Source organism: Hyalella azteca, unplaced genomic scaffold (assembly GCF_000764305.2).
Source record: "Hyalella azteca isolate HAZT.00-mixed unplaced genomic scaffold, Hazt_2.0.2 contig10004, whole genome shotgun sequence".
Taxonomy (NCBI): Eukaryota; Metazoa; Arthropoda; class Malacostraca; order Amphipoda; family Hyalellidae; genus Hyalella; species Hyalella azteca.
In genome coordinates this window covers 422,420-485,195 of record NW_025940059.1, presented here as the reverse complement: position 1 = coordinate 485,195, position 62,776 = coordinate 422,420, and the positions used below count along the sequence as shown (strand labels likewise).

Sequence of the window (62,776 nt, the reverse complement as noted above, 5' to 3'; positions counted from 1 at the left end):
CATACAGTGATGCGGAAAAAGGAGAAAGCTGCGACTGCTGATGATAAATGTTCGGAAAAATCATTCGTAATAGCACGTGTGGGAGTGGACACACTTCGGGATAATGTCACGTTACTCTCTTGATAAACAAATGACCTTTAGAAGATAGAAAAAGTTATTATATTCCAGTCTCTTTTCACAGTAAAATCAAACGTTTAATGAGCAACAAATTATTTTCATCGCAATTTCGCTGTGTAAACCAACCCACCAATTTGCTAATACAATGGTTGTGTTGTGGTTATGTTGTGTGGTTGTCATCTCAATTCAATTCAGATGCGAGTCAATCAAAAATTAAAGACATAAATTTAAATAAAAATATTTGCGGGAAATTTCATTATAAACTATTTTTGTCTGCAAATCCATGGAACTACGTTCATTTTTTAATTTGCCTAATTCGAATTACGATAGGCAAAAATTCCCACATCGTTGTTAGTGGCCGAAAATGAGACTCTCTATAAAACGAACAGGAAACCAATCCTGTTCTGCATCAATGTAATTGTATGCGAATAACAAAAGTAATTACCATAGTAATAATAATGATTTTAATAATAGTAATAATAACTATCATAGAAATAATAATTATAATTAACAAATTCTAATAATAATTAATATTCAAAGTAATAAAATTAAATTATAATAAAATTTGTGACGACACTTATAACAATCGCTAACGAATAATGATTAATCTTAACCTGCGAGGAATTCGCACAACGGTACAATCTACCCGACGTTCCAGTCAGCCTTCGGTCGTCCTTGTCATACCCACACAAGGCCTCGGACCAAGTAGAGGAACGGCCTCCAGGGCTACGGTGTTTTGCCCCGCGTCTACTCAAGCTCCGCAAAGTGCGAAGTGGGAAATACGAATCGGATGCAGATGCAGTGGATTTTAGGTAACAAACACTGCGAAATTAAAGTGCATATAGCTTATAAGTATTCAACGTAAATTAAGCGTTCGGGTGTCCGATATAATTGATGAGTTTTGAAAATGTTTTATGACTCATATGGTTACAAAATTGGCAATGGCGAAAATCTCAGTTCCAAAGTTCGCAGTGAATTCTAACATTTTGTGAAGTAAACTTATTTATTACATAATGTATGAAATAAAAATTCAAACAGCCATCTTTCAACAACGTCCTTCATCGTCTCATGACGAAAATAAAATTTCAGATCCGTGTTGTTTTCCGGCACCATATTAGCTTCTTTTTACATTGACAGTTACAGTCTTGAAACGATAACACTTTCTTGATGATCAATAGAGAATCTCAAAAAAATTTAGGACCCAGCATTGTTGCACCGAAATCAATAAAGCAATGAAAATTTCTGTTTATACTCCTATAATAATAAATTATAGTGCAGTGACACCGGCAGAACCGAAGCTTGAAAAATAATTGAAAAAAATCAAAATTTGTCACCATAATTTGTAATTGCTCGAGAGTTATAATTGTAAAAATTGAACCACAATCCACCCAACACTCTCCCAGGTAAATGTAAACTTCCAAAGTCTTTGCGGATTTTTCCCCCTCCCCATTCGACCTCAACGTCAACGCAACTCATTCAGCCACAACCAACCTAATTATGCGCATTGGCCCTTTTTCATCTTCTCCCATCTCTTACATTTTTTCTTTCTGTCACTCAGTGCCACCTCAAGTTTTTGCTATTTTTTCGCACCCAAAACAGGCATCAATTTTTATCTCGGGTAGCTTTCCAGTGCATGACAGCTTTGCAATTAAATATTGGTTTTAGTCTCGTTCTACAAAATATGATTTAACGGAATAAGTATCATGCTTTGACATTAATGCACTGTCACAGTTAAATGACCTTTTTTTGGCGAAGCTTGTCTTAATTAAATTTCCAAGTTATAGAAGCTGCTCGTCCCATATTCGATATTGAATCTTACCAATACTCAGGCACTGTGATGACGATTCCAATTAAGGTCGCAGCGGCTCGCTAGCACCGCATGTCCTGATCACTTAACGTCAAGGGCGATACTGACGCGGCGAGAGTGCGACGCGCTGCCCTCTTATTTCCCCTTATTCTGAGATGACGATAAAACAAAAAAAAATAATACAGATATCAGTAATAATATTTGCTTATGTTAGTCCTATTTGTGGGTATAAATTCGATGATAAATCATCGATAATTTTTTAATTTCAATAGTTTTTATTTGATCTATGCAGGCTGAAATTGAGGTCGAAAAGTTGAATGAAACAAGTCTGGAGAATCGTATTTTATTTTATGTGAATGTGTTTGAAGTGACCAGGTTAAATGCTTTTCATATCACAGATGAAGAAATGGTGAACTTGCAATTTCATTACTTTTCACTACTTTCAAATTATTACTGAACTTGATTACTTGATTACTTATTTTTTGATTTGAGTAGACTAATGATATAAGTACTAACAAGTGAAAGTTCTCGATGAATATGTAGAAGATCATGTAATTCAGTGTTTAAGAGGCTAGCTATTTTTCAGTAAGTCAAGGCGAACGTTGAATGACGGACCAAAAATGGAAATTAGAGCAGAGGCAGACTCCATCAAGCAGAAAAAATTGTTCTATGGACATCAACTTTCGCAACAATTTTCAGATCGATTGAACAGAGAAATTTGAAAAAATAATCATCAGGAAGTAAATTTGTGAAAATAAACTACATTTCGAGGACAAGAACACAGCAAGACCATTTGCAGCGAGAACAGGGCAATTATGCGCCAAGATATCTGTTTATGAACCAAATCGAAACCACCGATGGATTTCGGAAGATATTAAAGATGAGGTGTAAATTCTAAGTTGAATATTAAGAGCTAAAGATAAGAAAAGAGTCAAGATAAGTTAAACATTGTGATAAATTTGAACTCAAGTTAATAGAGAAAATCAAATTCAATCGATTACTTCAATTTTTCAACGAGCAGAATATTTTACCCAAGATTTAAATATCTTGAAAAAATGCCTGACTTCAAATTACCTTGAAAAAATTCCTGAATTAAATTTAGACAACGAAAAATATTTTGTTTTGTTCAGCGTCGTACAACAACAAACGTTCTACCTATTATCGACGTCAACAAAATAGAGACGCCACAGTAACCTGGTTCCAATATCGAAGTCTTGTGCACTTGCGGGAAATATTTTTGCGCTGCCTACCGAGATAAATATCCAGCCAATGCTTGAAGTACAATTTGATACACAGGCCTAAAATTTTAGTACAGTTTCAACTGGAATTGAAATGTGGTTTGAATTTTTAATTAGGCTATTGAAACCTTGGTGAAAATGCTCTCAAGTACATAATATATGGTCCAAAGATCTCAACGATCCATTAAAATAATATATGTACTGGTCGCTCTAAGAGTACTTGCGAGTATCGAAAACTTAAGTGATGCACTCAATTATTCTGGCTGTGAAAATTAGCCTGATCAGTACAGTATGAGTCGGCAGAATGAAGCCTTGGTAGGCTGCTGACCTTTAGAGTCTCACTCGCGGCCATGACACAAGTGTTCTTCTTAAGAACTGGAGGCATCAGTGAGAAGATCACGCCTCGGGGCTCGAAAAATAAGGATAGCTGGTTAAACATAAGAGTTATTTCGTGACAGGGTTTGTAGTAGGAGACGAGATCACACACCATTCCCGAGGAAGAAGGAAAATTTTGCCGGGAAATCCTAAAGTAACCTCATAGACATCCTGCATCAATCCATTCTATGTCCTCGATCCTTGTACACACAGATCTATGGATTGTCGACAACATTCACTTTATTTTATGCATTCAATCCTTGTATACATACTTGATGGATTGTTGACATCATGCACTCCGTTTTATGCCTTCAATCCTTGTACACACCTTAAAGATTGCGTACCCAAGTTCGTTCTATACCCTCAATCTTTGCACAAACACCTCATTGATTGTCGACTCCATTCTATGCACTCAATCCTGTACAGACACAAGTCTATATAAGATTACCTACAGCACTTCGTCATACTACAAACCCAACTTGCTATGACGGAGGGGACTTGATCGTGGCAATGCAACCAAAAAATCTCCTATGAGTGGAGTTTTTTTGAGGCTTGTATGCAGGAGCGTCCTTGACATACGCTTGAACCCTCTTTATACAAATTATAACAGATGGTGACGACAAGGAACTTAAAACTCACCTAATTTCTCTGAGTAAGTTTATGGACAGTTACATTATACGCGGCATTAAAAGACAAGTATGTCAGTTTAGATTTGAGCGCACACTCAGCGAAAGAGTATTTTCAAAGTTGAAGTTTTCCTAAAATTACTTTTTAAATTTTCGAAACGCACATGATTCATAAAAGGAATATAAATTCGAAATATTTGAATTAAATTACTCACATATTAGCTTTGATCTTTATTTCTTAGAATGGCCATACCAGCACGTGCTCCATGCAAAATATTTTTGACATTTTGACAAAGGCTTTTTCCTTTCAAAGTTTACGTTCTGAAATAAAAGATGCTTCATGGTCGTTACATCGCAGACAATTCTCCATCATTTGGTCGCTCAAAAAACGCATGATAAACTGTCGTCAAGTTTTGGATGTCATAAAACAGGAAGCGCTTCAGTGTAGTCCCCGATACACGTGCGCTTCTGGCGACATCTTCTAATTGCACAGCGACGACAAAATCGAGAGAAGATCAGAAATTTGGCCGCCCTCATAAAATAGCTTCTTCGAAGATGGTCAGAAATATCTTATAGTGTCAGTGCGCAAGTATGCTTTACAATTTTACCTTTACGTTTCAGTTCTTTATAATTTTTTATTTCAGATTAAAATGAAGAGAAATTAAGATATTCTGTATCTTAATACATCTTAATGATGTGCAGTGCATATTAAGGAACTACCAAGGCCTTTTAAATCGATCTTCAAAAATATAAGATATAAAATGTAAGTTATAAACACAAGTGCACGTGCATGGCTCTCAGTGGATATGTTCAACTATGCGGTTTAAATATTTCAATTATAGAGCTAAAAAAGGAAAAATCATAACAATGCGATTGGAATATTGTAAAACTTTTTATCCAACCCAGATTTGAGATAAGCTTATAGTAGAGCTTTACCCGAGGTGACCAAGCTCCCGAGGGAAGGGCCTCTGTCTTGTAGATACAAACAATCGTTGGTCTCGAAGGACGTCCATTTTTTCAATAAATGTAGGAAATGCGGCCTCACTTAGCGGTGCTTCAAGGCCAAATCTTGAAAAAGATCTGCCATATGCAGATTCGAAGCGAAATTCGAAGAATTTTCTGTTCAAAAGATCTACATAAATATCATATACTTTGAATTAAATATGATTAATTTCTATTTCACACACTTCATTCGCAAAGAGAAGACATGGATTATGAAATCTCCATTTATAAAATCGATGAAGAACTTACGACTGGTACAGCACCACGACCAGGAAATATCGTGACGTGCTTCACATGCATTCGAAAAAGCCCAAGAAAACGAGTTCTTATTGAAATGGAGCTGAAATTCGAAGATTAGCTGACGGTCTCTTTTATGCGCCGCGTTTGCTTGTAGCCGCATGCATTTGTTGACGCTTGCTATGCGCCGCAATTCATTTGTTTACGAAGCAATAGTAAAAAGCAATGCATGGGAAACCCCTCCCAGCTACCCCATGGATATATGATCAAAATATGGAATAACAGGTATTATATTGTAGAAAAGTATAGTATTGGTCAGTGGGCTCGGCGTTAGAGAATATGCCAAGCTATATGTCGCCGATTATTGTTACGTTTATGACTTGTCTTCTGGAGATCTGACATCTTTCCTTTGACCAAATATATGCAAAAATTAGGTTGATGTTAAATAGCTGCTGACAATCAACCAATTTGTGATATACATCTAGTCGAAACATAGTATAGCTTCAACTAGTCAGTTCTTTAACGTGTTCATACTCGGAGCGACCATACCAGCAGGGAGGCTGTTCCACATGTCGGTGACTCGAAGCGAGAAGAAATGTTGCCGCGTGGACGAGTTGCCTTGCCATTTTTTTAGTTTATAGCTGTGGCCCCTGGTGTTGGTTCCTGTTTCAAATTCTAGTAATCCTTCAGAGACCTTGTACAAACCACGAAATAATCAGTTTTCTTCAACGAGTTCGCCACTCGGACGTCGAAAACAAAGACTTAGAAGCTTCAAAATCGATAATCATTCTTCATAAGAATACCTTTATGCCCGGGACTGACCTTTTTGAATGTTTTTGAACGATATCGACTAAATCTTGGTTCTTATCAAATTTCGGTTACAACACGGAGTTTCCAAACTCTAGGTGCGGGCGCACGGCGCACAGAGCGACAAAGAACTACTTCATTGATTCGGCATAAAGGTATTCTCCTAAGAGCGTCTGATCAGTCCCAAAAGTTTATTGGCTTTATTAACTTGCGTGTAAATATGCTTAGAAAATTTCAACTCCTTCTCGAAATTAACTCTCAGATTTTTGTCTACTGTCAAAATCTTCATCGTCTCTCTCGTTGCGACCTCATCTTCTCATATTATAAGCTCGCAGTTCACTGTTTTTACCAAGGTTAAGTACTTTACACTCGTCAGTATTAAAACACAGCTGCCATGTATGAGCCCAGTCAATTAGGCTATCAAGATCATCTTGCAATTGCACTTTTTTCAACGCATCATTAACTGTATTATAAACTAAGTGAAATGTCATCGGCATACCTGGAGCACACGCTTGGCACTGCTTTTGGCAGATCGTTTATAAACGCAACGAATAAAACTGGTCCGAGATGCGGAACAGAACCCTTCTGAAGCGGGTAAGATCTCAGGTAAATGAACATTAATTCAGTACAGGGTCATGAAAAAAAGACAGAAAAACCAACTCCCATTTTACGCTTTCCGTTATGATTCGAGGACGAAGTTACCGATTCGTTGAAGGCCCTCAACTACGTATTGGTGTGTATATGCTGGTATCACAATCACTGCTTCCTGGTGACGAATCTAATAAAAACGATAACAATGCATCGTCGAGATATCGGCACTTACTTGCCTTGGTTACCAAGCAGTAAGTTGGTTTCTTAGAATCAACAGTGCTTTTTTCATGTCTCAACTGAAGCAGCCACATTCTTGAATTTGTACTCGGTAAGCATTTTCAGGAAAGTTTCCTGTTATGAAAGTATTTTCGTGTAAACATTGGTCGGACTGCGGTAGTTTGAACACATTGAAGAAGTCGACAACATGACAACATCAGTGAACTATTAAGGCCTGAGGTGAGTGCGCATAGTGGGGAATAACTACGGCGAAGGGAACATTCACTACTACAACAGTTGATATGTATGACGGAGCGTCGAACGAAGCTAGCAACTTCAGTGTAAGAAATTAAAAGTCGTTCATGATTTAAGCGAGCTTAAAAGGAAAATTTTCCAGACATGCTCTGCGGTCAATACAGCAAATTTTACCTCCTATTGGTCCATTTTCATGAGCTATGAGGCAAGTTAACTAACATTTATTCAAAATTAATTTCAATTTTCAGTTTGATTAGAACCTCAGATAATGTGGTTAATTTCATGAGATAGGATTTCTCACTTTACTTTGACTTCTCGAAGTTACAAACACAGTATGAATACATTTAAATTAATTTTTGCGATTGAAGAATTAGATGAATAATTGGTGTATGCGAATTAGATTGACAACATTGCGACGGTGTGTAACAAAAATTTCGGCCTCAATCTCGTGTCCGTCGTAAGGCGATAGAGATGAGATGCATTGCCTAAAATAAGGGAGAGCAATGCTAATATTACCAATTTCATCAAAACTAAGGAAAGAAAATATGCTTAAAATGATGTTAAGCACAAGAAAATAATCAGCTGTCCAAAACAAATCAAACGAAAGCTTCAAACATAAACAACATGATCCTGCCACATCCTAATAACGCCGTGTTGATGTTATGCTTTCAGTACAATAATAGCAGGAAAATAACGGCGGTCGAGATCAGCTTCAGTGCACGATTCTCTTAGTCGAGTTGGCGTTAGGAATGTCACTTCACGCTTGGCCATCGCGCGTGAAAGGACAGTAATTCAACAGTTGCGTTGATATCGCGTGTATTTAAAAAATTTTTCCTAATAGAGTTACAAAAACTTCCCACAATGTAGATATAGAGACAACATGACACATACTTTCCTTCAAACATATAAATATAAAGATATGTTGCCCACGCGTACGTAAATAACATCGTCCATCTGGCACACAATAAAACAGCAACAATAACATACTAATTGCCCTCCAGTAGCACCAGTAATTATTAGAAACTTGTACTTCTTCACAAATATATTACTTCTAGCCGTCAATCACTGTGTTTTATTTACTAAATTACATCATCCTGATTTTCAGGCTGCTATTCTACGATGAAGCACAAAATCAGATTAAAATTGATTAGATACTAATTGAAACGATAATGAGCAAAAATGAATTCACATATCGATAAGAAATTCTGAACAATAATAGATTGAATTAATCCTACTATCGGGGAGCGGAGAGTTAGTCCTACCCAGCAGTGAAGGTCCTCGGAATAACAATGAATTGACAGCAGCTGCACGATCACAGTCTGCCAGCTTCACGATTACAGTCTTCCAGCTTCAAGATTACAGTCTGCCAGTTTCACGATTACAGTCTTCCAGCTTCACGATTACAGTCTGCCAGTTTCACGATTACAGTCTTCCAGCTTCACGATTACAGTCTGCCAGAGCTTTACGATTACAGTCTTCCAGCTTCACAATTACAGTCTTCCAGCTTTACGATTACAGTCTTCCAGCTTTACGATTACAGTCTTCCAGCTTCACGACTACAGTCTGCCAGCTTCACGATTACAGTCTGCCAGCTTCACGATTACAGTCTTCCAGCTTCACGATTACAGTCTTCCAGCTTCACGATTACAGTCTGTCAGCTTCACGATTACAGTCTGTCGAGCGGAGGCAGATGCTCAAGAGAGAAATCGAGGAGCATTTGGCCGTAGGCTTTGCCCTGAGCGTCAGGACGGAGACTAGCAACTCCTCCGCCACCGAGGCTCTGGTCCAAAACGAAATTCAAACCGCCGATGCCTGGCACTTCGTACCTGTAATAAGTAAAAATTGCAATTAAAAAGACGTCGGCACTGAAAATGAAATTAATAACTATGCAGTATACTAAAAGGGCGGACATTTTTCAAATTAGCATGTGGAATTTACATACGGAACAATTTTTATCTGACGTCATTGAGTCGGAAGTGGAATTTACATACGAAACAATTTTTTTCTGATATCATTGAGTTGGAATAGACTAGCACAGGCTTCGAATTGGCCAATGTAATTGACCTCTTGACGCATAGTAGCGGGTCAACGTGAGGCGGGAAGACGTGTTGCATGTAGCGCGCTACAGCAGCGGCTGTAAGGCGTTCCTGTAGGAGAGGCAGCCACTCGGGCCTACGAGCGACCACACCGATGTTGCAACTGTCGCCTTTGTCGCCACTGCGCGTGTATGCCAGCGACTCCAGACGGTGGCTGCAATAATAATATTATAAACTTCGTGGTGTGATAAATTATTTCTAAACCCGAAAATATTATTTTATACACATAAATAATACTTTAATACTGGTTCAAATTATTGTTTCTGTAAGCGCCGCGTTCGCCTCCCTTCAACTGTAGGCGCTGATACGTCGTGATGGGATAAAATTATCAAAGAGAAAATTGCAGATTCTGGCAATGTGCATATTTTGAAGCTAATATTATCAGATAATAAGCGGGCGAATAAAAGGAATACAAACATAAAACGACTTGATGAATTTTAAACTGTATACAATACAATTATTAATATAGTTGATAAAACAATTCATGTATATGGCTCACGTGCAGTCTCCCAGGACAGTCGGGGCTTGCGAGGCATCAGGACTGTCGAGGCAGTAGGCGCTGTAGCGCACGCCTCCTGCAGCCTCGCAGTACTCCTCGCTGTGGTCGCCCACCGTCACCGTCAACTGAAAATGTTAATAATTACACTCAATGTATATTTTTACCAAGCCCTGAAGATAAGGAAATACTACATGTTAAAGCCAATAATTAACAAATTAGGCTTACAGCAATAAAAATTAAGTTCAACTAATTCAATGCAATACCATGCATTGAGAGAATAATTTGACCTCATCTTTAGTTTTTAAAATGTCGAATAAAAATTAAAAATTAGGGTTGTTTGTTTCTCAACAAGTGGATTTTTATTGAGCCATCTTCAATCAAGATATCTGAATGCAAATCAGCCATCCAAACGCAATGTTAAAAATTTGTCGTGTTTATAGGCAGTGCAGAGAACATTTTTATGCAGAATCTACTCCTTTACCAGCACTGGCCTAAAAATTCACAGTCAGCAGATAGATTTTCGATTTTATTGTTCATTAATAAACATTATGATAACGAAAATTCGAGAGAATTACCATCAGCAACGGGAAGGACGATCGAAAATATTTGCAATGATAACCAAGGTCACCGAATCCGGCAACCTTGTAGTGACGAACGCAAGAATTTCTTGCGGCTTTTTGTCCCACAGTTTCTGCGAGATCCAATTCAATCGTACGAATAGCAAGTAATTGCGTTCTTTCATCCATGATACTTGACTTGTGTGCTCCATTTAAGATCCTTAAAGAATTCTACATTTACAATAATTTATTTATTATTTTTTAAATATTAAAATTCTTAATTTAAAAGAATTCGACATTTACAATAATTGAAAAGCTTTTAACATGAATTCAAACAGCCACGGAAAAATTTCGAATGTTGCCATTAATTGTGTGTTCACGGCAACAACTGTTCAATTGTGTGTATCCGTCAGCGCCGCACTGAGGTGTCACAAGCTTTGGTTCGTCAGTTTCCAATGTAATAAGTAAAGGGGGAAATTTTAATAATTGAAAAATTACTTATTAGCGAATTGAACGGTAATTCTGCCTTTGTCTGCAAAGTGAGTGTAACATTCTACTAATAAGAATACAAATAATAACTACTGTACGAATGATTTGCCCGATTTATGCCTGAAATTTGAGAAATAAAAAAGAAGTTCAAAGAGATTCTTACAAGTACGTCAACTTTTTAGACGATGGATGAATGAAGCTTGAGAACGAGAGTCGTTTCCCATGTTTGGCGTATGGTGCTTCTCATTAGAAATACAAATATTAACATACACATAGCTTATGTGCCCCGAACTTCAAGAGGTGTAAACAGAAGTTCAAGGAGGTTCTTACAGGTACGTCAACTTTTTTGACTAGAGATGAATGAAGCTCAGAGACGGGAGTCGTTTCTCATGTTTGGCATTTGGTGCTTCTTATTAGGAATACAAATAATAACAGACGCATAGCTTATGTAATTTCAAGAAGTATAAATTGTAATTTCAAGAAGTATAAACAGAAGTTCAATGAGGTTCTTACAGGTACGTCAACTTTTTTGACCAGGGATGAATGAAGCTTGAGGACGGGAGTCGGTTTCGGCCGTCCCCCCACGAGAGCCATTAGCCCAGGGACGCCTCCAGTCCCCGCGGCGGCCACCTCCATGCTGAACACCTCCACTGCCCTCCGTGCTGCGTGCTGAACGCTCAGCCACAGCACGCTCTCGCGACTCTCCACAGCACTGCTTACAACGTAGCTCATTCACATAAGCATTGATAACCTTTAATTTTATCAAGTATTCTGGCGGCTTTTTGATAAAAAAAGCAAGGTATTTGAAAAAATGTTGGCAGTATTCTAGTATATCGACTAAATATTAGCAGAGTTTGTAAATTTTTAAATTTACGATTAACTTCTTTGTTTTACTCGTATGTTACCTGGAATGCAATTAATCAACTATAATAGAGATAACAAAACATTGCCTTGAGTACAACAAGTGAGCATTTATTTTTCGCTACATTTTAATATTACATATCAACTGTATTCAACATTTAAAAATCAACTCTTTAATAACAATACCAAAACTAACACCACACTCCTGACCGAGCGTGAGGTCCGTACGAGTCTTCAGCCCCTATCATCTGCACGTGGTATTGCGTGATCGGCGCCACCCCAGCCGTCCGCAGCAGCCGGTTCACTCTGCCAGAAACGCAACGACTTCAGTCATAAATAATCGAGAAATATGGCAATTATTCCAATGACACGAAGCAGATTATTATAATTACATGAATTGCGTGTATATTGAAAGAACAAAACCGTGGTATACGGATCACAAAAAAAGTTAATAAATTAAATAAATTGTTCAATTGAATTTAAATTTAAGCTCATCATTTATGGATAAAAATATATTTATACATACAGTACATAGACGACCACATCAGATGAAAACTTAATCTAATCAGAAAAAAAAAACACTTTCGACGAAGGTTCAAATAATTGTGATAACAAATATGATATATAGTATAATACGTAAATATAATAATATACAGTGGGGGGAAATAAATATTCGTACACTTGAAAAATCGTATTTTAATGTATGTAAGTACACAAACTTAACAGAAAAAGTGATTTAAATTATGTATAGAGACGCATAGTATTCGAAAATACTATCAAAAGAAATTAAATCTCAATGCAACAAAAAACAATGCAACATGTTCACTTTTGAGGGTGAAAAAAGTATTCGTACAAAATAATAAATCCGCATTATTTGAATTTAATACATGGTTGAATACCCTTTATTCAGCTCAACAGATACCAGTCTATTTCTATTCGTCTCGACCAATGATTTGCAGATGCTGACTGGTATTTTATACCATTCTTCTTGGCACACCACCTTAAGATTCTCAATGTTTGTTGGGGACCTTTTCTTAATTTGAATCTTCAAATACCGCCACAAGAATACTATGCGTCTCTATACATAATTTAAATCACTTTTCCTGTTAAGTTTGTGTACTTACATACATTAAAATACGATTTTTCAAGTGTACGAATATTTATTTCCCCTCACTGTATATACGAAATATATTAAAGATATTCCTCAAACAACACAAAGACCCGGGAGGGGAAATTTTTTCTCCCATAGTTTTTTTTAAATCCATTAGTAATCACGTCTTCTTATTGTATTTCATTTCACCATCGAGTCGAAGGAAATACTGCGACATCATAACTAAAGGTGAATTATTATATTATTTTTGATGAATGACTTAAGGCCCGTGGGTTGGGGAACATTGTGCAACATACACAGTCAAACCTTGCCCTTCCCCCGTTCGGGTGCAGCCGTTGGTGCCGACAATATTAAATATATAATAATCAGTTGCCAGTATGGCTTTTCTGCTTCACCTTTCAAGCGTAGCCTGGGCGGTAATTCTGCCTTTTTCTGCAGCGTACGGGCCTCCGATCACGCATACGGCCGTGGCTTTGAAGCCGCTCAGGTAAGTAGCACCGACCTGAAAAATAACGAAAAGAATTTATCAATAATCGACATCTTTCATTAATTAAAAATAAGCGAGGGCAAACATACTTAGTATAACTCTGGAGTATGTTTGTCAATTGTGTACATTAATGCATGCATGAAATTTGCGTTCAGTAGAGTAGAAAAGTTGATGAACATATAATTTTTAATGCAAGTTCTACCTTCTGAAGTGCTACCTAGCACCGTACTAATATATTTTGTCTCGGTAAGCATTGCAAAAATGACTAAATTAGAGAGTTTCTAAGTAACGTTGAATTTCTATGATTAATCCAGGTAGCATCTGAAATTGCTAGATATGAACGTCTTCCTAAAACCGTAGAAGCAATGCACATTTATTTTAGCAACAAATACGAAAGTTTTTATTCAAGTATAGAGAAGACAAGTTGTGTTCGGCATGAGATTCCCCAGGCACAGCACAAGATATAGTCGGCTAATCTAATGAATTGAAATTTTTAAAAATGATTGCCTTATTAGATAACTATTTGTTTAACTACTCTGCTTCATTAAAAATAAGCTCAAAACTGACAGAGTATGTACAGTTACATAAATCGTTTTATGTGATAGAAACTTGTAAAACTGACCTTACTTGTTGGATAATTATACACGTGACTACTCTGTTTTGACGAAAACTGGAATATAAGTTGAATAAATTGTAACAATTGTTATAAATGTTGTATAACTGACCTTATTTTTGTTTGATAACTACTATACGAGTGACTACTCTGTTTTGATGAAAACTGGAATATAAGTTGAATAAATCGTAACAATTGTAATAAATGTTGAACAACTGACCTTATAAGTGTCAGTTGGAGGTTTGCCCCGAGCGCCGGTCACCCTAACCCCCATCTGGCCGTCGTCCTCCAGCTGGGGTTCTCCCACAGTCACCCCCGTGATGTCCACAGCAAGGTCAGGCAGCACATAACTTCTCGGGTCACCTATCTGGAATTTTACCCGTATTGTAACACATTATTAACTATTATATATTTTACTGGGCACAATTCACTTTGAGTGCCACGATACAAAAATGTCACTTATACACAGAATGTCATATTTTTTCATGAAACAAAGATCCATAAAATTTTAAGAGTTAGTGACAGATTTTCGGGTGCTGAGCCTTCAAAAATCTCAACACACACACTTGAAGTGCACGACTGGCACTATTCATAACAGAAAGCATGGTAAATATTTTATTATAACGTGGTTTGATAAGTGCATGGTCACCTCATAGAGTAGCTGCTCGCACACCGTACCGCGCGACAGCAGCCCTCCTGACCCAGCTGGTTTACTGATCACGCACGCCCCGTCCGATGACACGCTTGCTATCGGGAACCCTGTGAAACGAAACGCTTTATTGGTACTTAGGTAGTGATGAGAACAACGTTTTCAATCAATTTAAATCTATTAATTTAATTTATAAGCAAACAGGGTTTCTGCTCGTTGCAGTCTCAGAAACTGTTTGGTGCACAAAATATAGCCTACTTTCTTCTAGAATTGCAGAGAGCTAGCAGAAATATGAAAAACCTACAAACGACAGTAGTACAAAACCTTTATGCAAATTTGAATTATGGTGAACGAAATATTGAATCTACAGGAATAGTGAACAAACATAAGCATAAGTATTATCAGTTATTATTAAAGTTAATAGGAGCACAAAGAGACATTAATATGTATGAAATCATGAATATAGATGCCTGAGCATTACCTATTAAAACGGCCTTGATGGGAGAAAAGACATTAATCACACCTCATTAAAAAGGAGTCTGCAACAGAACTGAAGATCAAATGTCGGATGATAAAATAAAAAAAATATTAAATAAACCTGGAATGTATGTATTTTAAATGAGAGAAAATAATAACTAATGTTGGCGCAAACCCATATTGTGCCAGTCTTGTACCAGCCGCCAGTCAGTGTGGTTGCCACCGGTGGCTTGGGCGCCACACTCGAGCAAATGTCCAGCCACACTTGCCCCGGCAGCCTCTTGCAGGGATGACAGCTTCCAGCCATGCTGCGAGGCAAAACAAATATATTATGGCGAGATAAAATGGAGTATATGTAAGACAGTAATAGAGTGATATAGTGGGATTAGGTAGCTACTTTTATTTCATACATAAATTGGGTAAGAGTGAATATGGATAGAACAAATCTACATCTTTTGATGAATTAAGAGAGTGTAGAAGTTTCTGATAGAATCTTTAACATTGGTACAGAGGAATGCAGAGTGAAGGATATACAAATGAATACAACATGCCATGGCCTAGGAAATTTTAGAAATAATTAGTCCAGTTTGTTAGAAGCACAAAAGTACAAACATGGAATGCAGCTGGAGCTAGAGCCATTGCTGAATCAGCACAGCGGCCTGTGATGACAACATCAGCACCAAGCTCAAGCGCACGCACAATGGCACCAGCCCTGAGGTAAAGTACAAACTATGCTAGAAGAACACAGAAACAATATTGGTACAATATCCAAAATTCAATGTCACAAAAAATATGAGGAAAACCTCAACATTTCAACACATCAATTGACCAGAAAGAGCATGCAGCAACTTCATGACAATATTTCTGCACAAAGAACAAGCTATCAGAGCATGTTAGAGTTGTCTGATGCATTTCAATTTACATTTGTTCAATTTGATAAAAACCATCACTACTGAGCATTAGGATGCTAAAATATCATCAAGAATGCAGAATCTAAAATTGGAATCAATTTCTGCGTAAGTTGCTATGTGCATTTGACACTATTATGTCAGGTAAAACCTGCAGGAATATAATTATTTGACAAGCAGATGAGAAAGATGCAAACTTTGACATAGTACTAAACAAACCTCAAATTCAAGTCCCAGCATAGTCCCCCAACATACAAATAAGCTAGGTATATATCCATCTAGTAAGTAACACAACTGCTACTTATTTGATAGAAAGACGTGACATTGGAACCATTATTCCTTTTCACAATCAATAAAAGTCACTTACTCTTTCAGTGCTGGCAGTCACTGTGAGATATAAGATAAGAGTACCTAGTAAAAATATTCTAGTAAAAAGGTTTGCTATATTGGCTGATTCAAGTTCATAAAATTGCAGAGCATGAAACTGACCCAGTGTAGGCATTTATACTGTGGGGTTTTGCTGGCATGGGTTCACCAGTTGTTAAATCTTGAGCATCTGCAAAAGTGTGCACTTGAGACAGAAGATCATCTCCAGTAACAACACCAACCTGGAAAAAAGTTTGTTTTAGTTCAAATGTAAACAAAGAGTCAATACATAAGAATGGAATACCTGTATAATTAATGCAGTGCTAACAGATTTTACAATGGAGACAAAAATTTGATATCTCTCAATTTTTAAAACAAATATTTTTACAAACTTTGAAAATAGATATTGATGACAGTTGCTAGTAGTAGTACTGCCATTTTTAGAATTTTGAAATAAGAAAGTACCTTGATATCAATTCCAGCCTTTAAGGCAGCAGTCTGGAGTGCAGCAGCACATGCAGCTGGATTGATGCCTCCAGCATTGCTTATCACACGAATGCCTGTAATTTCATGAAAAGAATACAATAAATAAATTAAAAATTTAACTTTATATCTATCTATGGCATATTGGACTCCAATATATTGATTTAGGTATATGGAGTTTTTGATAGTATGTAACTACTGCAAGAAAAACAGTATAATACTCCAAGGAGAAGACTCGAAAAATCAAATAAAAAATATAACTCAGTACTCATTGCAGTGAGTGACAGAGAGCGCATTTTCTTGTCGACGAAATCTTGAGGTCACGGACAGACAGACAGACGGACATGGCGAGCACAATAGTGCATTTTTTCTATAAATGAGAAAATGCGATAAAAATAAGTCAAGGTTAACTGCCAACACTTGTCTTGAATAAAAATGCTGTCACAAAAGAAATGTTTTACCTTGATCTTTGATGTTTTTAAGTTGTGGTCCCACAGCATGCAGAACAAAGTCAGGAGCATAGCCCAGTTGAGGATTTTTTGCCTTTGCTGCAGTCAGCAAAGACATGGTTATTTCTGAGAGGTAATCCAAGATCAAGTAATCCAAACTTCCTCCCCTCACCAGCTGCTCCACTAGAAAGATTCAAGAAGTTTGATCAATTAGGAGTTTACACCAACATAGGAATCATCATTACAAGGCTAAAACTAACAAGACAATTCTCAACAAACAACAATATTTTCTACTACTAGCATTAGTCATTAGACAGATAGAAACTAATCTATAATAACAGCAGACAGCATTCTATGTGGTTTTGGTAAATTGGCCAGATGATTGTGATTGGACAAATCACTAGGGTCTCAAAATTTTCTGTCTGTTCTGCTGATCTGGTGATATAAGATGGGAAAATTTTCCCTTACTAGTAAACTCTTATGGCTCAGAAATAACATAATTTTCAATACTGTATAAAAATTTGGCTTGATTGTGCATTTTTGTTAGCATTTAAATTAACTAGGTAGGTATTTTAAGATGTTAAGTGCAATACCCTACCCTAACAAAATTTGGGGACTGCCTAGGCTTTGGCCGAATAGTCACTACACTCGGCGCAAAGTTATTCTGGGTCAGTTGGCCAACTGATCGAAATCAGCGACTAGTCAGAACCTCCTGGCCGACTTTATGGTCTCCTGAGAGTAGGGCAAGAGTTGGCAGAATCCCCTCACCAGGCTCTGGTAGCTGTCTGATTCGGGGGCCGGAATGTAGACCAAAAAGCGGACATAGACATAGAGAAGCTGATTTATGTTTGGTCCTAGTCCTAGGCGGTTCCTAATTCAGGTTCGCCACCAACTAAAAATTTTGATAGGGTACAACCCATTGGTAGGTTGTTGCTGATTTCCATCTGCTGCAAAACAACCTACAGGCAGCGGCAGGTTGTTTATAAAAACAAATAAAGTATTTAAAAGAACCCCAAAAAGTGATATTATTCTAATTTTTAGCACATTGTATTGATAATATAATTTAAAAATTTTAAATAATGGAAAATGTTCAAATGCTTTATTTGAATACCAGAAAAGGCATATTTATTACCTATTTTAAATTAGAAGGTTCAATTCAAACCCAAACAAAATCCTATTATCCTACCAGTGGGGATAAGCAGGCAGTCAGCAGTTTTGGGAATCACTTTCAACATGTTAAAAGATTAAATAACCTAAAAGGAATTAGGAATCTACTGGCTTGTTAATGCCAAAATGAGAGGAAAGCTTGAACAATCAGCAGCATTTTCTAAAATTATGGGTAAAAACAATCATTTCATTTGTGATTTTTAAAAGTTGTAGCTGAAAATTATAGAAAATAGATTGTTTCTAGTTTGTTTTTTTATAATAATAATGAGAAAAGCAAAATAGGAAAAGGTAAAATTGGCCGAATTCTCCGGCAATCGGTATAATACACACGTGCTTTTGACTAATTTTCTAGTTAAGTTGATTTTGTCCCTTCCTAGCCCCTCTTCAATCCTAACCCAAGTTCTTAGGTAAATAAATAAAAAGAATGGCATAGCTATTCTTTCACATTCAATTTTCAAAATTGCATCTGAAAAGTTTGCTGATATATGCAATTCAAATAAAGCTTTTTCCTGATAATAATAGGGCCATAGTGGCAAAGCAGAGAGTTTTTTAGACTCTCCCTCAAGTTCATTTTTGAGTCCTATAAATAGACAAGTAAAGTATCATGGATACCAGCATTATCATACATAAGAAATTGGTTCAAATCTTGAGTAAATGAGGAAATTAAAAATGAACTGATTCTAAAAAATCTCTGGTTTGCCACTATGAATAGGGCCAATACTCCAAATTGTCATACATAGTAAAAAGCTGAAAAAAGGACCAAAGCAAAGGGGATTAAAAAGTGCTGAAGTGCCACATTTGACAGATTTTGGCCTATGAAAATATTCTATATAGGCCTAGGCCGCCTAGCTAGGCAATATAGCTATATATATATATATATATGTACCTGCTGTAGGAGTATCTCCCCAAAATCCACTGGCACATCCTATTTTGCAAGGCTTTTTAAATTGGGAGAAATTAGAATAATGGCAAATCTGTGGGGCATTTAAAAACCCAACTTTCAGCATGACCGAAGATGATCCTGGAAATGAGCCGACTCCCCTTCTGACTGATATTGCTCGTCTGGAGAAGTGGCTGCTTGAAAATACCTTTCCAGCATTATAACTATCTTGTAATGGTTTGAAACTCCACGAATGATACGATCGAAAGAAACTTTTCCTCACAAGCAGCATTTTGTTATTTGTTGATGGTAGGCCCTATTACTTTTCTGATATTTCTGCATTAGCGAACATTTTTACGGACTAATTTTAATTTCGATAGTGGAATCCGCATGAAACGAAAATTTCAAAGTCCGAAAACACTCTATCCTAAAAACCTACTACCAGTAGGTTTTTTAACACAACGAATAGGAAGCCTACTAACAGTAGGAACACACAAACAACGAATACTCTTAAAAATGTTTATATATTCACTAAAAATTTCTTCTAAAAAAGAATTTCTTCTTTTTTCTTTAAAATTTCTATTGCTGGGACCTGCAATCGTTACAAGCCTTAATCAACACGATTTAAAATAGTTTTCTATGAGAAGTTTCCAACAGGAATGGACTGCCGTAGTTTTGACATTTATTCCACAGTTTAAAAAAATTCGTCAACAATATGGGCGATAGTTGCGCAAATAACACACAGATGTTAACTGATAACAATTGGACAAGAAATTAAACTGTTTGGGTGTATGATGACGATTCCTCTTGTTTATAATATAGAAATAGTACAGATATGTTAAAAATCACGACATATTATCCTAGGATATGAAAGAGGAGAAGAGAAGGACACAAAATTAACTAAATAGATGTCTCTTGAAGAAGGGAATATTCGAATGACGGATCTACTGAAGGTCATAGTGGATGACATACGGCAAGCTAATTACAGAAAAAATAGTTAATAGATTTTTCAAAATTTGTGACTATTGTAAGCTTTTAACATGAAAATTCTGTTGAAAAAAATTATGCCGAGTTTTTATAGAATTTTACAATAAATTTTCTTACGGGAATGTTCATCTACTAAGACCTTCACATTTCATTGACGCTTCCGTTGAAGAATATTTCTTCCTATCAAGTATATTTAGTAATTTAATTGTAGCTTGTTTGGAATAAAAATAATATTCATTTCTATAACACTTATCGCTAGCTTTTTTCCGCTCAGTCACGAAAAAATATTAATCGTTTGCTGAAAATGCTAAAGTATGAGTACTATGAAAACTCATTACTATTTAACTACTTGGCCACTAATTTAACGCAGATGAAACTGCGATGAGGGCTAAAAATTTTGCTGAAAGACGAACCAAGCCCCAGTCACAGCTTGGATGCTTCTGCAACATATGCTTGGTAGAACAAAGACTTCTTGTTTGCTGCATTTTACTCGTATAATATTAATTTATTGATTCACGTGAAGCCAACGTTAAATGCAATCACGAGCAACGGAACAAATTGTAAAGCAGTTGCAGCAAACAACTGACAGCGCCACTACGACATCTAACATAACATTTCTATAATTGATGTCATGTAAATGATTCTTACGTGGATCATAAGCTAAAAGAAAAATGAACTAAATAGACAATAACTAGTCTATTTAGTACTTCGATAATGAGTAATTTTCTTCATTACAATTTTAGGAGGGTTTTCAAGGGTTTTCATCAGATTTTCATACATTTTTCCAGACAGGATTAACCCCGCAGTGATGTGCGGTTAAGATGAAAACCCTGCAATGAAGTACGTTACGCTGCTGTAAATTTGTTTGTGAGGCTCGACAGCGCTTAAGAGCTGAACTGAATGGTCTCTGTGGCTTTTATGCCTTCTTTTGCGAGCCTCGAGAGCATAGGCTTGAAGATCTCTGCAGTGAAGGGTAACACCATCCCCCGCTTCTGGATCTCGCCGCTCAGCACCATCTGAGTCGCTATAGCGCACGGGTATCTGGGAATCATGTTCTAAAATTATTGTATGCTTAGGATTATTGTTATGTGTTTGATTTTTATCTGCTATTACTAGAATTATTTGTCAAGTTCACATTAAATGGTTTCTGACGCAGTTATTGGAATAAATATAGCGCACAATCTGTGGTATAGTGCCACGCTATGGGCACAAGAAAATAAAATGTCCACAACAGAATAGTTCTGACATCAAGGATTGTTTCGAAGAAAGTGAAATAAAACAACTTGTGCACTCACCCGACAGTTTTTGCCATTGCTGAGTAACCATGGGCGTCTCCGTAACATATGAGGTTGATACCTCTCTTCTCTCGGGTACCGCTGGGCCAGACGATGCCGATGTCGTGGCGGAGTACGACCAGGTCCCGCTCTCCCGGCTCTGGACCAGGGTCCAAAATTAATTACTTTGCATGTGTTCATAAATTTGGTATTGATTACCCTAATGTGTGGCTGAAAGTGTGAATTATATTTCTCAATCACAAAAAGTTCCAAATAATTCATGACCGGGACTGTAAATCATGAAAATACAAAGCTAGGATTTTCTGAAAAGAGAAATTGTTTGGTCTAATGAATGGCCCTAACAGTTAACATATAGCCTATAGAATATGTAATGGCTATAAACTAAAAAACTGCGTTGCAATTCATCCATGCGACAACGCTTTTTCTCGCTTCGATTCATCGACATCTAGAACATGTTGACGCTCCGAGTATGAACTCGTTCTAGATTAGATCTAGAGGAGGCTAGATAAAGCTATAGAGAAATATATGTTCAGACTTGAAATGCCTATGCACCAGATTGAACCTGGTAGAAGTCTAGTAGCTATTTTAAACTATCGTCAGCTTTGAAAATATCCGGTCAAAGGATCTGTTTTTAGATCTCCTGAGGATAAATCACGAAAAGTATTAGAATCGGCGATAGTCTACATCAGGCCTATTCTTCAGTGCAGGCATCACTATGGTATGATATATGATATGATATGATATGATAGGATATGATATGATATGATATGATATGATATGATATGATACGATATGATATGATATGATATGATATGATATGATATGATATAATATGATACGATATGATATGATATGATATGATATGATATGATATGATATGATATGATATGATATGATATGATATGATATGATATATTATGATATGATATGATATAATGTGATACGATATTCACTGAGCACAGATAAATTTATCATATGTGCAGCATTAGCAGAAACATCTAAGAAAAAACTAACCAAAAGCGAGTTTCTTAGCGAGGTACGATGAGAGCGTGTCGAGAGGCGTGTCATGTTTGGTGACGATCTCGTCCATGAGAAGCCCGAGCTGCTCCATGCCTGCGACGATGTCGTCCCTGCCGTTCACGCGCTCCGTTACGATCGCTTTGAGGTTGTCGTAGAACATGTTCGGGTCGAGGTCACCCAGTAGCGAGCACAGCAGCTGGCGCTTGGGTTGAAGTATGAATTGCTACTTTATCACTGTGTGTCCCTTGTGAATCAAGACACGAAATGTACAAGAATTGGCAACAGGCCATGGGTCTCTTTCTTCAGTGCCGAAACTTCTATTCTATTCTTATAAATTCATTGGAAATGTTATACCGTGAATACACTCGAGTCAAAAATAAGCTCTACTCGCAGGCCAATGATGGAAATATTAATTTCACGCATACGGAATAAATTTTATTGTATTTTTGGTGAAACAAAAAACCTTCGAAGTTCTTCGAATGTCGAGAAATGTGGTAGCCGATAGATTGCTAGTATTCATAATATTGACCTGCTAGGTCCATGCTAGCACATTCTGAAGGGAGTATGGCGGCTGACGACAGCCATATTCATATGATAATAATCAATTTTCTATGTATCACTATTATGCTTACAGCACAAGTTCACAAAGAATTTTAAAAACAAATAAAACGCCATTTTAATTCACATAATTTTCTCCGAAACTGAAAAACTTTGCTGTTTTCTTTGTATTTATAATTCTCACTCACCCATGTGACGTCAGGGCCTCCGGGGTGAAGGCTGGGATGAGGTTTCTCCTCCAGCAGCCGCAGCTGCACCAGGCCGCTCAAAAAGTCAGCGTAGCCACGGTAGCGCAGCGTGCCACGCAGCACCGTGTGTGCGTCAGTTATGCCTAACAGTAAATTGTCATTATTGGGGACATAAAATAGTGGTACAATTTATACTAAATGATGAGTCGCTAGGGAAATAGTGACTGGGTTCAGGGGTTGGTTCAGCCACGGTATCGCAGCGTGTCGAGCAGCACCGCGCGCACGTCAGTTTTATCTGAGTATTAACAATATAATCATTATTACTCGAAGAAAGGTGTAGAATTTAAATTAAGAAATGATAGCATCCACGAGATTAATGATGCATTGATAAGAATAATGATAATTTGTTCACGGTTAATGACCGGCGAGTGGGTTTGCTACATGATAGTATGAGTTACGGTTATTTTACTATGCATATCACAATAATACTTTATGAAATTTTTTGGGAAATCATTTTTTCCCACTAGTGCTATAACTTAAATAAAAAATGACAACTTTTTTGTAAAATACAAGGCGTAAACATGTGCTGCAAAATTCACGTTGCCTGGGCAACAAGGAATTGTTAGTTACGAACAATGTCAACGACTTTAATGGAAAAATAATATACAGCATATATAAAAATAAAGGTAATATTTGACAATTTCAACCATCAAAACGAATATATAAATAAATAAAATAAAAAATACTTTTATTTACCGTATTTTTCACGGTATACGGTAGAGTCTCTGTTGGGGAAACCTTCCAGAGACAAGCCTGGGATGAAGTCGAGCGGCTTATGGTCGGCCAGCAAAGCCCCGCCCGTGGGTATGTCTACGATCTGTTCACGCAGAGAACATTTTGACTCAAAATGTCCCTGCTTTATTTATTTAAACATGGTATAATAGGAAAAATATTTTTAATAAAGAGATTGATGTAATTTTAATATCAGCTCATAAATAGTACATCATCTATAATTTGCTTATAATTTAGTTGACTTGATTAAAGTTGATGGATTTGGGTTAAGATTAGGAAATTGAACAGGAGGAACAAATGGATTGAAAGGGGATTGACGTATCCTGACTGTTGCAAGGCTCGTAGCGGTGACATCTAGGTTTAATTATAGTTTTTGTGACCATGGCATGCACCTACATGAATAATCGATACTATAAATTTTATACTTTTTCTCAAATTCAGCTAATTTGCTCTTGATTATCAATTTAATCTATTCATTACTTCAAGAGATAATAAAATGATAATTTAGTTTATATTTTCACCATAAAGTAACCAACAATTGAGACCGATGATAAGCACCTTGTTGTTCATCATATACTTGGCATCAGCAAGAGCGTTGAGCAGCACACCGCGCGGGCTCCAGGAGAACTTGTACCGTAGTGGGTTGTCTGAGAACTCGGGGGCCGGGAGACCTCCGCAGTACGACGTGAACGACTCCACCTTGCCACCACCTCGACTCACCTGAGGCATGTTATTGTACAAAGATATTTACCTGAGTCATGTTGTTGTAGAAAGATATTTACCTGAGTCATGTTATTGTACAAAGAAATTCAACTGAGTCATGTTATTGTACAAAAAAATTCACCTGAGTCATGTTATTGTACAAAAAAATTCACCTGAGTCATGTTATTGTACAAAAAAATTCACCTGAGTCATGTTGTTGTACAAAGAAATTCACCTGAGTTATGTTATTGTACAAAAAAAAATCACCTGAGTCATGTTGTTGTACAAAGAAATGAACTCGAGTCATGTTGTTGTACAAAGAAATTCACCTGAGTCATGTTATTGTACAAAGATATTTACCTGAGTCATGTTATTGTACAAAGAAATTCACCTGAGTCATGTTATTGTACAAAAAAATAAACTTGACTTGACAAAATGTAGAAAACAAGTATTTCATGCAAAAAGTTTTTCGTTCATCAAAAAGTCTTTCGTACATATGAGAGTCTTAAAAGAGAAACGCGAGTTCAAATAGTCAAAAATGCAAAGAAATGTCAAACGTACATCATTGAGTCAAACTTATATCATTGAGCCAAACGTACATCATCGAGCTGAAGTTACATTAAAAGCTCAATCGCAAATCAAGGAGTCAATCATAAATTTACAAGGCGATCATACATTGCAAATCACTCGTACATCTTGAAGTCGAACAAATGTCAAGGTGACCAAAAACGAAGTGTCAAATATACATCATTTATTTGTAGATATATTTGAAGTTAGAAGAGCAGAAAACCGTCTTTTTTTATTTATTTTAACGATCTCACCATAAATTCTGGCAAGAATATTACATACAGTATTTGTTTCTAAAAAGTCAAATAAAATAATTATGTCGCGATGAAGATTCAAAGAGATTCCTATAGCAATTTTCATACAGCAAAATAAGAATTTTAATGAAAATGAGCACCTCATCGAAGCATTCGAGGGCAAGAAGGTGATCAATGCCAGGGTCCAGCCCCATCTCGTTGACGACGGTGATGCCTGCGCTCTCTGCCGCCCCGTGCAGGGCCGCCATGCCCGCTGAACAGTAGGAGGCTGTCACCAGGTTAACCTGTGAGAACCGCAGAAAATTGTCACCAGGTTAACCTGTGAGAACCGCAGAAAATTGTCACCAGGTTAACCTGTGAGAACACAGAAAATTGTCACCAGGTTAACCTGTGAGAACACAGAAAATTGTCACCAGGTTAACCTGTGAGAACACAGAAAATTGTTATCAGGTTAACCTGTGAGAACAAAGAATATTGTCACCAGGTTAACCTGTGAGAACCGCGGAAAATTGTCACCAGGTTAACCTGTGAGAACCGCAGAAAATTGCCACCAGGTTAACCTGTGAGAACCACCAGAATATTGTCTCCAGGTTAACCTGTGAGAACCGCAAAAAATTGTCACCAGGTTAACCTGTGTGAACCACCAGAAAATTGTCTCCAGGTTAACCTGTGAGAACCGCAGAAAATTGCCTCCAGGTTAACCGGTGAGAAGCGTAGAAAATTGTCATCAGGTTAACCTGCTCGAACCACAGAAGATTATTTAGATCTAGAAGTGATGATTTACTTTTTACAGCTCAGAAAAACAATAATACTGTACAATAAAAAAACAATTCATACATCTCACTTGTGAATAAATAATTAGAAATGAAATCCCGCTATTCCCAGCTTGATGCAGTGTTATACATAATAAATATGTTAATTCCGAGTCCACGTGCCAAGCGTATAAGCTAAAATAAATTAATTATATAATAAATTTCTTAAATTTTCTTTCGCTATGTATCTCTATAGGTTCTGTACAATATGAAGGGAGGAACGTGTGCCGAGACGTAATCATATTTTGACGTTATAGTGCATAAGGTTAACATTTTAGGTTAAAAATGATCACTACTCTGACTTGCCGGCTTGTTGAACTTCATTTTTACAACACTTCTCTTTAACTTCACTTCTTGTTTGTCTGTCTGTCTGTCTGTCTGTCAGTCTGTCTGTCTGTCTGTCTGTCTGCTACAAATCTTGTAATAGAAATTTAATACACTTCGACTTATCCTATCGATCTGAAATTTTGCGCACTTTTGTAAAATTGGAGACAATGCATGAATCAAATTTCAAAATAGATTATTTTAAAAATTAATTTTTTTTTTCAAAATTAAAAAAATTGAAAAAATAATTTTGTAAGCTCCAAATCTTATAACTGATATTTGACACACTTTTACCTGTCTAATTGATATGAAATTTTGCACACTTGTGTGAAGTCAGAGGCAATGCATGAATCAATTAACAAAATAAATAATTTGGAAAAAAGTATATATTAAAAAAAATTTATATATATTAAAAAATTTATATATAATAAAAAAATTGAAATGTTAATTTTTTAATTTTTGAAAATTAGATGAGAATTTCATTGTACATCTATAAGATTGGAGATTCTGGATTCTTAGGAAGTGTTGGCTTTAAAAAGTAATTTTTAAACGTATATTATTTCATCATGTGCTTGAGAATTCTACTGGTGGTCATCAATTTTTTGACAACCAAGTCTTCCTATAAAAAATGAAAGACCGAGACTGTGAGAAAACAATCGCCATTAAATACTGTAAACGTGTACTATAGAAAGGCAAATAGTACTTAACTTCGAATAATTTTTACTCAATACTTCCGCGCTCCGCGGTTTTTCTCATACCTCATAAAATATCTGAACATTGAAAAACCATTATGTTAATTAGAAGTAAAGTATTTTTCCCCAAAAATATTAGGTGATCTTCTTTTGAGGCCATTTATTTTTCGGTTGTAATCCTGTCGTGCTTCTCAATTTCACGCCATGAGCCCAGCAGCTCGTAAATTACCCGGCAGTTTCCAAATGCTACATTTATTTTATTGCTTTACCATTGGAGACGCCATAAAAAAGAGTCACGAAAAAAAGAATTAGGATACATGTTCCCAGGATTTTTTGTTACCTGTTCCTTATATTATATGTACGATTGCTAACATTTTATGATTGCACATTGAGACGCTCAGGTTGACTTTTAAAGTTGGATGTTCATTCATTCACCTCATTCCAATAATTTATATCTAAATTTCTGAAGCAACGTATATCCAAAGGTAATAAAATAAAAAACCCTGGAGCATTAACTTTGAACAATAATAAATAATAATGCAATAAAAAAAACACCCAGAAACATGCATACACCATCTTATAGCTGCTTCCATATCGATATCAGTCTCAGCTTCTTGTATGTATATTTTTTCAGGATATTGTAGTCCTGGGGCCATACTTTAAAACTCGCTAAGTGAACGTCAAGTACTTACATACGCTCTATTTTCTTGTCTGTGATTGGTGGATTTTGTTCGAAAGGTCGTCAATGATTGGCTGAAGACCTTACGATCTCTTAACTTCTTTGAAAGTATAGGTCCTGACCTTGTGGTCTATGCAGGCTTGAGCGACGGTGGGATGCATGGTATATGGTAGCAGGGATACCACGACATCTCTGCCCTGGATGAGCTGGTGGAGCGTCTCTGGCTTGTCGTAGATGTCCAGGAGGACGGGCGTCACGGCGCTGTACTTAGAAGCCAGAGCGTCCGCTTGATCTTTCAGTGCTGAAGCTGAGGTCAGGAAACAAATGAGTCGTAAAGACGACTTTGGTTTGATAATAAACTGTTAAAATTTGTTTCCTTGAACGTGGATATTTTTATTTCAGCACTGAAGCTGAGGTCAGGAAACAAATGGGTGGTTGAGACTAAGTTATTTTAATAATAAACTGTTAAAATTGGTTTCCTTGATCGTGGATATTTTTATTTCAGTGCTGAAGCTAAGGTCAGAAAACAAGTGGGTGGAGAAGACGACGTTAGTTTAATAACAAACTTTTGAAATTTGTTTTTTCTTAAGACGATATTTTTGTTAAGGTGCTGAAGCTAGGGTCAGAAAACAAATGAGTGGTAAAGACGACTTTGGTTTAATAATAAACTGTTAAAATTTGTTTCCTTGTACGACTATATTTTTTTGGGGTCAGGGTTCGAATGGGTGGTAAAAATCGACGTTGGTTTGATAATAAGCTTTTGAAATTTCTTCCTTGTATTGTGATATTTATGTTTGGCATGCCAATTGGGAAAAATATTAGTTGAAAATCATAAATTACTCATCATCGAAGTATTATCATAGTTTTTAACGAGTCAGTCTTCGCCAGAGAGTTAAAAACTGTTTTAATTTGAAATAATACCAGGATTACAAGCTGCACCTAATAGTATCACGAGTATCACGATAATCACCTAATAGTATCACAAAAATCACCTAATAGTATAGCGAGAATCAACTTTTAAAGGAAATTATAAACTTTTAATAAAAATAAATAGTTTTAATAATGTAATAAATTTTTAAATAAAGTAATAAACTTTGAATAAAATTAATGATAATTAGTAATTAAACTTTTTCCAATAAATTGTTTTTCATTTTTCTGTGTTCTGTGTTGAGGTGATGGACGAAAAAAGTGTGGCATCAAGTATCAGGTAATATGTCTTTATTATAATGACAACACTTCTCTTTAACTTCACTTGTTGCTGTTTGTTTGTTTGTCTGCTACAAATCTCATAACCGATATTTAACACACTTTTACCTGTCCAATCGAACCGAAATTTTGCACACTTGTGTAAAGTCGGAGACTATGCATGAATCAATTGACAGAATAAATAATTTTAGAAATCGAAAACAATTTATATATTAAAAAATTTATAAAATATTTTTTTTTTAATATTTAAAAATAAGATAAATTCATTGTACATTTATAACATCTAAGACACTGGCCTATTTTGAAGTGTTGTCTTTAAAAAGTAATTTTTAAACGCATATTATTTAGTAATTTAGACAGATTGAGATACAAAATTTCGTTCACAGAAATTCTTTACGGATTATCTTGTAAGAAAATTCTGAACTTTGAGAGAGATGGAACGGTTCGAAGATTGAATTTTTATTGGTTATTACAGAAATAAATAGACACTTTATTTTGCTAATAATATTGTCAGATAAATGTCAGATAAGAAAACAATTCATACATCTCAATTTTGGACTATCAATAATGAATGAAATCCCGTTATTCCCATGGTGTCTAACTCAACGTAATGCAGAGTAAATAACAAAATTCCGAGACCATGTGCCAAGAAATTATTCATATTGGCAATGTCGAAAATTAGAATTAAATGAACTGAGCAGCTAATAGAATAAATTATTTGGAGCAGCACCTAATAATAAAGTCCACAATAATATCATAAGTCAACGTAGCGGAAATTCTCAATACGTTCCAAATCTATCGAGAGAAAACAAAGACTTTTGGCTTCGTTGCGTTCAATATCAACAATGTACCGAGCTTATCTCCCAGCCGGCCCTTACTTCTAGCGAATAGGAAATGATTTATGCTTCAGAATTCCGCTAATAAATATTGGCAACTGGCGAATGCAAATTCGAGTCGTGCGGAGGGGAGTTTATGAAATTAGCTAATTGCTTTTTCAACTTAATGGAAACCAGAGAGGAGGGCAGCATGCTTGCTTTAGACGAACAATAATAACATTTATTAGAACTGCAACAGTTAATAATTTTTTATAGCAACAAAAATTAGATAAATTTGTTTTTTCGCAACTGAGTAAACTCGACAGCTGAAACAAACCGAGAAGAAGTCGTTTGAAGTTTTGAAAAATAATTTTTTGATGAGAGTGGAAATATAATTGACTCAGTTTGCCGGCTTTTAGGCACTAAACCAAATTTAATTTTCATGCTGCTGGATCATAAAATATGGATTCGTCGACCAAATCCACAAAATTAAAGCCTTCATGTCACCGCCGTCACAAACTCGCCTTCTATTTTCACGCAGGTCAGCGATGTACTGGAAGTTTGGTGTGAGCAAACCGTTGCTGGTGATGACAGCCTGCGAGAAAAGGTAGCTTTGTATTCAGTTTAATTTAAATGCACTTTTTCTATTATTATTAGCGGCCGAATTTACTGTAAATGTTAGTAAGTTTATTTTTTATAATGTTCAGAAGAAGTAGTTGGTCTTCAGTACAGTACGTTTAACTGATAATATTAACCAATAAACGAAACCTTCATATGCCATTGTGTGAAATAAATAGAAAGAGCAAAAACAGAGCAATACAGTTCTCTAATTGTCAGAAATTTATCTCTGTTTAGTCGACTTAATTGATAATATCAGTATTTAATCTCATTTAATTCAATTTAATCTCATTTTAGGTTTTATGTGAATTAGTAAGTCTTTATATTGCATGGTACAGGCTTGCACACTTCACATTAGTTTTTAAAGTTATTAAAATAAGTTTGATAATAACTATCAAAATTATGAAGAAACAATTCCATCATTAAAATTTTCAGGGTTTCGACAGTGAACAAATCGTGTTGCTTTGGTTCAGCTTAATGCCATACGTACGTTGCTGAATTTCATCAGACATCCAGCAAAAACGCAGAATAATCCTCTTATCGACTTGAACCTTATTTTACATCAGATGTGAACTGATATCTTGTATCTGCATTTGTCATTAAAAATAATGCGGGATAATTTAACGGTCTTAATTGAATCGTATGCTTAATATCATTCATTCGAAGTGACGCTCTGGCTAAGACTAAAGTATCCCATTAAACATCATACATTCGCCGTTTTAGAGCATTACACGAAAAATATTATAAAAACTTTCTTATTATAAATATAAAGCTTCTCACAGATTCGACAGCCGGCGTGAATTGATGCTCCTGGAAAGGCTTGGAAGCATCGGAGTGGAGTATGTCTTCAACGTGAGGCATGAGCATCGAACCGAACGAGTCCGTGGACTGTCTAGGCAACTGTGTGGGCATGTTGTCTATACTGCACACCAACACTCCCGGTCCTTTGAAACTGAAATTAAAATATTCCTTTATATCTAATAAAGCCGATCATAGCGGTCCAACAAATACGAATAAAGCTAGAAGGCATATATGAATCTTAAGGAACCAGGAAGACTCAAGTTCCAGTTCATAAACCGGAACTAAAAATGAAAATTATAGGTTTAGATATTGGGACTTTTCACAATGATTTGGTTTCATGTATAGGTACATCGTCGATCAAATACACGCACATGAAATCAACACACATGAATAATCTCTTCCATCTGTGCAGGGAATAAAGCAGTTCACAGGGATTGTATAGCATGATAAAGTCCACAAAAATGTATAGCATTGATGTAAATTGACTGCTGTAAAATATTTATATCGACACAAATTGTGGTTGAAGTTCTGTACTGAAGCATCTAGAAGCCAATAGAAACTTGAGCAATGAAAATGATTTCGATAATTGCGCCTATCACCCATAGTGCATAACTTCAATCTAGAATGATAATGGATTTAAATTTTTTGTTTTGAGCCTCCAATATTGGCGAAAAATCTATCGAATCTCTAAAACAAACCACACAAGAATATCTTGCTTGCCGTACAACTAAACTAAACTAAATTGTACTAAAATTATGCAACCGATGGAAAAATAACGCTTAATAGTACCATTGAAAACACGCATGAGTTCCCAATGTTTATGAAAGCCCAGAAATACGGTATTCGGTGTATACCTGTTCCTATCCTCATTCTGGTCTGCATCGTAGAGGCAGAAGGGGTTGTCGATGGTGGTGCACTCGGTCATAAACTCGATGGAACCTCCGGGATCGGCGGAAATGTCACAGATCCCGAGCATTCGGTGGGGCAAAGGGGGAGCGCCTTCCTGCAAACCGAATGTCGTGTCTTGCTTGATCTTATTAAAATGTTTGAGAAACGGGGCAATATTTGAGGGTGGAAGAATTTATGTAAAACGGAGGGAAATATTTTCGAAGCTTTTCAATGGTGCTTCGATGCGGAAGCTGGGCACGTAAAGGTTCAGAAAATAGAATTTCTTTCATTGGAAGAAGGTATGATGGGATTATTTCGAAAGTAACAGTTGAAAAGATGCCATGGATGAACGGACAGTATTTTCATGATTCCTAAAAACTAAAAATAAAAATTAGTTAGAGGATTTTTATAAATTATGTCTAATGTATAAAAAACAAATTTCAGTAAACAATATTTCTATCTTCAAGAGCATTGCTGAAAAATATTGAATAGATACTTTTTATTACACAAAAATTCAGTGCTTCACTAGGAAGTCGACGTTCTCCGTTCTAGGAGAAGCGAATAATACTGAACTGGTCAACTTTAAAATCAAACGGCATTGAAGAACTCAAAATCGCGTAAAAAAAATTTAACAAGAGCAGCGGAGTTACGTTCATGCACCAGCTGAAAAACGCAGCAGACTAGCGAAAACACCAACAACGCTGTGTTTCTTTATCAAAACCTACGTGGGTTTCATCGATTTCTAATTCACGTCTCTTTTTGAGTCAAAGATTTGCCAAAACTTTGTGTCGACTCCGTTTCTCTGAAGCTTCGATTTTGTTGATTTCTCAGAAAGGAGGACAATGGGAAGGCAAAAAAATATAAAAAATAGAAGCTTGGCTGGACTCTCGCAATTTTTAGTTTTTTGAACTCGTTTGGCGAATTCGTAATCTTGGAGCTAAAAAAAAACCGCGATTACCATTTTTATGAAATGATGAACCGGAATGACGGAGGAGCGATTTTTAATGAGGAAGCCAACGCCTACGTACAAAAAAGAAGGCCCAGGTTTTTATGGACTAGCGTCATGTTTAAATTTCATTATTCTCATTTCATTAGGACGCTGTCATATTTCGTAAGACAAGCTTCCCACCTTTACTGTACAAGGCAAACAGAATTCCTGACGAGCCCGGACTCATTAACGTTCCAAGTGAGAACGAATTTCTAAGACAGGCTACGAAATATAGTGTAACAAGGATTATTGGGCAAGAAGTTTAGATCTTTCTCTTCATTATAAGAGCAATGAGATAGTCGAGATAGTGAGAATTAAATGCAATGTTTGATGTTAAATTATTTGGTTATTCCTTAAAAAACGCTTGTTCTGTTTTAATAAAACATAATAATAACTATGGAGCCACCTCCAGTTTTGTGAAAGTAAGAAAACCGCCTTCAAATGAAATTTAATCACGATTTCATAAAACTTAATGCTAGCTTTGAAAGTAGAGATGAATAATTATTTGATAACTTATGGCGAATATTAAAATTTTATCTCAGTTTATCAGATTTGAATCGTATAATTTTTCAAGAGTAAATAATTTCATCTAAACTTTATATCTTTCCGGGCGAAAAAGATAAAAAGTTACCATTGTGAATTTAAGAATTTTATTAGAGATTGAAAATCTTTTTGAATGATTAGTAATCAGAGTCGATTCAGCAATCGACTGAAAAGGCCAATTAGTATAAAATTGTAGGTTTGCTTAATGCCTTTGAGCTCACCGAACTGGGTAGCCATGGAGAATAGACAGGCTGCAGAAGGAATTTAGCATCGGGGATGGTGAGGAGGCGTGGTGAATTCACGTCCCAGTAAATTCCGTTCACAATTACTGAAGCGTAAGGCGCAACCTGACGGCAAATTCGAGGAAAAATTGCTAATTGCAAAATTACTTTGCCAGGGAAATTGTAAATTTATGCATTCATTTTACGAAAAGTGATGCAAATGGTGATAAATGGTGGCATTTTGCATTATATGTATAGTTATGAAGTTTAAATGAGAAATTAAGTTAGTTAGATACTTGTAAACTATGATATTACATAAATCATTTTCCTGGAGAAGGTGTAGATGCATGACTCACATTCCTGGAGAAGGTGGAGATGCATGACTCACATTCCTGGAGAAGGTGGAGATGTATAACTCACATTCCTGGAGAAGGTGGAGATGCATGACTCACATTCCTGGAGAAGGTGGAGATGCATGACTCACATTCCTGGAGAAGGTGGAGATGTATGACTCACATTCCTGGAGAAGGTGGAGATGTATGACTCACATTCCTGGAGAAGGTGGAGATGTATCGGTCTGGATGCTCTTCGTATTCCGCTGCGTCGAAGCGCCCGGTGTTGCGGTTCACGAGATGATCTTCCCGACTTACTTCGCAGCCGTAAACTTTGTTCGTCCCTGCACAACAACAACAACAAGTAACAACAACAATAGTTCGTAATTTGATTTTTTCTTGAAGTAATTAATTAGGCTGCGAGCTCTGAGGTCGAAGCCACGCAACTGCAAGAAGTAACTTCACTGCAAATACAACAATTGTTTTAAATTAAGTACGAGAATAAAGTGTTAAACGGTTATAAATTCAAGACAATAGTGCAATAAAACTCACATCCCTTTTCTGCAACTTTCTTAAGGCCTTTGATGGTAACATATTCATGAGGCAGGTCCTGGAATATTGCCTGTGCTCCTTGCGACACGTTGCCAGTGCCCGTGAAGACGAAGGTGAGAGGGCCAATAGAGCGCGGCATCATGTTTAGCGAAATTTCATAGCCAGCGTCTCGGATGACTTGGCGGGCCATTTCCGTGTTACGGTAGTTGTGCGCTGGCCCGATGTGCTGTAATGCCACGCAAATTCGGTTATTTGGGACATTTCCGGGAAAATATCGTGGGTTTGTGATGTATGATGGTTGTAACTGAGTGATGGAATCGCAATTATTTATATATATGTTTTTTATATTTACATTGAAAATTTCTTAATCTATCAGAATGTATAATACTCAAGAAATGGTAGAGCCTAATGTGAAAACGGTAGTCATTATTTAATACGGACCAATCAAGTGCAACTTGTGCGTTTATCACAGAAATTATCTTTTACTTTAGATTGCATTGGTACATCACAGTAACACTATAGTCACCATGAATGGCGTGTGATGACCTAGCGCCAGCAGCCTGATGCCCAGGCCGTGCAGGATGTTGATCATGCCCGCTACCCCGGCGAACGACCCGAAAGCAACGACTCTTTGGCCACTTTCATCAACCATTTTTTCATAGTCAATGAGACGTACGTTCTGCGGATTGAAATTGCACAAATTCATAGTTAAAAATCAGGATGTGAATTCGCAGTTAATGACCACTTCCATTAATTTCATTCCTTCAAGAAATATTCTTGGACGTCCAGTACGTATTCGAGAAAATTTGCACAAAATGCACGGACTGAGTTCGTTTTCTAAGTTTATTCATATTTAATAGTCTCGAGGTAAACTTGTGTATAAATGCGTTGCTTTATTATTGCGTAAAAATGGATTGATGATGAATAAAAAATCTTCCAAACACGATTTCATTAATTTATTCTAAACGAAAGGACTCGGCAATTACTTTACCTCTCGTAAAGCCTACTGATTAGATTGGGCGACAAAGAGGAAAAATTTGCCAAATTTTTCCATTGTGTTATGAAAATATATTGCTACAAGATAAATACGTAGGTTTATAAATAAAATAAAATTTGCAAGGTGAAGTCACAAACCTTTTCGAGCAGCCCGTCGAGCAGCGCCATGTTGGCCTCCTGAGCCTTTATAGTGTGCGAGAAGAAGCAATAAGTTTTGTTAGGGATAATCTTGTCGACTGGGACTTGTTTTACGCCCATGATGACCGAGGCCTCGCCGATGTCTTCCTGTATCTTGGCGCCTGCTTGCTGATACATCTGCAGTGAAAACAAAGGAATTATTAGAAATTTAATAATTAATTTAATGAATTTCTTTGAAATATAATGTAATGAAACTGTTGGAAGGCCGGGGATACGGTTAGGCGAAATTATCTAGTATGGACGGTGCGATTATGAGTTACAATGCGATATTAAAGCAGGAAAAAGATGGTCATAATGCTTTCATTTTAGTAAATAAGTCGTTGATTCTGTTAGCATATTTGAAAAAAATTTAATTTACCGACTGCTCCACAGTATATTAGCTACGAAATAATAAACTCTCCGTGCGATCTGATTCTATTTCAGTACAAAAAAGCATTTCAGGAAGAGAATTATCCTGCAAAATCAGCATAATTTTTTAATATATAAGGGAAGATGGTGTTTGAGAAGACGACATTAGAAATACCAAGGCAAAAAAAAAAAAAAAACCTTGGCCAACCCTTGGTTTATTGAGCAGGAAGAACGCTAGGGATTCAAGAGACACCATAGCAGTGCCGACATTATTTATTAAGGGCATTAAGACCTTATATACCCAGCATAAAAAATGCGTGTTTTTTCCTGTTGGATGAATACTTTAAGATTCTCACCTCTAAGAAATTTAAAAGGCGTTTCTCTGAATTTCTCCTCGAGCTTCTTAGCTATGTTTATTATATAAGCTATGAGGCTTTTGCCCTTATGTATTAATGACACTTCCGTTTATTATGAAGATGTGAAGCATGTTGTTCCCAATGTCATATTGTCACCTTCGTTCATTATAGAGACGTGAGGCTTGTTGCTCCATTCGTCATATTGTCACTTCCGTTTATTATAGAGATGTGAAGCTTGTTGCTTTCTTTGTCATATTGTCACTTCCGTTTATTATGGAGACGTGAGGCTTGTTGCTCCATTCGTCATATTGTCACTTCCATTTATTATAGAGACGTGAGGCTTGTTGGTCCCTATTTCGTATTGTCATCGCATTCTACACTCAGAATATTGCCAGTCCGGTGTTTCGGACAGATTAGTGAACAATATTTGTACGTCACACGACGCAGGTTGGTGATCAGACTAAAGAATGGATTTCATTGCATTCAAAATATAATCAATGACAAATACTGAATGTTATTTAAAGTTTAAAATGACAATGCATATGTAATCGGATGTTATATGGATTATTTCCTTCAAGATATTCTTTTGGTACTGAATGGTGATTATACCTTACGACCTGCCTGGAGTATGCCATATATGTATGGAGTATTTATAATAAAACCAGTGCCATATGCAAATTACTTAAAAAATCATGTTTTATTGCATTATATTGATATTTTAATTTGAGAGTAGGATACACCAGTTAGTTATCATAATATAATCGAGTACAAATGAATTATTAATATAAAATTTCTCTGTTTGTACTGAATGATAATCATTTTAGCGCATTTCCTCATTTATGGAAAAAATGCTCTATTGTGCTCGCCATGTCTGTCTGTCCGTCTGTCCGTCCGCCCATGACCTCAAGTTTTCGTCGATGAGAAAATGCGCTCTCTGTCACTCACTGCAGTGAGTACTGAGTTATATCTTTTATGACCTACGCTGGGTTTGCTAGTTAGTTCTCATATTAAAATTAAATGCAGTAAGAACTATTTCTTCAAAATATTTGAAATGCATCTTAATTATTGATTATGACCTGCGTGGGGTAAGCCCTCCTGTTGGAGGGCTGGACCAGCACCCTGACGCCCTGCCTGACGAGCTTCCTCACATGCTGGGGCGCCAGCGGGGCCCGACGCTCCCACACCGACTGGTCCTCCCGTCTGATGGCCATCACGCGGCCTGATATTGACGCCTTAGCAAATAATTTATACCGTTAGTTTGCTTAAATTGGTAATAGATTTATTGTTAATAGATTTTTGGTATTAGATTTTTTGTTAATAGATTTTTTGTTAATAGATTTTTGTTAATAGATTTTTTGTTAATAGATTTTTGTTAATGGATTTTTTGTTAATAGATTTTGTTAATAGATTTTTTGTTAATAGATTTTTTGTTAGAATAGATTTTATTTTTCTTTTTCCGATAAAAATAATAACTTTCAAGATATTTGTGAACAGTTAATGAAAAAGAAAAAAAAAGTCGTTCAATAAGAGAAGTTCACCTTCTCATGTTGGGTTCTGTGTGAAGGCCGATTCAGAGCAGGACAGGGGCGGCACAAGGGCGCCGACAGCGCCCGAGGCGACAGCCGATACATCTGCCGTTAAAATAAACACAATTTAATAAGGAGAAACTCTCGACAATTAAGTGTACATTTTGATATTTCATTTTCATGTACGAAAAAAATTATATTTAATTTGGGATCAGCGCGCATCAGCAGTTCATACTATTATAATTTTTCGACCGTGCACGAATCGCTCCACAATTCAGACGAAAACAATGTTAAAGAAAATCTGCTATTTCATTAGTTTTCATGAAGGTTAGATAATACGCGATGGACTTTTAATTAATTGCGTAACCGTTACGGTTCACACTTGATCTGAAGGAATCTAATCAATGGTGCTAAAACTAGAGCTAAAGTAATGGATAAGACTTCAGTTGAAATAGATTGAAACTGAATTGCAAAATTTATCGATGAATTGCAATTAATCGATGAATTGGAAAGTCGCTGAACTGCAAAGTAAAGATTGGACAAGTTCCAGCAAAGTCGCTCGATGAAGAAATTCATAGTTCCCTGTTGGGCCACAAATCGTGTAAGCGATGTTGAGTTTGATTAACGTGAAATCAGTGCTGCGAATTGAGCAATTTATAATGAGTTGAAATATTTAAATGGAAATGATATTTACATGCATGTGACAATAGAGACTGTATTTTCTACAAATTTGGAAGAAAATAGAACTAAAATGAAGTGCGAGGTGACCGATAAGAATTCAAAGATAGTTCGCATGCGTATCAAATTAATGCGTAAAAATATCGTCAGATTAACTGCGAAGAACTAGGAAATTGAAGCTGGCCTTCACTACATCCTGCTACCGACACTTATACTGAGCTATTTCCCTGCCAATGTCTTTCAATGGTGAACGCATTGAAATATTGCCTTTTTCTCACCATAAACCTTCAGTATTTATTCAAATTCTTGTTCTAGAGCTCACTGCTCAACAACTGCTCCCAGCTGATCAGGAGTGCCTACTGCTGCCTTAGTAGTTCAGGGGGCCACTATCTCGTTAGCCCTGGACTGGTTTAGGTTTTTTTTTGTGGGCAAGTGGAAGAATACGAACTGGCGAACGGCCTTCACTGATTGCCATTTATTGATATTATTAAGGAACATATCACGACCGAGTAACTCACATTATTTAGATTCCTTTGCAGAGGCGCGAGAAATAATCCAGGTTATTATTGCTGGAACAGTTAGTATATAATATATTGATGACTAGGACTGGGTTCAATTTTGATAAGGATTGGTGTGAAGAGTAAAATACAAAGGAAAATTAGTCAAATTAGTCATTGAAATGATTTTATAGTTTAGGTATATACAATATGACGATGCAATGACTTAATTTTCCATCTATGTGAACTGGTGTCACCAGTTAGGCACAATTGCAGCAGTGGAATTTTCCAACTACCTTTGTTTTCTCCGAGCTCCTTGAATACGTATTGTAACGCTTGAAAAACAATGAGCTAATGAAATTTTTTATGTTTATATCAAAATATTTTGAGATTATATTTCAGTAAGCACTTCTTGCAAGTGAGTCGCATGCTACAAGAGTGATTTTTCGTAACGGGAATTGATCGGATTAAAAAAACGGTGATCTTATACATATTTTTGCGTGCAGAGTTTGAATCAATCTCCAAGAAGAATGATGCAAAAAATGCAGTTGATGGGGCCGTGAGTTTATATAAAATGATTATTAAAGGCGACAGGTATATTAAAATTCTATGTCTTAATATCATGCGTAACTTCGAATAGCTATTATATATCATTTTCTATTGATAATCACTTTTGCTTTGTAAATTCTGGAATAAAATAAAAAATCTTTTATTAGACGAGGACATAAGCTTGTGAAATTATCCTTGCTCGAGCGGCAGTTTATTGAGGAGCTTCATCAGCAACAAGCCACCCTCTTCAAACTGGTTTAGGCTCTGCGAGATAAGGTTCCTTCGTATTTTTATTGTAGTGCTTCTTCAGGGATGTCTATCAGTCGAGAGCAAAGGATCCCATTTATTAGGGATACTCTGACTCATAGGACTAATGTAACAAATTTAGTCAATACATTTAACATCTGAGAAATTGTTGGTAAACTTCCTTCGTATTTTTATTGTATTGCTTCTTCGGGGATGTCTATCAGTCGAGAGCAAAGGATCCCATTTATTAGGGATACTTTAAATCGTAGGACTAGCGTAACAAATTTAGTCAATACATTTAACATCTGGAAAATTATTAGTAAAGTTACAATGAGGATTGCTGAACAGTTACTAGACCATAATTAAAATGCACTTAAGTAAAGCTCTCACTCACATGCAGTACAACAAATGTTATAGACAAAGTTGCCAAACTTAAGCGTGTTTCCATCAGTCTCATGCATCTTCCTGTTGAGTTTAGATGCAGACTTTAAATTGATGAGAGCATCAGTTAGATGAGAAAGTTATATTGATTTATAGTACCTCGATGGATATATTCACACGCGGCTAACTGCAAATGAAGGCTAACTGCAAATGAAGGTCAATGGCTAACTGCAACTGAAGTTATACGTACGATAATATTAATTAATTGAAAAATTTTCAAAAAATAACGGAACCAAAATTAGAAGAGGATAAACGAATGGATCCTTGAAAATGTATATGACTTACGCACCAGGCATAATAATTTAGTACTTAAAGAAAACGACATAACTCAGTGGGAAGAAGACATTTAAATTTGATGCCATTAAATCCTCAGAAGGTTTACAATATTAACTTCACATCTTTGAAATTTTTACTATCTGTTTGGCGTGACGTGTGTTGACTGCGTGCGATGCATGATTGAGTATTTCAATCTTCTTCATGGAGAAAGTGCGATGAATATTGCTAAGGAACTTGACATCTTTATGCTATATATTCTTTGAGATTAGAACGCGCAATAGATTCGTACGTCATCGCCACGGTTAAAAAATATATGCTGCACAGAAATTTAATACATCGAAGCACATTTTTTATTTGATAAAATCATAAAGAACTGTTGTTCATGATTTTCCGTGTTGTTTTTGACTTTGTGAATGTTTAAATTTTTCGTCCCCAACATTGTTAAATTTCGAAGTTGTCACATTATATATTCATTAACAAACGGGTGCACGCGCTTGCCAATTTAATGAACAAACTGGTGCACGCATGAACAAACTGGTGCACGCGAATTTCTTCATCAATCTTTTATAAATGTTTTCTTTCGACTAATTTCGTGACGTATGCGTACACACGGCGATGTATATTAGGAAACTGTAACTGCATTGAACTGAACAAATGAAAGGAGATTATGCGCTTGAAAAATCGTATTGACCTTTGCGCTCGCGACTGAGGTTCTCTTTTGAGGAGTTCTTGTGGCGCCCAAATTGGAACAGACCTGTCGACATGGTCTTGAGAGCTCCAGGAGAGCTGTAGCAATCTTCGACGAGTGTGTGGCACTATAAAGGCCGTATTTCATTCTCCATTCGAATACATCTTAACATGAATAACTTTTTACGTTTTGAAGGGTTTTTCAGGAAAAATGTGTCAAGTGATTCGAAATTAATTTATTTTGGATGCCAATATAAATACAATTAAAAAATAGAAGCATTATTTATTAATATTCTATTTTGAGAACTAGCACGGAAATTATATTTTTTTTATTAATTTGTGTCGCATGAAAATTTTTCCGGAAGCCTGAAATGTTACAAAAATTGCGCGACGTACAACTCAACTGACATATCAAACAGAATTTATTTTTGCTTAACGTTAACATGCCATTCATTTACGCAGTAAAAATAAACTATCTAAGTCATAGAGCGGTTCACAGAAGATTTGTCTGTTTATTCCATAAATTGTCTGTACAGAATTTCGTACAGACCATTAAAAATTATTTACTAAATAATATTTTCTGAACTTAAAGTGAGTTTAATGAGATTTTAGTGACAAATTCGCCCTCATTATTCGAGATCTTGTTCAAAAGCATCCATTAGACGCATTCTATTATAGAAAGAGTCATAAAAACAGAATCGTTTAATGCATTTTTTTCTCATGGCCCCATTTTTTGGACTTATGAAACATCGCTAATTCCACTCGGCGCGTCAGAAGTGACGCGATGTCTAATAAAGCGCGTTGTCCTGGGATCAGACGAGCGCTCCCGTGAATTGCAGAGAATGCAATAAAGTCCCAGCCTAGCTAGGCACAAATTCCCTGCACTTCAGGGACGCTTTAATAATATTACAGAGCGTCACAAACAATTGTTGCCATACTGTCATCAGGATATTTCATTCTGGTCTTTTCCATTTTTTATTCCGGTGTAAAGTTATTAAATTTGCATGAAATGTTTGTAGGGATTTTTGTCAAACTGTATTGTTCAGCGCGTGGAAAATAATTCAAATACCTCAGGATATAAAAAGCAAGAAAAAAATTTCCCTACAGTTTCTACAATTCGAAATTGAGCGGAAACTGTGGGTGAATATTAATTCATTTCCTATGCTATTCTAATTAAGGTTATTCATCTTGGAAATTTTTATAACAGTGGATTATTTTTCTACATGCTGATTTCTATTTCACATTAGAATTTTGTTTTCGCTAGAAAAAATTGAAGCCAGTTGGTGTATGAAATCTATACTTATAGTGAACATCGGCCGGGATCATAATCCTTTTCTGATTACCTCGGCCTGTTTCGTCGAAATTTTGTTGTCGTGGTCCCCTTTGTGACCCCGACATCGAAATTAAAAAAATTTAGAGCCAGAGCTGGTAGTCCGCTGGTGCATATGAGAGCGTGTTAGGCTTAACGAGTCCAAGTTTCGAGAGAGAATAGCACACATGTTTCTTCAGCCAGTGTTTCAATCATCATCAAAAATCGGCATGAAAAAATCGCTACACCAAAAATTCTTAAAAAATAGGTAAAAATATAATTATTAATAGGTGCATACAATTATTTATTCACCTGCAATTATTCTAATAATAATATCGAAACAAATCATTCAGAGTGCCTTCGTACTTCTTTTTAGCGCATTTTCTCATTTATGAAAAAAATGCACTATTGTGGTCGCCATGTCCTTCTGTCTGTCGGTCCGTGACTTCATGTTTTCGTCGACGAGAAAATGCGCTCTCTGTCACTCACTGCAGTTAGTACTGAGTATACTTTTTCTTGATATATACAGGGTGTCCCAAAAAAGATCCCCAACTTTGAATGGCTGTAACTCCAAAAGTACTAGAGTTAAAAAAATTTGGAGGGTCAGGATTTATTCCCTATGTCTTTCTGCATCTCTCCACCAAAAATCAGACAGATCGATGTAGCCATAAGCGTTTGATAGAACTTTCAGTGACATGTGCTAAAATCGTGCTTGCGCAAAGTTTTAGTAAGACAATTTTACATAATCATTACGTTGTCTTGACATGCTTTCTTTTCGATGTTTTATTTTTTGTATCTTTGGTGAGACAAAAACATTGCAATCTTTGGTGAGAGAAAATCATGACAATCTTTGTGAGAGACAATCATGACAATCTTTGGTGAGACACAATCATGGCAATCTTTGGTGAGACACAATCATGATAATCTTTGGTGAGAGGCAATCTTTGGTTTTGAAATTTCCTCTCACCAAAGATTGCAATGATTGTGTCTCACCAAAGATTGCCATGATTGTGTCTCATCAAAGATTGTCATGATTGTGTCTCACCAAAGACTGTCATGATTGTCTCTCACAAAGATTGTCATGATTGTCTCTCACCAAAGATTGCAATGTTTTTGTCTCACCAAAGATACAAAAAATAAAACAGCGAAAAGAAAGCATGTCAAGACAACATAATGATTATGCAAAATGATCTCACTAAAACTTTGCGCAAGCACGATTTTAGCACACGTCACTGAAAGTTCTATCAAACACTTATGGCTACATCGATCTGTCTGATTTTTGGTGAATAGATGGAGAAAAACATAGGGAACAAATCCTGACCTTCCAAAATTTTTTAACTCTATTGCTTTTCGAGTTACAGCCATTCAAAGTTGCGTATCGTTTTTTTGGGACACCCTGTATATATCTTTTCATACTTTTTTTTGTATCTTACCCATATTGTACATCTTTGAAAATTTGACTGAAGTATAATTTAAAAAAATTGAATTATTACATAATAATCTTCTTACACTACCTGTTCTTCCATGTCAAAAGTCATAAATGATTTTTATGTTTTACCTTGTTAAATAAGAAATGAATATAGGATATTTCTGCTAAATAAATCCAGCACTACAGGAGCCACTAAAATAATATGATAGTATAAATGCATAATTTTTAGGAGAACTTTAGGCATGTTCATGCAGTGCGCACCAGATGAGCAAGACTTGTGTATGAAAACTTGTGTGAAATAACACATTCAATATATCACTTGTCAAAATTGTCATAAGTGTGATATCACTTAATTAAAAGTGGATTAGATACGGTGTTTGAAATTGAAATTTAGTAACATGTAACTGATTAAACACAATTTCCGGTAAGTATATCACAAAGTTTCAAACTTTATTCAGCTTTCAGATCAGCTTGATTTCAAGCGGAAAAATCACTAAAAATTGGTACTACACCACATCACTGTGAAAGGCCAGGAAGAACTATAACTTTTGTTCACGAAAATGCGACTAAGTTTTAACTTTTCTGTGACTCTGTGATCGCGATCTGCAATTTTTCATTAGAAAATTTCAGAGGTAGGTTTTCACGAGCTGACCGTCGAACATTCCTTGATTTTTGTGTGGCCTGCGGATTTTTTATGGGTATTTTTTTAATTGAGCGTTCGAAAAGCTTTCGTAGCAGCGAATAATATTTTCAGCCGTCGACAAGACCAGGATAAAAAATTCCAATATTAAAAACCCTCATTACTGAACGCATTGAAGACTTTAGCTGTAATGGATAGAAGCGGCTCATGGAATAACGCCGTGGAATATTTTTCGAAGAATTTCATTAAAAAGCTGCTGAAAGAGTTTGTTTTTCTCAACTGATGCTTTAGAAGATTAATGTCATCTAATTAGCCCCCGTTCAAAGGCTGCTGAAATTAAATTAATTATGTGGGTCTGCTAATTAACAGAGATGTGCGAAACACGACAAAGCGGTAATAAGTCTACTTCGATTATTCGTTTTTCATTTTAAATATAAAAGCTTCCTTGGGGTGTATAATGAACTGCCCGATCTACTTCCTCAATCTCGAGACGTCAAAATAAAACAGGCTCAAATTTTGAATTTTTGACGAACGTTTGTTGAATAAATTTAGACTCCGTGTTGTGATCTCTGTTGCTTTGTCTTATATATATTTTTAATAATAATAGATATTATAATTTTTAAATCTGGGGCAATTAAAAGACGGATTGCGGTTAAGTCTAATAATTGTATCGCTGCGTTACAGTACGTAATGTAAATTAGGCTTGATAAAAACACTTCCCTTTGATCATCAAGGATCATTGGCATTTTTGCCGGATAACGAAACAAATCCAAATTCAAGTCTCATTATAATTATGAAATGAAATCCCTCGAATAGAACGAAGTATATGAAGATTAATACAGAATTTCTTGACATTTTCGAACTAATTGCTTATCGAATTTCATTCATACAGTAAGAATATTTAGCATAATTATCGTAAAGCAAAGTCGGCTTCAATTTGGATATTAGCTGCGACTCACAAGTTCAAAGGTCGAATTACATAGTAATTGTCAGAAGACCTAAGCTTACTTCAAAAAAGAAAACCATTGCTATGAGAAACAGCGGATAAATCCAAGTTTTTATAATACTTTTTCTTTGTCAAGTTTACAAATTACTTAAAAGAGGTTATTAAAGCTGTAATAAGCGATACCATTAACAATATTTTATATCGCTCAACGTATCTGAGAAAAATGAAGTCTCTCTGTGTCAGAAACGAGAGTTAGTCTGTTTTCCCAGGGTCTATCTATACATCTCGAGAAAAATCTTTAGCTTGCTATCTCGGACAATTTTGAAGGGACTTGTTTGGAGTACGAAGTGTCGCTGGGGCTGTTTTTCTGAGCTATTCTTAGTAAACTTCCTGAAGATGAAGAAAGATTTTCTACTTGATGACTCAACTTCTTGTGGAAAAAGAAGTTCACTTCGAGTACGAAAGGCGTGAAGATCATGTATCGCCGTGGGTTCTTTCTTAGACGAATACTTACAAGCATTATGTTCGCATGGAAGACCAACCGCTGCTGCGCAAAATTCTCTAATGAAGTAAAGTTAGGCCATTAACGCTACAAAAGGATCATTATCGCATTACTGTATTGCTACTTAGGGGGACTTAGTGTCAAGTAATGGTGCCATAATTTTTAGACTCTTCGATAGGATTTTTCTCGCTCGCTTCTGTTGCTGTGCTCTTGGCTATCCTCACGCATCGGCTTTCGGCGATTTTTTTTTAAACCGCCGTGGATTTCCTCGATCTGACTCCTCTTCGCCATACGCAATTCCATTTATTTTGCCGCTATAGAGATATCTTGCGATTATTCGAGCCATTGCCTCGTTTAAGTAGAAATGAACACGTGTATCTTTATAGTCTTGCTATTGTTGGTGGAAATCAGTGTAATACTGATTGTTACGTATATTCGTTTGGCGAAGGATTTGAATACACGATTTTTCGTTCAGTTGTCTTTATAAAATCGGTTTCTGCAAACAAACAATATACACAGGTAAAAATGGTTACATAAAATTAGTATTGCACATAAGGTATAATCGAGAAGTAAAATCATTTATATAGAAAATATAACACGATAAAAGTCAAGTATACTAGCTACACGGATTTTCAGAATTAAAACACACGTTCCAAACATTTCCTTCTGTTCAGTCTAGACTCTAGAGCCAACACCGCAACTGAAACTATAGATGCTTCTAAAACTGAACTAAAGTAAAATGTCAGAGACACGCATGCATCAGACGAACGAAATATACAAAATAAGTTGCATTTGAGAACCAGGAATTCAACACTGATAGCAAACAAAAAATGAGAAACTTTTGAGTGACCATCTGTAACGTAATCAAGCTGTATACTAATGTTAATTTTGAAACGTCATCATCGGGAAACGATCTAAAACGCTGATATCAAACACTTTTTGTTGAGAACTGCAGTGACTCGAATTTACATCTCTCACTGCCTTTTGTTGTGAATTTTATAAATAATTTTATTGAACCTTCAAACTTGTGATTATCATTCTCTGTAACTTTAGGTAATTTAATTATCTTGATCTCGATTGCGTATTTCGGATTTCATCAATTTCATTACGAAACCATTTAAAAAATATCCAGTCAGTAAATCATCAAGTCTCATGCACGAATAACATTCGTGTAATTTATAAATGAAAAAAGTTTGGTAAATGGCGACAATACTTCGTTTAGAATGCCCAGTAAGCAACATTAGCCACTCACGCTTTAGTGGCTAATGTATTTACAGAATTTTCTGTGTGCCGCCGTGGACTTAACAGCTAAGGGGTAAGCTGCTAAGTTCTTCGCTCAATTCAATTCTTATAATGTAATACAATGTCTCAAAGCACAACAGTCATAACTGAATTACTAATTGTGTTCTCTGTATTCTTTTGATATTGTTATTCCATTGTGTTCATATGTCATGTTTATTTTAACGAACGACACCTTACAGGTGTTAGTCGGCGTCATCGTTTTTCAACCACAATTAACTCACTGAGCTTTACCGTTTTTATACCAACCTACATAATATTTCATCAACTAATTCGGGAAGTGGGACGGCCGTTGTAACTTATAACTCAAAATCTCGACCACCTTTAGGAAAATGGCCCCTTCTCTCATAACCCCACAGGTGCGTTTGGTGCGCTGTAAGCATTGTTTTTACCATGTGGATTAGACTGTTAAGCCAAAATGTAAAAACCTATTTCGACAAACGGCTAATTCGTAAATGGTTCTGATACGTCTTTTCAATTGTTAAGGATAATGGCGCAATAACTTTATTCATTAGAGCGCGTTCAGTGAATATAAATCGGAAAAAATGCATGAAAAATAGGTTTCCCGCTCTGTCTGAGTTACTGATCTCTAAGATAGAGTACAGGGTAATATTGGATGAGAACTCATTCAATTTTATAGGACGACTGTTCCAGTAATCTTCCATGAGGGCTGTTCCAGTAATCTTCCATGAGGGATGTTCCAGTAATCTTCCATGAGGGCTGTTCCAGTAGCCTTCTATGAGGGCTGTTCCAGTAATCTCCCATGAGGGTTGGCCCAGTAATCCAACATTAGGGTGTTCTAATATTCGTCGTGAAAACGGTTCCATTTCTCATTCATTAATCTAGGATTAATACCGTACCAGTAACCTACTTCGTGGATTGTTCCAGAAATCTGAGACGAAGTTTGATCCTAATTTGTACAGTTCACTGAATACCAGTAAACAACAATAAGATGAAAGCCCGAGCGCTCTATTATATAGAAGCTAGCTAATTTAATCCTTTGTCTACGGATACACTAAGCTTTGACATTGTATTCGCATCCAAAGGCCTGGAACCTTCAGTTAACCAAAGGAATATAGGCTGTCTAATGGTGCTGTTATCACTGGCCCTTAGCGAGAGTGAAATAAGAAGTCTCTTTTAGAACTTTTAAGGAAGGAACTGCTGAATTTGTTCTGAAAATTTTTGTCACACGAGTCACTCACAACCTGTCCTTAGGCGGAACGTAAAATAAAATCGCTCGGGCGACATTTCGAGGGCCAATCCCAGACTTATAGTGTCGCCCAAGCAGTTAAGTTTTTATTGTCTATTTGGTTCTCACGAATAATTTTGGGGATTCCGTGTATGGAGACATGAAAAATGTCGACGATTCATACTTTGTACTTAGTCTCGCTTTGATTAAATTTGAATGCTGTAGTTATATTGATTTGCATCGCATGGCGGTATAAAGAGATAGAGAATATATAGAGCGGCAACCGAGGGAGTAGCTCATATATATTTCAGCTCAATTTATGCGTATCAAAGTTACGCAGTCGTGTTTTAGACCTCAAAGCCTCGCCCAAAGAGTCAAATGCCCGAAAGATTTCTACCTTATGGCTTCTATGCCCTCACTTCTTGAAGGTTTATTAGCACAAGGTTTCTTTCTGGTGAGCCAATGGCAAGAAAGAATAGCTGCGCCCTCTGGTGGCAAGATTTACGACGCCCAGCGCTGTAATCTGCGTTTCTTTAGGCTCTATAAACTTACCAGAAAGGAAATCAAGTCTTGACATCTCATTCACTTCACTGAAAAACACCGTAATTTTGTGCTGGTGAAGTGCCATTTCGTCCAAGACCATTTCCAGGGAAAATTCAGGGTAAGAAATGAAATTGTTGAGGAATTACATCCGAGGAAATTGAAGTCCTGTTTATGCGAGCTGGAATAAATGCGGTTCGTGTTTGATCGGGGGGCTCCGCGCTGATGCTTGCTTCATATTTTAGGCCCATATTTTTTCGTTTGAAAATAAAAAATGACTTCTTAGACATTAAACTCTTAATTCTTCTACGAATATATTTTTCCGTTAATGTTTGATATTAGGAAAATTATTACCGTAATATTTATTTTATGTATTTTATGAAACGGTACGATTTACACCCTTGGCCATTTTTAAAGCAATAGGGTTTTAAGCAATTAGATTCTTCACCTATAGAGCATATAGAAAATATCATACCATAGAATGCGTTTGCCTGAATGTTCGCAATATGCTAACGTATAATTTAATTCGACTAGCAACATGGTAATGAAGCTGTTCCAATTTGTGCGTAATATTCCCATTAAATACATGCAAGATGTTTAGTTTTACTGATTATTAATATTAATGACATAGATTCCTGGTGCATTTACTCCTCTGAAAACAAGATCACAAACAAGTTTGATATGCAGTCGGCCATCTATTAGGCAATCATAACCCGACGATAATTTCCGACATAAGAAGCATTGAAAACTTTGCAATGTTTTAACATGTATTATCATGTCGGGTAATCTGTGTTATTTGTATCAAACATTGTAGGTTGTTTGCTGCCTTTGGTGTCGTGTTATAATAACATTCGGTAATGACATTGCAGCCATCATTAACTAGAACGTTTAATGCTTCTTATAGCGGGAAATCGAGTACGATTGAGTACGAATATACTAACTCATGTGTGAGTCATGTGTTCTATTAAAGAATAACAAAATATAGTAATATTTCAACTAATATTCATGGTTTTCGTTTCTTAATATTCGGTACGAAATACCAAAACTGAAACCATTATTTAACAAAAGCTTCATTTTATTTAACGAATAGAAAGAATTAAGAAATAATACTGTTCTTAATTGATTTTAAAAATTTATAATCAATTGTGATTAACGAACCCGGTTCTAAAATTCACGAGAATTTTTTTAATGTTTGAATTATGTCAACAAGAAACTGTATAAATAATTGATCGGAAAGTCTCATAAGAAGAATGAAATAATTGAAAACAAATGTGTTACCTTATGAAGATATAATAAAAATCGAGTTATTTCTGCTCACAATGGAAACTAGTGCTAAGTTTCGGTCATTATCGCTAAAAAGATTAACAACCTTGTGCAAAGAACGGGGAACTGCTTGCCGAGGAGATAATACGCCTGTAGAACCAGCGACCAAATCTCTCCCAACACGAAAAGTTTGCCTTCAAAGTCCCATCAGGGCCAAGCTGCGTAATCTTTATGTTCAAATGAAGAGTTTTGTTTGCCTCAATTTTAGGCTGCGCGCTATACACGAACTCCATGATGTTATTCCTGTCCACTCTGTAATAAAACATATATTACAGACCTGAAACAAATATTACAGAAACATTTACACGACCTGCGGACAGTCTACGTAAGTACCTCACACATTTTCAAACATTATTGGTAATTTTGAATGTGATGTACACGTTCCTCTGAAATGTTAAATTTTAAATTAGATACTTTCAAGTAACACGGAACTTTATTGAAGGTCTGAGAAGGTAATGGCTTACATTTAATGTCTACATAATCGTGTATTAAACATGAGAAGGAAATTTTAATCGCCATAAAATTATCTTTATGTAATCTTTATCATCGCATGCGAATCATAGTAGGTTCATTCATCAAGATTAAATGCAGTTCATGAAAACATCAACTCATCTAGGACGTGGCCTGATAACGACAAACGTTTGAAGTTGAAGAACATTTTGAAAAGTGTTTCATAATTTTCATCTTTGTAGAAAATTTCAAAATAATTTACATTCCATAAAATACCGCAGGGAGTTCTCTCAAAAGATGTATGAAGAAATAAGGTACCGTCGCGCTCGGCTCTGGGTCTTCGTTTGAAGAGTTTCCGAAAAATCGTCTTTTACCCAAAAAGTTGCAGGCTGAGGTGCGCTTTTGGGGTCAGCCGATGGCGAGAAATGTTCGCTCGACAGGAAGCAATTACACTCGCACCGAAGCTTTTAAAGATCTATTTGAACTTACTTCATAACTCCTATAAAATTGACCTAAAGATAAATAGCGAACTGCATTAAACGGCGAATGCATAAGAAGAGTTACATCCAGGGAAGAAATTTCTGGGGATAGGTTTTTTATAGCTGTTAATGGGGAGAATAGGACGCCATTTTGGAGGGCCCATGCAGATTTTTGGAATGATGTGAATGTCTTGACTGGTTTCCGGCACGTGGCTAATAATATTGTATATAATGCAGAGTATTTCATGGTAAATGAGAGTATTTGACATTCAGATTTCTTATTGAAATGAAAGCCGAATTGTTTTTTTTAAACAGTGCAATTCAGAAGTTATTTTCACGCATGAACTTGGACCCTCTGAGGTATACCACATTCTAGTTTACTGCACACTAAACTGATACATTTTATTTACAAGTAGCAGTACTCAAAGGTTATTTTATCCAAATTCGATTTCAAGCAACTTAAATAATATCTTCAAAATTATGATACCATGCAGAGAAGTGACAGCAACTTGAAGAAAATGTTTACTATGACAATTCGCATGCATTTATTAAATTCTTACTTCATATTCATTATGAAATTGAAAAATTATTAATTTCTTGAAATAAATAGGACTCTGCGTAGCTACGTCGGCAAAAAATCTCGTTCAAGGCAATATTGAATTCTAAAGTATAACAATTATTCACAACAGTTAATATTTAATCTAAATTTAATTTTATCTAATATCAAATCTCAAGATCACAAACGAGAAATCTCGTTGAAAATAGTCGAATTTCCATTATGATAGTTGAAAGAAAACACACAGTTCTATTCGGAACGAAAATAAAGAATTTTTCGTACAATAATAGGATAATAAATAAAGAGTTACCGTGTCCTAAGGATTTCATGTTCATGTATGGAATTCTTCATAAAACTGAACCAAAAAAGTGTAGCCGCGACGAGACCTGTGGCTTGTGACACGATAAACTTCGTGGATGTGGAGTGGGGCCGGTAACCTAACTTCGGTGCCTGGAAGTTTGATGAGGTAAGATCGTGAGGCCAAGAAAATCATAGACGAGGCTTTAGTTAAAGATCCTGCAATTGCGGACCCCTGCTTGAGGAAAATGTTGGCAATTAAGAACCAAAGGGACCGTGGTTTGAATTCGATGGAATCGTGAATCAATAGTGAAAAGAAACACGTGATTGCAATTCACGTATGATGTTAATTTCAGTTGACGTTGTGAATGATGAAAAATAGCTCAATATATTTGGTCACATTTTTGTTAGATTAGTTTTTAGGACTAAATCAATCAGTTAGTACTAAATTGTATTAATTATTAATAAGTAATGTTCACTAAGATCGGCAACGTGACATGCGGTTCCGACCTTTTCCGAGGTGTTAGTGATTGTTGTCATTTGTCTTTAATTTAGGTCAACTCAGTTGGGTCCTGCGAGCCGATTGGTATAGTCATTTCTTTGACCTTTAAAGTGGCAGCTATTAACTACCGAGCCTTATTCGTCTTTGGTCACGCAGTGTGCCTTCTCCCTGACTGGGCTCCCCATTTTATATACCTCTTTTGAATGTAAGAGTTACGAGTGTCTGTTTTAAAGTGCCCTGATTTGTGTGGACTGAAAGATTTAAAACCGCCCGTGGGGGGAACTGGGCAACAGTGCCTTCTATTGCCAATCATTCAGATTGACTTTTAAATAAGTTAGTAGCTGAATTTTCACCCTAGGTGGCTATCATCGAAGATGAGAACGCGACCGTCCGGTCAGAACGTGAGTATTTTCAGAAGTGTTTGTTTCTGTGAAAATGTTAGCAATGATGGTTGAGGAGATTTCATTCCATAAAAATCCTGTTCACTTTAGTCGGGTGAACCTCGTAAGTTATCAGCATCAGGTCTAATTTTGACAATGAATTGTGCCCTGTTCATTCCGATAATCAGTCTATTTTGTTCGATGTAGCTTTCTCGTATTTCTTATCCAAAAGTGTGTATATACATGTATAATTTAGACGATGGCTCAAAATTTCGATGTTATTATTGACAAATAATGTGTTGGCTAAAAATTTAATAAAGCGGTAAGCTTTAGGAGGGTGCATTTTCATGATTTTGTGATTTCATAACAATAAATCTCATAATTATTTTTTGGCATCTGAAATAGAGTTTTCCGCATTGCTTATAAATCGCTTTCATCTAAAGTTGCTCTGTTTTTAATCAAAACTGCTGCACTGATTAGCTGATTAATATATTATTAACTGCATAAATGTTTGTAAATAATCCTCATAAATGGCAGTTTGTCTTCGTTAAACTTCAAATTTCTCATCCTTTCTGAAATTCCCAACTTCATACTTGGCGATCGTTTTCATTTCAAGAATTACTATTCTCTCATGCGCGCAACGCTCTTACAACAATGGTTATTTTGCTTCATTTTCCAGATACGCAAGAAACAACTTGTTTGCAGAGCAGGAAAAATAAAGTTTATTGCGTAACACTAACGTCTTTGTCGTCCTAAGATGCTCCCAATATCAGTGTACCAAAGCACGCACTTTTTCTCTTTTTTCCGCTGAAAGGCCCGATCTTATGCTCGCTTCAACGATATTTTGCGCTCGTTTGGTAGGCTTTCTTCTGGATAAGGCCTTGGAATTCGCGCACTGAAAATCCAGAAGAATTTAGCACTTAATTTACCACAGTGAGGTTTACGGCCTTTTATCTAAAATGCAGTCTTAACTGATAGGCGGACAGGATTTCTGCCCGCAAGAATTTCGCACCAATGATGCCAAAAGATCGAGGTCGCGCATTTGTGCGTTCTTGTACAATTATATTTTTGTCGTGCTGCGGTTCCCCTAGTAGACTGGATGAATGTTGTTTGAAACGTGGTAAATTTTTCTTTAAAAATTTTGATTGTAAATAAAAAATGTAAAATGTTGCTTCCAGTTTGGAAAATATTCGTAGAAAATACTAGATTTTGAATGGATGATTAATTATAGGTCATTCAGCGCGAAGAAATAGCGCCAAGTGAACTAAATAATAGCGCTCCAAAAAAACTGAATCCATCTTGCAGCTTACAAGATGCGTCTTCAATAATGAATATTATAGCTTGGGTCTTGGCTCGAGGTGCCTTGTTTGTAATTAAACAACATATCTTGGATATTTTTTGAAGCGAAATGAATTTTGCTGAGACATGCCAAATTTTTAATTGAATGCCCTAAAAAATACCGAGATATTCATAATACGTTGAAATATCACTAGAGTTTTGACATGTTCAGTAAGAAGCAGCCGGAGCATACGCATATCAATTAACTCTTATGGTATTTTGCATTCTATTTTTCATCCTCAGTTTTGGATTCAGAAAATTTACATTTTTCACAGATCATCACATTAGAAACATTTCCACTATCTCAATGAATTAATAACGTTGAAAATCGTGATTTTTCATAAAAATTGTGTTTTTTGTCATTACTGCGTGCGGAATGTTTCAGTTCTCCGATATTAATTTGAATTTAAGTTATTTTGCTCTGCGCGCCTTCGCTAATGAGCGCTGCCACGGCCGGAGCGCGGACCATGAATGCTACATTACAGCTCGCGCCACTGCAAACTTATTAAGGACCTATTATATTTAATGTATTTGCATGACCCCCATTAAAATTATTAGCAGAATGTGGGCGAACGGCTCTGTAACATGAATGTTACGTTGTTTCACCTGCAGTAATTTTTTTACGTCCTTATTAATAAAATAATAAAATAAATAAAAGTATTGAATTGAAAATATTCATGGAATTCGAAAGCGGCAAACTGCAACTGAATGTTCTAGGCAGAATGTTTGAAAGTTTATCACTCCGTGAGGAACATTAAGATCTAACAGGGATTTAAATCTCATTATGAGGGAGTATTTGTCTACTTATAAAAATGCAATAGCAACAAGCAATTCAAGAAACTACCCGAGCTCGAGCTGTACATGCAAATGACCTATAATAAGTCATCACTTCAGGTCATATTTGCGTGACGCGCGCATCATTCGTGCGGTAATGCCGTAAGAACACGCATTACTCTGCGATCACGCATGTGGTCCACTGATTTATGACTCATAGCCTAATATTTACGATCGTTCAGCAAACGGGCCCTGAGTGCCCTATGCATTAATCGTCAATAATTCTCCATGAACCGTTAACTGAATGCACTATTGCACATTTTTTGCACATTATTAAATGTGACTATGTGTTTACGAATATTTTCAGCGCATTTTCTCATTTATGGAAAAATGCACCATTGTGCTCGCCATGTCAGTCCGTCTGTCTGTCTGTCTGTCCGTCCGTGACTTCACGGTTCCGTCGACGAGAAAATGCGCTCTCTGTCACTCACTGCAGTGAGAACTGAGTTATATTTTTTTACGAAGCAAACGGGCCTTGAGTGTCCTATGCAGGCATCCGTTAATTTTCCATGAACTGTTAACGTAAAGCACTAGTGCTTTTTTTACATAATATGACATATATGACGATGTGATTACGAATTTTTCTCATTAATTTTTTACATAATCTGACAAATGGCGATGTGATTACGAATTTTTCTTATCAATTCGTATTCGGGGTGGCCGCTGAACATAAGGTTCCTATATCTAAACGAGCAGTTCCACTGACTAAAGTAACATGATTGATCAATTTACATCACTTGTGAATAATTAAAATATGCTGGATTAAAAAAAGTATAAATAATTAAAATATTCAGCTGTAATTATTGCAAATAATGCTTGCGGCTTAACTTCTTAGTCCAATCCTGTATAAACGATGTTCATTAACATGTAGTTGCTTAGGTAGATATATACAATTTTTTATAGGAATTGATACTTGAATTTCCGACAGAGGTACTTCAAAGAACTCATTTATTTGTCTTGTTCGATTTTTCTGCTTATCCTATTTTAAAGTCCAATTCGTAACCTCAAAATGAAAAAAAAATTTGTCACTGATCTCATGAGGGTCCATAAGTACAAATCTTTTCGTATTGTCTAAAGGGTAACTTTCCGTTTTTTCTTTGACAAACCTTATTCTACGTGAAATTGACTCTAAATAAAAGGCTTTTTAAGTCGTTTTCACACTCACTGACAATTTCATTATTATAGATATGCAGGTAAATCAGCATTTATTTTTTAATTCAAGATATAATTCAAGACTGTTTATCAAAAAAGCAGTTGCTTAAGCAGGGTTATAATTAAATTTAAATGCATAAATAAGATCAGCATCTGTAAAAGTTTTTATGCTTCAAAAGTCTCTCTAGCTGTTTTAATGCCCTGGTAAAAGTTGGTGCTAAGGGAATGCGCTCAAATGCCTGCATATGGTTTTATATTTTTCACATTATTTTTAAGACAATTTCTTTCAGTTAAGAGCTGCCATTGCATAATAAGTAACCTTAAGGCATACATTGCATTCTTAATCGCCGCTAGAGTATTGGCAATACATAGGATGAATTACTATAATAATTCATGGTATAGTTTTCATTTTAGTAAAGAAATATCTCTGAAGGTATCACTCGTGCTGAGCTTTCCAAAAAACATCACTTGTGCGGACAAGGAGCCTTTCATCGTCAACGTATTCGCCACTAAATTTAGTGTTGCGGGCGTCACAAGCTCTAAACTCTAGGGTAATAAGCCTCCCCAAATGAAATAGGGACGTTACTGAACCAGCATACTTATGGAGATTGGCTTCATTAACCGTGGCAGGACTTTCGTTGGTGGAGCCCTCGTAAAATGACGGCTTAAGTGCTCCCAAACTTCATTTGTTTAGCAAGTTTGCACCGAAACATTGCAGCTCGACTGCATCGTAACGTGTTGTGTTGGATTATCTAATTTGGTTGTGCGGGAATCTAGGATCTTTTAACAATGAACATTTTACGAGGTAACAATTTATGACTGAGGCTCCATGAATCTCTGATCAGAATACGAAACAATCCAGAAGGCCTGGTGGGAGTTTCTCTGTGAATTTTTTTGATTGATGTGAACTACTGGCAGGTTGAGAGTATATGATTATTCTAAATGATGGGCCCAATTTTATAAATTCGTATTTATTTGAGTGTAAATTCAAAAATAATAATTTATTCACCAATTGAAGGTGAATAATCACCAATAAATTATTCACCAATTAATTGGTAAATAATTTTTCACCAATTATTCACCAATTTATTCAAAAAATTTTCTATTAATTAATTAACCAAAAATTCAAATTTTTTCACTTATTTATAAATTTTGAATATGTCCCCCTTGCGCTGCACGGCTAAACGGTCACATCTAAACGGTAGCCAAACTCGCCCCACACACGAGAAAGCATATCTTCTGTTACTGAGTGCATCGTAGCAGTGATACGGTTCTTCAGATCAACCAGAGTTGCTGGTAGCTGGTAGAGGCGGGACGTAAACAGAGTTGCTGGTAGAGGCGGGACGTAAACAGAGTTGCTGGTAGAGGCGGGACGTAAACAGAGTTGCTGGTAGAGGCGGGACATAAACAGAGTTGTTGGTAGAGGCGGGACGTAAACAGAGTTGCCGGTAGAGGCGGGACCTAAACAGAGTTTCTGGTAGAGGCGGGACGTAAACAGAGCTGCTGGTAGAGGCAGACGTAAACAGAGTTGCTGGTAGAGGCGGGACGTAAACAGAGTTGCTGGTAGAGGCGGGACGTAAACAGCTTCCTTGACGTAACCCCATAAGAAATAGTCACATGGGGTGAGATCAGGTGATCTCGGTGGCCAGAAGTGTAGAGCCAGAGCTTCATTTCCTATGCGTCCTACCCAGCGCCCAGGAAGTGACTTATTTGAAATTTTCGAACATCAAATAGATTTATAAATAGATTGGTTAAAAAATCATTTAAATTTTTTTGAATCTTTCTCTTCCCGTTGGTGATCAAATTATTCATTTCCAATTTATACTAAAATAAATAAGAATTTATTGAATTTGATCCATCATTCATAATAAACCTGTATATTACTGGTAATAACCGATACTTTGAATTGACATTAGAAAAAAGTAACGCGATTATAAATCGGCCATAACACAATTATGTTCATGTTCTACTTCAATTAACTCACTATTCCATTGTTGAAATTTTAAAATTATAAATGAATATTGAAATCATGATTAATTTAAAATTTAACGCACAATGGTTGCTTTCTCTTCTAGAAATGTGATTCTCTGCAGCCAAACAATCGGGGAAATAATTTCAGTTATTAAAGTTGGCTGAAATTCTAACGAATTACATAAAATTTTCAGCGAGTTTTCTTTCCATGAATAATTCAGCGGCTAATTTCTAGACAGAAAGCGTGTTTTTATATTTTAATTCCCATGTTATTCCGCTAATTCTAATCTAAAAATTCCTGGTGGCTTACTAAGTTGTAGGTGTTTTTAAGTCAAGAGTTTTTACATTTTTTACGCTCAATGGCCTTGTTCGTTTCATCTAAATATTTTATTTATTTGTAAGGTGAACTATTGTAAATATTTTTTGGAAGTTTAAATTAAAAAATCTAGAAAGGAGTTTCTCACAATAGAATTCCGTGTAAATAACTAGAAAACGCCGGCCAAAGCAATGCATTAACATATGGTTACTTCTTCTAAAATTCGGTAGTCACTAAATAGCAAATTTTGAATACCTAATTTAACTTCTGATTTTAAAATACTTTTTTGTTTGGCTCCGGAGGATGTTGTCTCCCTCATCCTCTTGTCTGTTGTCTAGAAGTGTCACAACTTGCAGCGTGCGAGGTTTGTAGAAGCTGTAGATTTTTTCGAAAAGAAAAGCACAGGCCTAAGACAAAGACTACAAAGCTTGCTCGAATTTTGCCGATTTTTCTACTCAACGCAGAACTGGAACGAGGGCTTGAAGAATTACAGATCAGAGTAACGACTGAGACAAACGAAGCTTCGTAAATACGAGGCGTTCTTTTCTTTTTCAGCTTCTCTATTCTAGGAGATGAATGCTTCAGGACAAGAAAATTTTCAGGCTCAACTAACGAAGCTTCCTCTCATTTTTGACGCTGGAGTATCAGCCTTCGTTGAAAAAGAAGCCGACGGTTGGGGCTTTGAGTTGCAAGGCGACGCACAGGACCGAGATTCTTCAATTTTTTTCATGATCCTTTCAAGATTTATGACGCAGACGTATTTATATAACTTATTTTAACGGCTGGGGGATTGTTCTGCAGAGGCTGCTGGCGGGGCCTTTTTTGTAGCGTTGAAAAACAATTGAAGTTTGAAAAACTGCGGTATTCTGAATTCGAAATAAATGAAGATTCTTGCAAAGAATATGAAACTCTAACGATAAGTTACACAGAAAGCAAAATTTCATAAACAAATTGTTCAGTTTGATGTTACTCATGTCAAGATTAATTATTATTTTATTTATCTAATAAAAATTTCCAATTAAATGGCCGGAATTAATTGAAATTGAAATTAATTTGAAATTTAATTTGAAATTTAATTAATTTGAAATTAATGAAACGATTCTGAACGTCATATCTCACATAACTTTCTGAAAATATCACTAAGAAATTGTTGATTTTGATACATATTTTGTAGTTTCTTCATTCCGATAGCAGAAATGCAGTGAAATGTTGAGAAAATGTAAAAAATTACAATATTTGATGCTTTCCTCTACTTTCCACAGCAATGTTATTCTTGAACCATATTAACGATACTGTGCAATAATATGGAAAGAATTTCTTCTGTTCTTCACGCATATTTCAGGAATATTTTGAATGAAAGGCTCTGTGAATAAAACTCGTAGGATGACTCAATGGTCCTTCGCCAGCGTCTGAATGTTAAAGTCCGCTCTTTTGCCCAGATTTTCAGCGGAGGCCCGAACTTCAAAGAATTCAGAATGGAAAATACCCAATTTCTTGGCCCGTAGAACAAAGCCTGCCATTTTTTCCATTCCAGAATTTCGACAGATTCAGGGAACACAATTGAGGCCATTGCTTTTAATTACAGAAATGCTTGGGCAAATGGTACAAGTTAGAATGGAAAGCCTCGAAGTTTTTGTCAATTTTTTAAAATGAATTTTTAAACCAGTGGATTAAAAACTTTTTTCCCGCGAACTTGGCGACATATTATCTCATGAACGTGCTCTCATTTATCTGCGTTAGTTAGAGTAAAATTTATCAAGAATGTTCGGCAAGTCGTTAGAAACTTTCAAAGAAGTTATGTTCTTTTGAAGAATATCCACGAAAAGAGCCGTTATAAAATCAGTATTAGGATAGAAAGTAGAAATATCGAGTCTTTTGTTACTCAGTCAGATTTGATTGAAAAATATCACAAAAAATTGTAGAATTTCTCCCCAATTCTCATGCGGAAACTACGCGAATATTTAAAATCTCGTTCAAAGTAAACACAATGATGTATGAAGCTAGCAGAATGCATGAATGCATGAAGTAAGCAGATGCTTCATCGGTGATAGGTGTCTACCGTCATTAAAATCATTTTTAACTTAAATACTCCGTTGCTTTTTATTTTTATAATATGAGATTTAGCTTTTCGTTCAACTGGCTTCATTAATAAAGTGCAGGCTGCACTGATGCCAGGTTTCTCTGAGGTCAAATGAGCGGACCGCAGCAGCAGCCTGTAGAATTTATTTTGTTTTAGGAGGCAATTGCATGTCAGTCAAAGTCAAGTGCTCAAAAATGTTCAAATAAAATTCCACGACGCCTTTCCTCATATTGTGGAAAAACTGACAGGGCATAATGGAAGTTCGAAGTTTTTAACAGCTCGAATCCTAACAGCTTGTGGATCAGAGCTCATGAGGATGATTGTATGGTGTGTACATTAATATCCTTGAGCCCATGAGCTAAAAAGATTTCAATGATGACAGAAAAGTCGCAAAACCCATCAATGGAAAATCAACAGAAGTATTTAAACCCATCAATGGAAAATCAACAGAAGTATTTGAAAAAAATTCCTCTTTGTGTGAAGTTCTAATTTAAGCATGCATCTTTGAATTTCATGCTTATTTTTTATACGTGGTTTTCCCTCATCATATTAGAAAAATTTGATATGTTGTGCATCGAGAATTTTTTGTATTGTAAAATTGCCTTCACTGTCGTATCGTAAGGCTTAATGGGAGTTGGTCGCTCTTCAAAGAGCGATGAGGCAAGAAATAATTTATTCAAAACTACAAAGTCCACTACAGGAAGCTCATCAAAATATTGAAAATGAAAATATTAGAAAATGAATATAATATTGGAATATCTATTTGCAGTTTAAATTTCCTCCGTTTTAACATGTAAAGCATACAACTATTACAATATTTATTGGCAAAAGTTAAAGTTGTATTGACGCTGCACTTTTTTTATCATATTGAAAAGAGATAGCAGCCAAAGTCTCGAACTATCGTTGTTTCGGTAAAAAATCTCTGTCATCAAAATAAAATAGAATTTATAAGAGATTTCATTCAAAGAGGATGTCATTTTGCGCATTCTCTTCATTCAGCAGAGAATGAAAAATAAAATTGATGTTTTATTCATCTAGACTTAACCTGCAAAAACTGACAGTGTATGAGGTTTTTAAAATTATTTTTATGATGTGTTGCTTATTATTACAATCTGCCATTGATTTCGATAATCCTTTTAACAAGACAAATTATAGTTCAATGGTATCGTTAGATGGACGTAGCAGCCATGCTTGGTCACACTTCTTCTTTTGGTGTTGAGGAGGAAAAACGTTATCGGACAGTTTGCGT

The 62,776-nt window shown here is 36.1% G+C and overlaps 2 protein-coding genes across 2 annotated transcripts; both read right to left on the bottom strand.

Annotated features, from left to right (window-relative positions):
- Positions 1-8,717: 8,717 nt before the first annotated feature.
- LOC108676137 lies at positions 8,718-19,751 on the bottom strand. The gene is made up of 14 exons (XM_047882239.1): positions 19,370-19,751; positions 17,329-17,499; positions 16,850-16,944; positions 16,508-16,626; positions 15,723-15,822; positions 15,286-15,418; positions 14,634-14,743; positions 14,205-14,351; positions 13,280-13,386; positions 11,984-12,079; positions 11,426-11,624; positions 9,867-9,991; positions 9,336-9,521; positions 8,718-9,097 (listed from the first exon to the last, which is right to left on the bottom strand). The coding sequence occupies exons 1-14, from the start codon at positions 19,653-19,655 to the stop codon at positions 8,938-8,940; spliced, it is 2,034 nt and encodes a 677-aa protein (XP_047738195.1). The 5' UTR covers positions 19,656-19,751; the 3' UTR covers positions 8,718-8,937.
- Positions 19,752-20,415: 664 nt separating this feature from the next.
- LOC108675946 (alpha-aminoadipic semialdehyde synthase, mitochondrial-like) lies at positions 20,416-39,648 on the bottom strand. Its single transcript, XM_018164006.2, has 19 exons — positions 39,578-39,648; positions 38,634-38,726; positions 38,172-38,327; positions 36,332-36,508; positions 35,724-35,876; positions 35,198-35,423; positions 34,862-34,989; positions 34,314-34,439; positions 32,528-32,676; positions 31,653-31,824; positions 30,762-30,849; positions 28,356-28,540; positions 25,867-26,010; positions 24,762-24,923; positions 24,168-24,288; positions 23,412-23,554; positions 22,660-22,867; positions 21,646-21,784; positions 20,416-21,391 (listed from the first exon to the last, which is right to left on the bottom strand). The coding sequence occupies exons 1-19, from the start codon at positions 39,578-39,580 to the stop codon at positions 21,235-21,237; spliced, it is 2,730 nt and encodes a 909-aa protein (XP_018019495.1). The 5' UTR covers positions 39,581-39,648; the 3' UTR covers positions 20,416-21,234.
- Positions 39,649-62,776: the final 23,128 nt, after the last annotated feature.

Coding starts and splice junctions, on each gene's coding strand:
- LOC108676137 (XM_047882239.1), bottom strand. CDS start 19,655: ATGCTGCTTGTGAGGAAAAGTTTCTTTCGATCGTATCATTCGTGGAGT. Junction 11,625..11,983: donor TCGTACGGACCTCACGCTCG/GTCAGGAGTGTG, acceptor CGTTGTAAGCAG/TGCTGTGGAGAGTCGCGAGA. Junction 9,098..9,335: donor CCGCTACTATGCGTCAAGAG/GTCAATTACATT, acceptor TACTTATTACAG/GTACGAAGTGCCAGGCATCG.
- LOC108675946 (XM_018164006.2), bottom strand. Junction 34,440..34,861: donor TCTCCACCTTCTCCAGGAAT/GTGAGTCATACA, acceptor ATTTGCCGTCAG/GTTGCGCCTTACGCTTCAGT. Junction 26,011..28,355: donor AAGCCTGCATAGACCACAAG/GTCAGGACCTAT, acceptor CGGTTCTCACAG/GTTAACCTGGTGACAGCCTC.